General features: G+C 39.1%; 1 long non-coding RNA gene and 1 pseudogene across 1 annotated transcript in view; both read right to left on the bottom strand.

Annotated features, from left to right (window-relative positions):
• LOC115833354 overlaps positions 1-12,156 on the bottom strand; it is an 18,811-nt gene extending 6,655 nt beyond the window's left edge. Inside the window, exons 1-2 of the long non-coding RNA XR_004028793.1 lie at positions 12,073-12,156; positions 10,818-10,824 (exon numbers count right to left, since the gene is read on the bottom strand). This is a non-coding gene — a long non-coding RNA (uncharacterized LOC115833354). The remainder of the gene's footprint in view (positions 1-10,817; positions 10,825-12,072) is intronic.
• Positions 12,157-42,197: 30,041 nt separating this feature from the next.
• On the bottom strand, positions 42,198-67,535 carry LOC100585412 (annotated as a pseudogene).
• Between the last annotated feature and the right edge of the window lie 4,554 nt (positions 67,536-72,089).

Genomic DNA, 72,089 nt, shown 5'->3' with positions numbered 1-72,089 from the left:
GTCTGCCCTAAGAGAATGCAGAAACTCCGCCCCCCAGAAAGCCGTTTCATTAGCAGCCTGCCTCTTCCTGCTAGGAGAGCTTCGTTTCCCAAGGCTCTCAGTGGTCACAAACCACGTTTCTAATGCAACTAAAAGATTCCTCTTCACGGACACTTAATGATGCCGAGTGTGTCATTACGACAAAAACAAACAAACCTTGTCTTCAGAAAGGAAATCTGGGGCCTCATAGTCCAGAAATGAACACAGAAGAGTGAAATAAAATAGCCTGTATTTGGAGAAGCCCTTCAGGATTCTATGGGGCATTGGGGAAGGAGGCCTGGATTTGCATTTGGCAGATTCATTCCTGGCTGCAACACTTAGCTTCTTAGAACCTCAGCTACTTCATTTGTTCAAAGGCATTGGATTCCACCAGCCTGCCACTATGCAGGAGCAAATCCAGCCATTTATTAAGTATCGCGTGCTGGGTCCTGTATTAAGTATGGGGTGATTGTGAAAAGCAATGTGTGCGATATAAGCATTTAAGAATAGTTGGTTGCGGGTAATGTGTACGATATCATCATTATTATTACATGGTCATGATCTCTGACACTTATTCCTTTTGTCTGTTTTATTTCTATTTTAAACAATGTTTATCGATTTTTTTCTGATTATATAATTTGTGAACATGTTCATTGATCTGGAAAACACAGGAAGGTACAAAGACAAAACAAAACTTCCATTACCATGTTCATATGAGACAAAACCACCCAGTCAAAAATGTGAACTAGAAAATAACTAAGGGATCAGAACCCATCTGGTTGAACCACACATCTATGCATGTGTCCTTCCCACCATCTATCCAATTTGTCCCTCCCTCCAATAATAAACAATGGCAGACACTGTGTAGGTGTCGGGTGTGTGCATGGTGCAGGACCAGAGTCATCTGTGCATCTCCAGACTCACAGAATGCGGGGGGTGGGGGGAGGGCCCTAGAGAACGTGCAGCCGCCCCCCCCCCACCCCCCGCCCTGCATCTTTTCCAGAACAGGAAGAGAGAACATCTTTGTCGTGGGTGACCCCGCAGCGTGCTTGCTTCCCATAGAAACGGAGGAGACATTCCTACCCTGGCCCCTTGGGTTCGAGGACAGGCTCCATCTGGAGGGCCCTCGCCCAGTCCAGGAGATTCCTTCATTTCTAAGAAAAGTGCCTAACTGCGGCCAGCGGCTCCTGCAGACCCCTGTATGCCCCCCTCCGGTCCTTGCCCGCCTCCCCTTTCGAAGCCTCTCGCTTGCTCGCTCGGGATTGGATCAATGCAGCAGAGTGCTCTTTGCTGGGCCTTCTTGCCCTGTGATCGCCCAGCCCGGGGCTTTAGGCGCTCAGCGTATCAATTCAGGCCCACTGAACTGTATTTCCCCAGCCCGGGCCCGCCCCCGGCCTTTGTGCCGCGCCCGGTCCGCCCCCTTTACTCACTCTGCCTTCATGCTTTGTTTGGCAAACACAAAACGCCCGGCCCAGCGGCGGGTCCTTTTCAAGCTTCGCAGCCAGCACTTGAAAACGCCGCGAGGCTCGGGTACCTGGGAACACCTCCGGGGCCAGGCAGAGTGGACGCCCAGCGGCTCGTGCCCCCGCCAGGCGCGTCGGTGGTCTGGGCCGCGCCCCCCGAGACGGCCGGCCTGAGTCGGGGCCGAGAGGCGCGGGCTTCCCCACCGCGCTACCCTGAATGCCCGGGGCATCACACAACTTTCTAGGCGCCGGCGTTCCCTTTGAAAATCTGGGGCACTTTTGGGGCCCCCTCGCCTTGCCTTTGTGTTTTAAATGGCCTAGAAGTTCACTTGACACAGAATTTAGAAGCCTGAGAACCGGTTTCGATGATGCACTCGGAGCTTTAGCCACAGCAGCTTTACTGGACACTAAGGGCTGCAAAGGCTCTGGCTCAAGAAGAATAAAAGCAGCAACATCGGTGGGAACAGCAGCTACTGTTTATTGAGCGCTTACTATGTGCCAGGTGTCATGTTAAGTGCTTTACAAGCATGACGAGGTGTAAACTTAATTTACAACAACCTGTGATGTTGGGATTAGAGCCTCTTGTATTGAAAAGGAAGCTAAGGATCTGAGAGGCTAAGAAAGCTTGCTCCTAATCACTCCTCAGCCGAATGAATGTCCTCTTTACTTAAAAAGTGAAATCCGTTGACGTCCTTTCTTTTTTTCTTTTTTATACATAGAAAGGGTCTTTCTCTGTCACCCAGGCTGGAGTGCAGTGGGGCGATCACGGCTCACTGCAGCCTCGACCTCCTGGGCCCAAGCAATCCTCCCACCCCAGCCTCCCGAGTAGCTGGGATCAGGGGTGCACCACTACATCCAGCTAATTTTTAAGTTTTTGTAGAGACGAAGTCTCACTATGTTGCCCAGTTTGGTTTTGAACTCCTGGGCTCAAGTGATCTCACCTCAGCATTGCAAAATGTTGGTATTTACAGGTGTGAGCCACAGTGCCTGGCTCGTTAACTGACATCTTTTGGCCCTTTATAAGAAGTTTTTTTGTTTTTGTTTTTGTTTTTGCTATTCCTGAACATGTCATTTTCTGTCTTGCTTTTATCAGTTGCCTTCATAGCCTGAGTGGAAGGAAGTTTTAGGTGTTGTCATATAGTAATTATTAGAGTAGCCTCACTTTGTTGAAAATTTATAGTGTGCCAGGCACTTAGCTAAGTGACCAAATACATCCTGTCATTGGATCCTCAAAACCATCCTCTTGGGTGAGTTCTGCTATTGTCTCCATTTTACAGTGGTGGAAACTCAGCAAGCTGAAGTAACTTGCCCAAGGTCACACAGTCAGAGAGGACTTCACAGAGCCAAGGCTTGTCTGAAGCCAATGTGTGTTCTCTTTTTTTTTTTTTTTTTTTTTTGACGGAGTCTCACCCTGTCGCCCAGGCTGGAGTGCAATGGCACGATCTCTGCTCACTGCAACCTCCGCCTCCCGAGTTCAAGCGATTCTCCTGCCTCAGCCTCCCGAGTAGCTGGGACTACAGGCGCGCGTCACCACACCCAGCTAATTTTTATAGTTTTAGTAGAGACGGGGTTTCACCATGTTGGCCAGGATGGTCTCGATCTCTTGACCCCGTGATCTGCCTGCCTCGGCCTCCCAGAATGCTGGGATTACAGGCGTGAGCCACCGCACTGGCCCCAGTGCCTGTTTTCTAAACCATTAGATGATATTGCCTTCTATTGTTATTAATTGTGTTTTAATGTTTACAGTTCTTCAAAGGGTGGCATTTTGTTTTCCAAAATTTGCCTTTCAAGGTAACATAATTGACAATCACTTGCTTTGTTATTTTAAGTCCCTTTTGGATCATTTTTTCCTTGAAAAGACTAAAATAGCTTCAAACTGCAGTAACACAAAGGGAAACAAGGAGAATTGGGCTCCTAACTTAGGTAGGTCCACCTGTTAACAGGTGTTTGTTGGAGGAACAGAAAATGACTGATGCCAAACTAATAAATTTTAGAACATCCACATCAATGGGAGCAGCACATGCCAAGACCCTGTGGTTGGAAGGGGTATAGCAAGTTTCAGGGACTGAAAATTCAGTGTGGCTGGAGCATAACGAACAAGGAGGAACATGGTGTGAAATGGGGCTGGAGAGATACACATGTGAGGCCTACCCATCATGGGCCTACAAAGTCCTGCTGATGTTTTGAGTCCTTACCCTAAGATCACTGGGAAGCCATTGAAGAGTTTGGTAAATAAAGGGTGCCTGTAATCCCAGTGCTTTGGCAAGCCAAGGTGGGAGGATCATTTGAGGCCAGGAGCTTAAGAGCAGCCTGGACAAGATAGCAAGACTCTGTCTCTACAAAAGAATAAAAAATTAAAAAGTCAAGGGGTGACATGGCATTCTTAAAAGATCATTCTAGCTTCAGTGTAGAAAACATATTAGGAAACATAGTAAATCTAGGGAAACAACTAGTAAACTATGTAGTTGTCCAAGCATGAGATAATGGTGGCTTGGACTAGGGTGATGATAGTGGTTTTCTACTAGTAACAAATGGTTGGCCAGGGGCTACGCACATAACGTCTCAGATCTTCAGTTTTTCTCATCTGCAAATTGTCCCCAGCACCATCAACCTTTCTCACATGAAGGTCAATCAAAAAAGAACATATACAGGCAAGCCATTAATTTAACATAACGATAAGCCAGGTCCAATAATTTTCAATCCTGATTAAGTAATATCTGCTACTTTTCATTACCATGTAATGACTAGGCAGAGCTATAGGTTTTTTTCAGGTTTAGTGTTAACTATACAATAAACACCTGACTTAAACACACTTCTCCTTGTAAGGACTTAAACCATTATAGATAAGGCTAGAGTTTCCCTTGACTTCCTTCCCAAATCCTGGTCCCTTTTGTCTCTCCTTAGAGGCAATGTTTAAAGTCCTTGAAATTTGAACTTCAGAAACACAGGTGATGATGCAGACCAACCATTTGTAGCTGAATTCATCTAGAAGCATAATATTGGGGTCACATGGAAATACCTAAAAGAAGAACTCTCTCTGTTGGGGCAGCTTCTTTGTAATAGACATCTGTGTTCATGGATCCCCATATTCCATTGTGGTCAAAGGTCAGTGGGTCTCTGCAGGGTTGAATATTCTCCACTTGTATTTTGAGACAGTAAGTGATTTGTTTGCATATGTACACTATACATCACTAAAAAGCATGTTGTTTTTGGTTTAAAGTACATGTGTTCTGTGTCTTGAACTTGATCATCAAGTGAGCACACCTATGAAACCAGCACCCTGGGCAAATTCAAGACAGAGAACATTACTAGCAGCCCGGAAACCCTACTTTGGTCCCCTTTCTATCACTATTCCTCATTCAGAGATAACCATTGACTTCCAATGGCATAGATTAGTGTTGCCTATTTTTGAACTTTATATAAATGGAATAATACAGGATGCACCCTTTTGTGTGTGTGTGGGGGGGGTTGTTTGTTTGTTTTTGTTTTTGTTTTTGCTCAATACTAGGCTTGAGAAATTTATCCATCTCCTTTGCATGTAGCAGTAATTCATTATCAGTGCTGTTGTATAGTGTTCCACTGTGCAAATATAACACACAATGAATCCATCCTATTGTTGATAGACATTTAGGTTGTTCCAATTGGGGTTACTTGATTTTACTATTTTTTTTTATTACACCTGAGCAGGTTTTTCAGCTTTAAATTTACACTGTCATGAGAATGAAATGCCCACAAAACAAAGCTGATTATTTTATCCTCTCAAACTTAAAGTCCTTTGTTGACTCTCCCTTCCTTTCCTCTGAATTAAATCTGAATTCCTTAGCATGACACTCAAGATCTTGTCCAACATATCCAAAACTAAATGTTGAGCCTCATATCCTGCCACCAAATTCCAGCTACTCAATTCTCATTACTCCCCAGTCATACTAGTCTTTTTCATGACTCTGTGCCTTTTTTGCACATGCCTTTCCAATGATTTGGGATGCTTTCTTCTTTATCTGGAAAACTTCCACTGCTGCTTTTTTTTTTTTTTTTGAATGTATATCTCTCCTTTAATTTTCTTTTTTTTTAAATTTTATTATCAACATGCCACTGCTTCTTTAAGATCCCACTCCAATGTCACCTCCTTTGTGAAGCCTTCCTGAATACTTGTAGGCAGAATCAAGTGACACCATCCTCTGGGTTCCCCTACAATTGGTTCAGCTTATTAATTTTCTTTTCACTTAAGAAAGACATCGCATTTAGTGCATATTCTAAACACTTGAAAAATATTAACTCATTCATCCTTAAAATAACCCCTTTGGGATAGGTATGATAAAAAGAGTACTTTTGCCACCTGAGGAGACTGAGGCACACAGAGGTTAAAAATTACTTCCCTACCTTATGATAGGTGGATGTAGATGTATTAATTTGTAGATGCAGAGCCTAGGTCAAAACTCAGGCAGCCCAACCCCAGAGTTCAGGCTCTTCCCTACTTTGCCACACTGCTGCTATCTCTGGGTTGCACTGGCCTCTGTGCTCGGATGAATCAACTGGCTGACATACTAGTCTCTCCCACTAGACTGTATCCCCTGTTACCATTTCATTCCTATTTGTGTCCTGAAAGCCTGAGAGAATGCTCAGTAAATAAGGAATATGGTTGGATTCACCAAGGGGAGTGGTTCAGAAGAACCTGGGAATTTCTAGGTGTGAAATGCAAATAGGTTGCCTAAACAATTAGCTCAAGAACAACGTTCATCCAGGTAGAAGGGTTGTAAGGCTTAAATACGATCATGGGTGTAAAGTGATTAGCCTGGCACGTGGCAAGCGTGCGGTAAATGTTATTTCACACTACACTAATAATAACAGCAGTTCACATTTAACAAGCAATTACCATGTTCCAAGCACTGCTGTAAGTGGTTTATTTAACTAATTTAATCCTCATGATAACACTATAAAGTAAGTATTATTGTCAGAATCTAAGCAGTAAAACAGAAACCACTTCAAGTGTAAACAACAGTGAGAATTTAATGCCTGAAATTGGTGACACAGTTCAGGGAAGACCTAAGAAACCAAAATGGATTGAAGAGGCAACCTGGACATTAGTAGTAGCAGGAAGCTGCTAACACCCATAGGCTGGAGGGACAAAAGGAGGGGATGGTGGTAAAGAGCCAGGGGCTCGGATCACCCAGTGGAAGCTAGAATCACAGTGGCAATCTCTGGGACGGAGAAGGAGGGGCCACCAGCAGGGGCTGGAGCCACAGAAGAGATTCAGCCTTGAAGGAGAAACTGCTTGAAGCAGAGATACTTTCAAGGCTTCCTGGGACACGGGCCTCTCAGTGCTGAAACCAGAAGAGTCCTGGACAAACTGGGACAAGTTGGTCACTCTGGGGCACAGAGAAGCAGGGGAAAGAAATTATCTGGCTTCTTTTTTCTTTCCCCAGTGAGTGCCTCCCATTGGCTAGACCCAGCGGGAAGTCAGCCTGGGAAAGAGCCTGAAGGGGTTAGACCCCCTACCATACAAAGCAGAGCAGGCAAAAAGCTAGAAACGGACTTGAGGGTCAACAGACCCACGACTGGAACAGCCACATGATAGGCACAGAAACTTTCATGCACAAAGGCAACAAACCGTTTGCAGTCTGGGTCTTTGAGTAGCCCCTATCTATAGGGTTGGCTTCGGGCAGCCAGGAACTAGTTTTGGCCGTGCAGAGCCATTTTCAGTCCTGAGGGGCTGTGATTAAACATGACCATGTGACCTGTGACTCCAGCCTCTATCACAACCCATTCCTCTTACACAAAAGGTGAGGCAAAGTTCTGCAGTAGATCCCACCTCATGTTGGACAGTCATCAGCACCAGGGCTGCTGGACACAGGGACGGCATTGAGCTAGAGAGTTTGTGCCAATGTAAATCAGCAATCACTAAGCATGCTGTTTAGTTCAGCTGACATTTTATTTTCACAGCAAGATTGTTGATGAAGCAAGTAGTGAACTGATTTACATTCTGGCACAAGCTCCTTATTTCGTCATGGACAACTAATGAACAGTTCTCAGACTGGCATTGGTGTTTGGACCACACTTTTGTTGGCTTTGTCTCTGGAGAAATAATGTGGTTTAAAAGTAGAGGGAAAAGTATCAGATCAGGGCTCAATCTCTGCTTCTTTCACTAATTGTGTGAGAAAGTCACTTAACCCCTCTCTTAGGTCAGTTTCCTCCTCTGTCAATATCAACCCAAGATGCCCTGCCATCCACACTGGGTCACCTCTGAAGGTTGTTTCCTTTACTGTGGGGCTGAATCCATGACTGGTTGGAAAGGGGTAGATATCTTATCCTTAATCTGCCACAAAACTTGGAGCGGGGAGGCACAGAACTACTGGGACATACCCATGCTCAATGACGGGGCATTGAAAAACAGAAAGAGCCCCTAGAATGTATGGCACAAAATAATCCACTTATACTGGCCTTGTAGCAAACTATGAGTGTGTGTGTGTGTTTATGGGTGTGTGTTTGTGTGTGTGTATTGGGGAACACGGTGATAGAGTGGGGTGCAGACAAGGAAAGAAGAGTCAGGAGAGTGAGGGGTGGGGTGGTGTGACTGACTGAGCTGCCCAAGGGAAGTGGTAACCAAATGAAATGAGTATCATGGAGAAGTTCAAAGACGCTGAAGGAGAACTGCCCATGTGGATGGGCATGTTATGTGACAATGCCAACAGATGGATACCATGTGTAAGCTTCACTGGATCACGCCAAGAGTTCAGTGGATGTGGTGGGAATTACTGTGCCTTCTGGGGATCACATCCTAGCAGTGACACAGGGTTGGGAGCCAAATTGGCATGTCCTCCAAAAATATGGGTATGGCTACCCTGGCCTGGCTACATTTTACAGCCCTTACCTTGGCCAGGGGACCAGAGTGTGCATGAGGGTCAAAGCCACCAATGTGCACCTGTGTCTTCACTCACAACAACTGGGCCACCTCTTTAAGGGCAGTCTTGTATTCCTCTGGTCAGAGGCCAATCTCTCCCCCAACTCCCTTCCCAAACACCCAGCTGCTGTGCTGGGAAGGGCCATTAGTGAGGACAGAAGGAGACAAAGGGGAACCTCTTGTGTCTCCAGGTCCTGCAGCTCCCTAGCTGTTCCTATGGGCACACAGATGTCTGCAGGCTCTGTGAATGTTGTCTGATAGCCAAGGAGGGCAGTGGGCCAGGTCAGGGAACTGGGACTCCAGCCAGCACTGTCTGCCCTGGACTATCGCCCAGTCTGAGTCTTTCCTGCCAGAATCCATGCCAGGGGAATGTCCAGTGGTAGATCCAAGTATCCCAAGCTCTTTAGACCCATGATGTCTTTACAGAAAAAATTATGTGCCTGTTGTGAAAGGGCCTTGGTATCTCACACTGAGGCCAGATGTTAGAAACTGTTATCTGGAGGCGGCACCTAGAGAAGAACATGCTTGGGGAGGCCACAGCCCATATGGCAGTGAGGAACATGCTTGGAGCCTTGGGGAGTTCTGGGGAACCAGGTGGTCCTGTTGCTCTGGTAGATCCACATCATTTAGTGAGATCATATGAAAACCCTTAAAGAACTCAGAGTTACTGGGAGTCAGACTTCAAGCAGAACTTTCAAGCCCTTTCTCCACCTTCCTTCATCTCTTCTGGTTTTATCTTGCTCTCCTCACTTTCTCTCTCTTTTCTCCTGTCTCCTATTTGATGCCTACTGCCCAGGAACTCTGGGGGCTCATCCTCCACCTACACTAGTTCCCTAAACTTGTCTCCTTCCTGCTGATACTGTACTTGTTTTAGAATGCTATCCCAGGAAATACCCCCATTGGCTTGGATCTGGCACTCAGTTCTGGGGCAGTGCGGGGAGGGCAAGAGAGAGGGCATCTTTTCAGGCAGCATGCTAAGACTGACACTGCCGCAGCTTCCTGTGCTTCCTGTCTGGGCAGAGGTGCCCAGGGGTAATAGCAAGGGTAGCAGCAACAGCTCTATTCACTCAACAGGGTCATAGACTAGGCATTCGCTCAGCTGTGTTATATGCTGGGATACAGCCAGCAGGAACCAGTTCACAGCAATGGAATGAAATTGCCTGGGAGGGACTGTGGTATGGAACTACTACTGTTTTCTGGGAGAGTAAGGGCAAAGGGAACATGTTCAACTCTAGATGGGCACTCCAATGGGCAGAGCATGGACATCAGGGTAGGCTGACAGCAGGCAGCAGGGCCCCAGGCGCTGGGCTAGAACTTAATGTCAAGTCCTAGGGAACCTCTCCCCAGGCCTCAAATGCCAGGAGCACTAGCCCAGTTTGGCGTGGACTCCAGAGTCCAGGGTGGCGTGGTGGAGGGAGCATTGACTTTGCTTAGAGCATGACAGGCTTGAGTTCAAATCACAGCAATGCCATTTAAGACCTCTGTAAAATTGGGCAAGTTATTTAGTAATTTTGAGTCTCAGTTTCCTCATCTGGCAAATGGAGACACTTCAAAATCATCTCACAAGGTTAGGAATTAAATAAGGCAGTGTCTGTGAAAGTACACTGACTGACATTATTACCAAACTTGGGTCTAATGTAGAGATGGAAGTGCTCTTGGAAGGGAGCAGAAGCCCAGCTATTACCACAAGCTGGGTAGGAATGGGTTTTGCAGAATATAACATGCAAGCCAAGCCCAGAACCCTTGCCTGGGGCTACTTAGAGGTCAGGCTTGGCACTGGAGAGGAAAGAAAGATTTTAAACAAAGAAGCTACCTGATCAGATTTATGCCAGGGGGAGGCAGAGGACAAACATTTTGGAGCTAGTATGACTCAGTTCTGAATCCCTAGCTCTAGCAATAGGAGCTGTATGAGCTTAGACAAGTTATTTAACTTTTTTGGCATCTGTAAAATGAGGATAATGATGCCTACTATTATGGGTTAAATTTTATTTCCCCAAATTTTCTGTTGAAGTTTTAACCCCCAGTACCTGTGAATGCGATGTGATTTGGAAATAGGATCTTTGTAAATGATCAAGTTAAAATAAAGTCTTTAGAGTGGACCTTCATCTAACATGACTGGTGTGATGATTAATTTTGGGTGTCAACTTGATTGGATTAAAGGATACACAGATAGCTGGTAAAGCATTATTCCTGAGTATGTGTTTTTTCACTCATGTTTGTGACAGTGTTTCAAAAAGAGGTTAGTATTTGAATCAGTGGACTGATTAAGGAAGGTCTGGCCTCACCAAATGTGGGCAGGCACCATCTAACCAGCTAAGGGTCTGGATAGTACAAAAGGTAGAAGAAAGGAAAATGTGATCTCTCTTTCTTCTGGAGTTGGGACACCCATTTTCTCCTTCCTTTGGACATCAGAATTCGAGGTTCTCTGGGCTTCAGACTCCAGGACTTGCACCAGCCACCCCTCAGGCTGTCAGCCTTTAGAGTTGGACTGAGCCAAGCTACCAGCTTTCATGGTTCTTCAGCTTACAGATGGCATAACATGGGGCTTCTCAGCCTCCATAATCACATGAGCCAATTTCCCTAATAAATCTTCTCTCAAATATCTACACATCTATATATGTCATATTGGTTCTGTTTCTCTGTAGAACTCTGATTAATACAACTGGTGTCCTTAAGAAAAGGGAAAACTGAAGGACAGACATACACCCACAGAGCACACCATTTGGAGACGAAGATAGAGATCAGTGTGATGCATCTATAAGCCAGGAATGATAAAGATTGCAGCAAACCACAAGAAGCTAGAAGACAGAGTCTCCCTCATAGCCCTCTGTAGGAATCAATCTTGCCAACACCTTGATCTTGCACTTCTAGCCACCAGACCTGTGACACAATAAATTTCTTTATTTTATAGTTTTAAAAAATGTTTTCATTTTCAATTTTATGGGTACATAGTAGATGTATATATTTATGGGGTACATGAGATATTTTGATACAAGCATGCAATGTACAATAATCGCATCAGGGTAAATGGGGTATTCATTACCTATCTCAAGCATTTATCATTTCTTTATGTTTCAAACATTTCAATTATACCCTTGTAGTTATTTAAAAATTTACAATAAAATATTGTTGACTGTCATCACCCTGTTACACTATCAAATACTAGTTATTCATTCTACCTAACTATATTTCTGGTACCCATTAACCATTCCCACTTCATCTCCACCCCCCATTACCCTCCCCAGCCCCTGGTAAACATCCTTCTACTATCTATCTCCATGGGCTCAAATGTTTTTATTTTTAGATTCCACAAATAAGTAAGAACATGAGATATCTGTCTTAATATGTCTGGCTGATTTCACTTAACATAGTGACCTCCTGTTCCATCCACGTTGTTGCAAGTGACAGGATTTCATAAAGCTGAATAGTACTCCATTGTGTTTATGTATCACATTTTCTTTATCCATTCGTCTGTTGATGGATACTTAGGTTGCTTCCATAACTTACCCATTGTGAATAGTGCTGCAATAAACGTGGGAGTGCAATTACGTCTTCAGTATACTGATTTCCTTCCTTTTGAGTATACAGTCAGCACTGGGATTGTTGGATGGCATGGTAGCTCTATTTTTAGTTTTATTCAGGAATCTCCATACTGTTCTCCATAGTGGCTGTACTAATTACATTCCCACCAACAGTGTACAAGGGTTCCCGTTTCTCCACATCCTCTCCAACATTTGTTATTGCCTATCTTTTGGATGTAAGCTATTTTAACCGGGGTGAGAAGATATGTCATTGTAGTTTTGATTTGCATTTCCCTGATGATCAGTGATGTTGAACACTTTTTCATATGTCTGTTTACCATTTACACGTCTTCTTTCAAAAAATGTCTATTGAGAGCTTTTGCCCATTTTAAAATCAGATTATTGGATTTTTTCCTATTGAGTTGTTTGAGCTCTTTATATATTCTTGTTATTAATTCCTTGTCAGTGGTATAGTTTGCAAATATTTTCTCCCATTTTGTGAGTTGAGACAATTCATTCATGTTGTTTAAGTCATCTGGTTTGTGATACTTTGTTGTGGCAGCCCTAGCAAACTAATATACCTACCTTAATGGAGGATTAGAGATAATCTAGGCATTCAATAAATGATGGCTATTATTGTTGTTCTTTCTCTCAGTTGCTTAATCAGGTATGACTGGGAAGCTCCCAAAAAGCAGGACACTGTGCAGTGTGAGAAGCACAGGTTCCAGGGCCCAACAAAGGCCTGGGTACACCACTTACTAGTTTTGTTACCTTCAGCATGTCACTAAAACTCCTTGATCTTCAGGTTCCTCAGCTCTAATGTGGAGATAAGAGTAGTAGCCATCTCAGAGCGTTGTGAGAAATGCTTGAGAAAAAGGAACTTAAATGATTACTCAGCATAGTACCTGGAATATTAAAAACACTCAATAAGAGATAGCTATTGTTACTACTATTGTTGTGGTGATGATAATGATGATGATGATGATGATGATGATGATATTATTATTATTATATGTAGTATAGGCTCTATAGGCTTATGTCAAGTTCTGCCTTATCCTTGAAGCTTTTCTTGAATGCCCTAATCAAATGATTTTTCTTTCCTCTTAATTCCTGCAGCTCAAGCCTTGACGCTGAATTACATTTTGTCTTTTGAGTTGTTTCAAATGTTTATCTTCTCTTTCCAAGGACACTGAATGCTCTATGAAAGCATGGGTTGTATCTTACTATGTTTCCGTAACTCCCACAGCACCTAAACACAATTCTTTGCTTTTAGTAGATGCTCAGTTATTGCTTACTGATTGATTGACTGATACATTGAAGCCAAGTAATCGCAGCTTCAACAGGGATTCAGGGGCGGTGAGAAGGGCTCATTTGTAAGCATGTCCAACTTTTGAGTTACCTTAAGGGTTATATTTTTAAATACAGAGGTATTTGCTTTGTTGTCACCTTTCAAAAACAATAATATCCCATTGAATATTGTTAAATTCACGTAAGTATCATCCCACATAGACATGCAGCAGTTAAAAACAAAAAAACCAAACCAAAAAACCCTCCTATCTCAAAAGAGTTGGATTAGATACTATTTAAATGTTAAATTCTAAATTAAATGTTAAATTCTAATTTTGTCAGTTAAAACATGTCCTGAGGTATCCATGGTGTGGGTGGAAGAAGTGGCCTGAAAAAGTGGGTTTAGGACCAGATTGTAAAAGGCACTGTGGTTGGTTCATGCTAAAGAGTTGGGATTTTGCTTTATAGGCCTGGGGACTTACAATGAAAGCTCTGAGGATGCTGCTTCCTCTGAGGCCTCTCCAATGGGCTCACTTTCCCAGCCTTTTTAGCAGAGGGCCTAGAGGGAGAAATTTTTTTTAACTGTTAATTGCTGTTTCCAAAACATGACTCTTCTACCCTGCCACTCTCATCAATCAATCTCTTGGTCACTTCCCAAGATTCACTGAAGACTGTGATCCCTGACTCTATGGCTTCCTTTCCACCTCACACTTTGCCCTTATGATAGGGGACTTCAATGCCCATGGTGACAATCCACCCAGTACCTCGGCTTCTCATTCTTCTGACTTCATCTACAGTGGCCTTTCCTCCCCTCCACCTGAGCTATGCACTCATGGCCACACCCTGAATCTTATCATCTTGGAGAATTACTCTATCTCGTGAATTCTGAACTCCACAAACTATTCTCTGAACATGATTTTCCTTCCAATTCTCTCATTCCCTTATTGCCAGCAGTTTTTAGCTTCATCAAAACCATCAGTCCCTTTTGCTTCTCCAATTACTCACTGTCTGTCCTATCTTTTCTCCCTTAGTATTTTAACCTTTGACCACCCTCTTACTGAAAACTTCAACTTTCATGTCCTCTAATTCATTGAATCTGCTTGGCAAAACTCTTTGCCTTCTTCAACTATATTCCTGCAGAAAACCATACAACCACTTGCAGGTTGGAACTGCTGTAAATTCACATTCTTCAATTTCAAGCATGTCCTCAATATTGTCAAACAATCCTTCTATGCATCCCTAAAATCGTTCCCATTTCACACAAAAGATAATTCAACCTGTCATCACTTTCTTTGAGATTACTACCTCATTACCTCTACCGTCATTCTCATATTAACTCACTTTTTACCTTACAAAGACATGTGGAACAATCAGGTAGAATTTCCTCAACTGCCTATCGTCTTTCTTCCTGAGAAATAAATACACCATACATTGTATTTCTGTTCAACTACACCATTCCTTCTTGTCTCATGAAAGAAGTGTATCCTATTACTCCTGAAGGCTTATTTCTTCCCTTGTACCCAGCATCTCTTCTCTGTTCCATGATATTATTTTTTCATTCTTGTATCTTCAACCTTTCCATGCATAGCATATAAATATTTTAAGTCTCTCCCATTTAAAAAAAATCTCATATTCCTGCTTAGAAAGCCAACCTCTCCCCTTCTCAAATAATGTTTTTGTTGTTGTTGTTGTTGATTTTAGTAAGTTTCAAAAACCTCGGGCTTTAAAAATCTCTGTACTCATCACTTACTAGTTGTATTACCTTGAGCAGGGATGGTACTTTGCAAGTGACAGAGATTACCCTGGCAGCAGGACTCACTCTTTCCTTTCCTATATTGAGTTCCAGGGTAACATGGTGGCATTCCTTCAAAGTTCCTGCATATTCTAATTGCCATTTAATGTTTCCTTGGTTAGAATTAAGTCCTTCTTCCCAAGGAAGATTACATTTTACTCAAGAGAATATTTTAGCTGGTGTTTTGTTGTTAGCCAATAGTATTCCTAGATGATTCCTGTCTTCAATAGTTCACTTGAACAAATATTTACTGAATGCCTATTATGTTCCAGGCACTATTTATAGGCTCTCCCTCACCTTGGTGTCAGTTTTGTGATATGTATTAGGAAAACATTTTTCATGGCTTCCATCTGGCCAGTCTGTAGTCCACACCCACAAGGATAATACCTTTAACAGATGCTATTAATGCCCTACCTCATATCTACTTGGCTAACCTAAAAATGTAAGGGTTAATGCTCCCAGCGGTGGTAGAGAGTAGATAAACGACCTAGCCTCCCTGTGTTCCAGTGGGATAGTTCTGAAGTATGTTATACCAGTCTTCTCAAAGAAGGTTTCTCAGTAGGACTGAGCCCCATTTGTCCATAGCAGTAACCTGCTCATTAATGTACATGCTATTGGTTTTTATCTCTTCCTGCCTCACTTTTCCCACTTTACCACTTAGGCTAGCCCCCAAATAATCTACAATCTAGTAGTCTTTGTTTCAATTCTGTTTTTGGAGGAGCCAAACTAAAATAGTGTCTTACCCTAAAGGCGCACTTACTGTGGGCCAGCCACCATGATATTCACTTCATGTACCTTAGCATAGTGGTTAAGATTGAGATTAAGTTAGGCAAAATATACAAAATGCTTATAATAAGGTCTAGGACATAGCAGCTACTCAATAAATCTTAGCTATATATCAGACAAGGTCCAGTCACAGACATAAACCACACCAGTTATTTGAACAGAAAATTTAGTACAAACAATTGTTACCTAGGCATAAAGTCATTACACCAACAACTGAAAAGGTAAAAAGAGAACTTTAAAGCATCACAGAATTAACAACTGCAGGATGTAGCTACCATCCCTGGGAAAACAAAGGGAAGAGGTCAGAAGTGTTAAAGCTTAAAACCTTGGAAGAGACTTTCATCAGAGCTGAAGCTCAGACCTCTGAAGAGGGCACTGCTTGGCTGGTACTGCTGACTCTAAGCTTGGAGGAGTGGCTCCATGAACGTCAGACCTTTAGGGAGGGGCTGAGTTGGTTTATTAGTCCATTTTCACACTGCTATAAAGATACTAACCAAGACTGGGTGATATATAAAGGAATGAGGTTTAATTGACCCATAGTTCTACATGGCTAGGGAGACCTCAGGAAACTTACAGTCATGGTGGAAGGGGAAGCAGGCACCTTCTTCACAAGGCAGCAGGAGAGAGAAAGAGCGAAGGAGGAAGAGCCCCAATAAAGCCATCAGATCTCAGGAGAACTAACACTATCATGAGAACAGCATGGAGGAATCCACTCTCATGATCCAATCACCTCTCACTGGGTTCCTCCCTCAACACATCGGGATTATTGGGTTACAATTCAAGATGAGATTTGGGTGTGGACACAAAGCCAAACTATATCAGTTGGCTGGTGCTGTTTCTATGAAAGGGGCATGATAAGGTGAGTTTGGTAAGTTCTAGAAAAATGAAAATCTCAATTCAGAATGTGCTGCTTCTGGAAGAAACTGCAACTATTGGAGTGAAGAAGTGTTGTTAAGGAAGATATTTATAGGAAAATGAAACCAACAGGAAGCACGTAGCAAGGAGAAAGTCCCTTCTTTCTCCTCCAGCCTCAAGAGTCTTCCTCTAATGTACCCTTTGGCACTTCCTAACAAGGAGCCGACTGACAGAAAAGAAATATGGTTTGTATGATATCTGTCTCAGCATCACAAAACCGAGTATAGACAGATGGGTTTTGGGCTAAGAGGCAGCAACCTAATAATTGGCATGAGTGCTCTCTATAACAATCCTTTGGGGCAGGCATTACAGTTATCCCTGCTTTTTAAAAAGACAGACTTAATTTTTTCAAGCAGTTTTACATTGTGATGATTAATCTTATGTGTCAACTTGACTGGGCCAAAGTTTGTCCAGATATTTGGTTAAACAATATTCTGGGTGTGTCTGTGAGGGTGTTTCTGGAAGAGATTAACATTTACATTGGTAGACTGAATAAAGCAGATTGCCCTCCCCCATATAGGTGGGCTTCATCTAAACTGTTGAAGGCCTGAATAGAACAAAAAGACTGAGCAAGAGAGAATCTGCTCTCTCTGCCTGATAGTCTTCAAGCTGGGACTCGAACAGGAATTTACACCATCGGCTCTTCTGAGTCCCAAGGCTTTGGACTGCAGATATTGGGACTTCTTGACCTCCATAATCCCATAAGCCAATTCCTTATTATCTGTCTATCTATGTATCTATCTATGTGTCTATGTATCTATCTATCTTTGTATCTATGTATCTATGTATCTGTCTATTATCTATCTATCTATCTATCTATCTATCTATCTATCTATCTATCATCTATCTATCTATCTCCCACTGGTTCTGAGTCTCTGGAGAACCCTACTACTACATAGGTTCACAGCAAAATTGAGTGTAAAGTATGGAGAGTTATATCCCTGAATTTTTATGATTAGACTGCAAGTTACTAGTCCAAGATCACACAGCTAGTCAGTGGTAGAGCCAGGATTTCAACTCAGGATTTCAGGTGCCAGAGCCCACACTATTAATCACCTAAACAATATCCCCATGTAAACAATATCATTGTTTCTCTCTCCTTTTATCCAAGCTCACATGTTCTCCAGTGTCATTAAAGTTCTCTACAACTCAAACCTTTTATACATTGGGTAGGACAACCTTCTTTCTTCTTCACACTTCTTTTTCCAAATTAGTGACTATTTTCTACACTTCAGAGTCAGTGCAATTAAGTGTTTATCAGGACACCACTCAGCACCTCAAATGGTTTTGGTGAACTTAGGTTTCTGTGGGTCCCATTGAAGAGCATGACAAACTTATAATACTGTTGAAAATGTATGTGCATTAAATTGGCATTTATCCTAAGTCGTAGGTAGAAGATAAACTTAGTGAGTATGAACTGACACCTGCAACATCTGGTAAGGAGGAGAAATCCAGGTATATTCTAGTTCTCACTCCTGAGAGACCAAATGATTTTCCTTGGGCCAAGCTCCCTTGTGACAGTGAGTTTATTCTCTATGGACACTACCTTCATGTAGATTCAATGTCTCTTTCTCAACATCCCTAGTCATTATGCCAAGTCAGAAGCACTAAGCTCAAGTTTGAAGGGTAGGTGTAGGGTCAGCAGAAGGTCACTAATATCTCTTGCCAAGTTGAAGAATTTTGAGACAAGTGATTGTCCAACTGTAGAGCCAACACCTGATAGCCTTCATGCTAGAGGGTGGAGACCTCTACAAGGAAAACTGCAGCTGGAATCCTTCTCAGGGGCTGCCCTTCAACAGAAAGTCTGGTTTCACTCAGCACAGAAATGTTGACTCTGGGTCTGGACAACTCACATGTGACCACATTTTACAGACTACAGTTATCATCATTGTCTAAGGTTGTGATATCTCATGGTGCAGGAGTTCCTTCTTTCCTTTCTAACAGGTTGGAAACCTTCCATTTGCCAAAGTTTCCAAAGAGGGAATTTCCAACATGACAATTTGGACAGGCTTGAGCCTGGTGTGAGACAGCCTTTGCTCTTGTGATCTGCTTTGTGAGGAGTGAAACTGGATGTTATAATTAAGGCTATTCAGAGAAAAACAGTGATACGTGACTGACATTCTGAGCTTCCTAACTGGATAAGTATTTGATGAAATCTATAATGAGTAGGATATGTTTTCCTATCATGTTAATCAGAAGCTTGAGCCATTCAGACCCTCTCAAGCAGTGGCCATTAGCCAACTACAGGCATTTCATGACAATGGCTTTCATCTTTAGCATCCCATTATTGGTGCATGTTGCTATGAAGGCTGATGCTTAAAGGGCAAGAGAGGTGAAAATCTCTATTTTCTGTCATTCTTAGGAGAATATCAGGTTCCAGTACTTTCTATCCCTTCTTATTATTGTTCCAATTCCTCTTTAATCCACTTGATCAGGATTTAATTATTCAGATTCTTACCCATAGCAGACACTACCAAATGAAAATATTTTGTGGAGTACCACAAGATTTATGATATATTAACAGGACCTAGATATATCACAGGACCTAAAACAGATGGACTAGTGATAAGGTTTGACTCCTAGTGCTATATTTTAAATTCTCAAAAACAAAGAACAACTCAGTCATGAAGGCCTAGAATAGAAGATGACTGCAGACCTTGGTCATTAGAGAGCATAGATATTTAAATCTTGGAAAACCCAGAGAAAATATCAAGTCTGATGTGGCAGTGGAAGAACCAAGATGAGAGACAATCATGAACTAGGAGCTACAAAAAACGTCAACAGAACAGATATAAGTGGGGGATAAAGTGAGGAGAATCAGGTGATGGTAGAAAATAGAATACATCTGAAGTGCTTGCATTTATCTGCTGTTGTCTGGGCATGGCATGGATGGGGAGGACTGGCTTAAAGGTACAGGGTCAGAGCAGACAGCAGTGACACTATAACACTGAGGAGTTTCCATCAATGTGGCCCATGAACTTCTTCTGGATAGTCTACAGGCTGCTCATTTGTAGTTTGGGGTTTGAAAATACGACAAAGACTATCCTCTAGTTTGTGTCACAAATGAATTTACTGATGACATTGATGTCTCCTTCAAAATAAGGTGCTACGGTATGAATGTGTCCCCCAAAATGTATGTGTTGGAAACACAATTCCTCTGCCCTCATGAATAGATTAATGGATTAATGAGGGCTCTGCCTTCATGAATGGATTAATGTTCTCCCACAGGAGTGGGTTTCTAACTATGAGAGTGGCTTTGCTATAAAAGCAAGTTTTCTCTGGCTCTTGTGCTCTTGCATTCTCACCATGTAATGCCCTCTACCATGTTATGACACAGCAAGAAGGCCATCAGCGGATGTTGGTACCATGCTCTTGGACTTCCCATCTCCAGAACCATGAGTTAATAAACCTCTATTTTTATAAATTACCAAGTCCGTGATATTTGTCTTAGCAACAGAAAATGAACTATGACATAAGAATATCATTTTCACTATTTAGTGGATTTTAAAGGTGGCAGCATGTGGGTCCAATGCTTTGTAGTGGCTTTGTTTCCACCAGAGTTCTCTGTGCATTACAGAGAATATATAGGGAAACTCAGGATAACTTTCACCAACATTTCCAATCTCCCCAACGAACTCCAACCATATCAATTTTGAAAGGGTTCAGCTTCCCTCCAAGCCCCTAACATGTTTGTTCTAGTTTATTTCTGGTGACTTCAGTGTTTTTAAAAAGCAATATATCATTGTTTCAGTTGCCCAGTATAGTCCTTCAGAAGCTAACTCTTGTAATGCCACATACCTTTCTAGTTTGAGCCCTTACAATAGAAATAGTGGAAACCAATTTTTGATTGCTATTAACTGCTACTGAAGGTTTGTAACGTATTGCTTTCGGAAAGAAAATATATATTCTCACATGAAAATGATGATATAATACATCGATAGGTGAAAATCTGAAGACTGGGTGATTGATTTCAATGGCAGTGGTGGGGGGAGAAAGAGACAGAGAGAGAGAAAAATCTTCTCACTTTCACCTGTTTGACTATAGTTGACTGAATCAGCAATAAAGGTTGTGACATTACCAAGGAATATCAAGTCACTAATACAAACACAATGACCACTTTATTGTAAGACGATCTGGCAATCACTGTCACCTTTTTCACCCACAGACATTTGATTTGAAATACTATAGTTGTAGGGGTATCCCAGCTGTAACACACATTTACATCCAAGTCACTTTTTAAGTCTTTGACTTCAGCAGCCATGAGATGTTTCTTGTAAAGGAAAATAAAACTCAAATATTTAGAAGCCATTGGGTAAAAAAAAAGTTTGCCCTCAGTTGGTTTCCAGAGTTTGGTGAATTGCTTTAGAAAGACTTTACAAATTTAACAATTTTAATTATATGAAATAAGGTAATATGACTGTCACTCTTCAAAAATATGCACTTTTTGTTCCAGGATTTGAAGATGCCTAACCAGAAAGTACACAATTGCAAAGGCAAATTTTCAAGTACAACATGCAGCTTAATCATAATAGGTAACATTTATTGAGTGCTTACATAAAAGTATTATCCCATTTTATAGGTGAGGAAATGAACCTACAGAGAGTTTAAATAATGCAATGTCACACAGGAAATAAATGGCACAGCTGAGCTTTAAACCCAAGTCTTAGACCAAGCCCATGATCTTAACCGTTTTACACTTCTTACAGAATTGTGAATGGTACGTTGCTCTCGACTACAGGAATCTCATACTTTGAAATTATTTTTGGTCTAGAAATCTTTTCAATAATCTATATGTCACTATTTTGTATAGCCAGTTTGTGAAACATGCAGGAAAAAGTGTCTCAATTCAATCAAAGTTTATGGAACACTTCCTCTTAGTCTTCTATGTTCCACAGTCAAGAAATTAGCTTATAGTCAGGGACATAGACATAATGTGTTAAATAAAAAGAACACTCATAGATAATAACTCTGATTGAAGTGACAACTTGTCACTTCAATTCCTGCTTTTATGTAATTTTATTATTTTGAGCAATTGCAATTTACTAAATCTCTAACTGAATAAAATTTAATTTTATATCATTGTCAAGCTTTCTATATCATTAAATTCATACATAAAAGAATAGTCTTTGTCAGATAAGGAGTCTTGATTTCTAATTCAGAAAACATGTCTGTTGTAGCAGGTGCTAGATTAGAAGTACTGACCATGCTAAATGTCAGAAGTGTTCAGCAAATGGAGAGATAACAGAGAGGATTGACTATCTACTTAGGGTGTGCTTCATGAAGGAAGGAAACTTTGAGCAGAACCTTGAAGGTTGAGTATAATTTGAATAGAGAGAGAAAAGAGATAAGCATAGGATAAAAGAAAAGAGAAAAAAAGCCTAAGGAGGTCCTCCAGGGGACATTTATGTGTAGGAAGAGAAAGTTTAAATCCATGTAAGAGACCAAAAAGGAATTACTAGAGAGGGAGAAAAAAACTAGAAGCAGAGACAGAAGTTAAAAAAGAGAATTTCAAGGAGTGGGCAATAATCCTCTTCAAATGATAGAGATGTGGTGGAAGGTAAGAACAAGAACAGGGCATAAACTGGGTAAGGCTTGAAGCTTCTGAACAGTGGCCCATAGAGTGGAATAGGTAGTAGACAGGCTTGAAGGTTAACATGGATGGATAGGCAGAGGAAGCAGCCAGTAAATACAGCATGTGTGGAGTTTAGCAGTGAAGGGGCAAAGTTAAGTGAAAAGAAAAAATCAACTCACACAAAAGGTCATCTACTTTTAAAGATAAGATGGTCAAGATTGTTTTTGAGGGTAAAAGGGAAGAAAACTGTGGCCAAGAAGAGAGCAAAAATACCATGGATTAAAGACGTAATTGGAGAGATAAGGACCCAAAAAAGGAGGGAAGAAAAATGTGGTCCAGAACACAGATGTACCTTACTTTCAGAATAGCAGTTCCTTCATTCAACAGATATTTGTGAGGTACTATGTTAGGCATGGGAGGCACAGGAGAGAAAAAACCAACTAATCAACCAATCAACCAACCAAATAACAAAAAATTAGAATCCCCACCTTCAAGAAACTTTATAGTTTAGTGGAAGAGAAAGATTTTTAAACAAATAACCACTAAAATAAAAATAAAATTACAAATGGTGGTCATCATAAAAGAATTAAGTAGTATCATGAAACAGAATCATGGGGGAAGCTGCAAAGACAAAGCCTTCCTGAAGAAAATCTGAAGGAAAAGAGGGAGCCAGCCATGTGAAGACCTGAGGTCTGGGGATAGAAATTTTCTGAACAAGGGAGACAGCAAGTACACAAGCTCCAAGGTAAAAATAAAATAAAATAAAATAAAAATAAAAAGTCTTGTATGTTCCAGAATCTAAGAGAAAGCCAAGCAAATGGCAATAACAGTGAGCCTCCTGGCCTCCTAGTGAAAAAGATCAGGCCCAGTTCCATTTTCTTTCTGAGCCAAGTGAAAGAGAGGTAAACCCATCCCCCCACTACGACCATACCAGCATTTTCCCTCTGATTCTGTGAAACATGGAGAAGGAGCAGGGGCTGCTTCTAGGAGAAGAAGCTCAGCAGGAACCAGGGAAGAAGCTTTGAGTAGTTAGACAGGCAGGCAGGCCAAGGCAGGCCTGGGCCAGCTGAGGAGCAGATGGCTGCAGGAGCAGCAGCTGGGGCTCATCCACAGGCATGTCTCTAGCCTGCCCCTGAGCTCTGGATAAAACTTCTAAGGGTCACAGAACAAGAAGCTCTGTGCTGTGTGATTGATTGATTGATTGATTTACAAATGGACTGATTTTTTTTTTAAAGCAACTAATAGTCATTGTCTGCTACCATATGTACCAAATAAGGTGGGTGATCAAGCTAGGCAATACCATTAAAAATAATTTTTAATGAAATGTAATTTGTATATATATATGTAGCACGCAGTTTGATGAGATTCAACAAATGTATACATTCGTGTCACCACCACCCCAGTTAAGATACAGAACATTGCCAGGTGGTTCATGCCTGTAATCCCAGCACTTTGGAAGGTCGAGACTGGTAGCTGATGAACCGCTTGAGCCCGGGAGTTTGAGACTAGCCTGGGCAACATGACAAAATCCTGTATTTACAAAAAATAAATAAAAAAAATTAGTAGTGCGTGTTGGCATGTGCCTGTAGTCCCAACTACTCAGGAGGCTGAGGTTGAAGGATTGCTTGAGCCCAGGTGGCAGAAGTTGCAGTGAGCCAAGATCACGCCACTACACTCCAGCTTAGGAGACAGAGCCAGACCCTGTCTTATAAAAAAGCAAAAAAACAACAGAACAACTCCTCCCCCCAAAAGAAACCAGAATATTTTTCACTTCAGAAAGTTCCTTCAGTGCCCTTTCCCAGCAAAGAATGTCATGTCTTTCCCCAAAGGCAACCATATCCATTGTTCTGATTTTTCTCACCATAGAATCATTTCACCCTTTTTGAGGGTGATATAAATGGAATCATGCTGTTTGTACATTTTTTGTATCTGATTTTATTCATTATAACATTTTTGAAATTTTTCCACCTAATTTGATGTATCAGTAGTTCATTTATTTTTATTGTTTTCTAGTATTACATTGTATAAATATACCACAATTTGTTAATCCATTTTACTGTTGATGGGCATTTAGGTTGTGTTTTTAACTATAATGCATACACCCACTATAGAAATTCATACACAAATCTTTTTGTGGGCACATGTTTTCATTTCTTTTAGGTAAATATCTAGGAATATAATATCTGTTTTTTAATATCTTCCCCCATGATTCTGCTTCATGATACTACTTAATTCTTTTATGATGACCACCATTTGTAATTTTATTTTTATTTTAGTGGTTATTTGTTTAAGGCCAGTGTATATTTAACCTTATAAGAAAATGCCAAACAGATTTCCAAAATGGTTGTAACATTTTACCTCCCCACCAGCAATATATGAGAGTCCCAGTTGCTCTGCATCCTCTTCAACATTATGTACTGTCATTTTGGTGGGTATAAAGCAGGGGTCTCCAACCCCTGGGCCATGGAACCAGACCTCACAGCAGGAGGTGAGCAGCAGGTGAAAGAGCGAAGCTTCATCTGTATTTACAGCCACTCCCCATCACTTGCATTACTGCCTGAGCTCCACCTCCTGTCAGATCAGCAGTGGCATTAGATTCTCATAGGAGGAGGAACCCTATTGTGAACTGCACATGTGAGGGATCTAGGCTGCACACTCCTTATGAGAACCTAATGCCTGATGATCTGTTACTGTCTCTCATAACCCCCTGATAGGACTGTCTAGTTGCAGGAAAACAAGCTCAGGGCTCCCACTGATTCTACATTATGGTGAGTTGTATAATTATTTCAATATATATTACAATGTAATAATAATAGAAATAAAGTGCACAATAAATGTAATGCCCTTGAATCATCCCAAAACCATCCCTGCACTGGTCCATGGAAAAATTGTCTTCCACAAAACTGGTCCCTGGTGCCGAAATGGTTGGGGACCACTGGTATAAAGTTATTATCTCATTGTGGCTTGATTTGCATTTCCTTAATGGCTAATGATGTTGAGTACCTTTTGATGTGCTTATTGGCCATTCCTATATCTTCTTTTATAAATTGTCTGTTCATGTCTTAGGCCATTTTGGAGGATTATCTATTTATTGGTGATTTTAGGGATTCTTTATATATTCTGATTACAAGTATTTTGGCAGATATATGTGCATGTTGTTATAATATATTAGTTATTTTATGTGAATATTGTCTCCTTGTCTGTGGCTTGCTTATTCATTATCTTTTTAAAAGCAGATATTTTCAGTTTGGTATATTCTACTTTTTCAATTTTGTCATGGCTAATACTTTTTGTGTTCTAAGAGATTTTGTTTACCCCAAGATATCACAAAGTTTCTTCCAAAAGTTTGATGGTGTTACCTTCTAAGTTTAAGTCCCTAACCAATTTCAAATTAATTCTTGTGTGGTTTGAGTTAAAGATTAAAGTACACTTTTCTATACAGATATCCAGTATTTTCAACATGATTTTTTGAAATCAGACAGTATGGATCTTCTAAATTTTTTCTTCTAGTTTAAGTTCGTTTTAGCTGTTCTAAAACTTATGTGGAAATGCAAACACAGTTCTTTTTCAATTTTGGGGGGGGGCTTTCCTAGATCCTTTAAATTTCCACATGTATTTTAAAATCAGCTTGTCTACAACTGCCAATCTGGCTGTGATAGTGAGTGGGATAGCGTTGTATTCATAGATAAATTTGAGGGAAACCAATCTTAATATTAGGTTTTTTAATTCATTAGTATAGAATATATCTCTCAATTTATTTAGGTCTTCTTAAATCTCAGTAATGTTTTATAGTTTTCATTGTAGAGGTCTACACATTCTCTGTTAAATTCATTTCTAAGTATTTTATAAATTTTGATGCTATTATGACTGGCATTTTGAAAATATCACTTTGTAATTTTCTATTTTTAGCATATAGAAATACAATGGATTTTGTCTATTGATATTGTGTGGTGGACTGATCCTTAAGATGCCCCCCAAGATTTTCACTTCTTGATGTTCATGCCCTTGTGTGACCTCCCCTTGAATATGGCTGTGACCTGTGACTTGCATATAGTCAACAGAATATGACAAAGGTGACAGGATGCACGTGATTCTGTGTATGTGATTATGTTATGTAAGATTGTAGCACCCATCTGGCTGTAGTCTCTCTACCTTACTGCTATGAGGAAGCAAGCAGCCATGCTGGACAACCCCATGTGGCAAGGAACTGTGGTTGACCTCTAAGAACTGAAGGTGGTCTGGTCAACAGCCAGCAAAAATACTGGCTGAAATCCTTCAGTCAAAATTAACTGATTGCTACCAATAATCATGAGTTCAGGGTAGTGGGTCCTTGCTTAGTTGAGACCTCCACATGCAAACCCAACCCTGTTCAATTCCTTGATTGTAGCCCTGTAAGACCCTGAGTGGAAGATCCAGATACACTGTGCCCAGACTTCTGACAGAAATTGTGAGATAATAAATATGCTTTATATTTTAGCTGCTAAGTTTGTGGTACTATTATGCAGTAGTAGAAAATGAATGCAGCCTGTATCCAGTGCCCTTTGTAAATTTGCTTATTACTTCTAATAGATTTTGTTTCAGATTCCTTTAGATGTTCTGTGTACATAATACTTCTGGTGGCAAGGACTATTTCACTTCCTCCTTTCCAAATATTTGGTCTTGTTAGTTCTTCATTTGTCTGCCTTCTATTTTATTAATTTCCACTCTTAACTTTATTATTTTATACTTACTCTGGCATTAATTTTCTCTCTTTTTTGAGCTTTTAAGGATAGAAATTAAATAATTTATTTCAGAGCTTTGTTCTTTTTTAACATAGACCTTTAAAGCTATCAATTTCCCTCTAAGCCCTTTTTTAGTTGTATTCCATAACTTTTTAAACACTCTAATTGCCATTCAGTTCAAAATATTTTCTAATTTCTCTTTTGTGGTTTCTTTCTTTGAATTCCTAGTTATTTAGATTGTGTTAGTTTCCCACTGTTTGGGGATGTATATATTTATATATATAGAGATAGATATTATATATATAATATATATATAATACATAAATATATATTTTATATATATTTTAAATATATAATCTATATATTTCTATATAGATTATATATATTTTATATATATTTATATATAAAATATATTTTTATATATTTTTATATATATATTTATATCTTTATATACAGATATATATTTATCTATATTTATATATAGATATATAAATATATTTATATATAGATATAGATTTATATATCTATATAGATATATATAAATATGTTAATATATAGATATATATTTATATATCTATATATAAATATATTAATATATAGATATATATTTATATATCTATATATTAACATATTTATATATAGATAGATATATCTATATAAATATATTAATATATAGATATATCTATCTATATATAAATATGTTAATATATAGATATATCTATCTATATATAAATATATTAATATATAGATCTATATATAAATATATTAATATATTTATATAGATCTATATTTATATATCTATATATAAATATATTAATATATAGATATACATTTATATATCTATATATAAATATATTAATATATAGATATACATTTATATATCTATATATAAATATATTAATATATAGATATACATTTATATATCTATATATAATATATTAATATATAATATACATTTATATATCTATATATAAATATATTAATATATATCTATATATAAATATATTTATTTATCTATATATTAATATCTATCTATATATAAATATATTTATATATATATTAATATATATCTATATATAAATATATTTATATATCTATATATTAATATATATCTATATATAAATATATTTATATATCTGTATATTAATATATATCTATATATAAATATATTTATATATCTGTATATAAATATATTTATATATCGATATATTATATATCTGTATATAAATATATTTATATATCGATATATAAACATGTTAATATACAGATATATATTTATATATCGATATATAAATATATAAATATATTATATTATCGATATATAATATATAATATATATATAATATAAATATATATATTTATAATATATATATTTATAATATAATATATATAATTTAATATATATATAATATAATATATATAATTTAATATATATAATATATATTATATATATTAAATATATATATTTAATATATATATTTAATATATTATATATTAAATATATATATATTTAATATATATATATATTAAATATATATATTATATATATTTAATATATATAATATATATATATAATATATATATATAATAATATAATATATATAATATAATATATATATTTATAATATAATATATATATAATATAAATATATTATATATATATAATATATATATTAATAAATATATAAATATATTAATATATTAATATATAGATATATATTAATATATTTATATATAGATATATAAATGTATATCTATATATTAATATATTTATATATAGATATATAAATGTATATCTATATATTAATATATTTATATATAGATATATAAATGTATATCTATATATTGATATATTTATATATAGATATATAAATGTATATCTATATATTGATATATTTATATATAGATATATAAATGTATATCTATATATTGATATATTAATATATAGATATATAAATGTATATCTATATATTGATATATTAATAGATATATAAATGTATATCTATATATTGATATATTAATATATAGATATATAATATATAGATATATAAATGTATATCTATATATTAATATATTTATTTATATATCGATATATAAATATATATCTGTATATTAATATATTTATATATCGATATATAAATATATATCTGTATATAAATATATTTATATATCGATATATTATATATCTGTATATAAATATATTTATATATCGATATATTATATATCTGTATATAAATATATTTATATATCGATATATAAATATATTAATATACAGATATATATTTATATATCGATATATAAATATATTAATATACAGATATATATTTATATATATCTTATAGATATTTATATATCTATAAATATATATTTATAGATATTTATATATCTATAAATATATATTTATAGATATTTATATATCTATAAATATATATTTGTATAGAGATATTTATATATCTATAAATATATATATATATGGAGAGAGAGTATCTTTTGGTTATTGATTTCTAATTTAAATCTGTTACAGTCAGAGAACATGAATGGGTAGAATGAATGAGGAATAATCCTAAAATGCTCTTGTTTCTGCTGCTTCCTCATTGAAATAATACTGAAACCTGTGCTCCCAGTCTGAGACATGTTTCCACAAATGAATGATAACCCTGGGGTGGGGGGAAATGGCAGATAGGAGGCAGGACTAACTTGCAGCTCTCACTCAGAAGTACAGAGCAGTGTGTGGAGACCCACATTATAAACTTTTTTTCCGAAAACTATTGCAGGAACATACCACGAAAGCTGAGATAATCCATAGACCCTTTGAAGGAGGTGGATTGTTACTGCAGGCTTTGTGGGATAGCCAAGGAACAGTCTGCTTGCTTTCTCAGCTGGGAGGCATGTAGCCTGGGGCAAGTTCTCAGCCCTGCTCACCGGCTGCCTGGAAATAAACTCAGTGCTGTTATGGGGGCACAGTGGGAGTGAGACAAGCCTTTTGGGCTGCAGGTGGTGTGGGAACTGGGTGAAGCCTATGACTGCTGGCTTTCCCCCACTTTCCTGGCGAAATGTGTGATGCAGCAGAGACAGCCATAATCCCTTGGGAACATAACTCCATTGGCCTGGGAACCACACCCCCATCTCCCACAGCAGCTGCAGCAAGCCATGCCCAAGGAGAGTCTGAGCTCAGACATACCTAACCCTGACCCTGCCTGATGGCCTTTCTCTAACCACCCTGGTAGCAGAAGACAAAGGACATAATCTATTGGGAGCTCTATGGCCCTGCCCACCACCTGATCCTCCCTATACTACTACAGCTAATGCACTCTTGAAAGTGCCACTTCCTGGCTGGAGGCCAACCAACACAAAGTGAGTGCATTTAACAAAAATACAACCAAGGACCCCCACAGAGTCCACTTCAGTCCCCTGCTACCTCCACTAGAGTAGGTACTGGTACCCATGGCTGAGAGACCTGAAGATGGAGCACATCACAGGACTCTTTGCAGACACTCCCCACTACTGGCCCGGAGCCTGGTACCTCCACTGGGTGGTTAGATCCAGAAGAAAAATAACAATCACTGAAGTTTGGCTCTCAGGAAGGCCCACCCTAGGGGAAAAGGGAGAGCACCATATCAGGGGAGCACCCCTGTGGGACAAAAGAATCTGAGCAGCAGCCCTTGAGTCCCAGATCATCCCTCTGACATAGTCCACCCAAATGAGAAGGAATCAGAAAAACAATTCTGGTAATATGACAAAACAACATTCTTTAACACCCCCAAGAGATCACACTAGCTCACCAGCAATAGAGCCAAACCAAGAAAAAAAATCTGAATTGCCACAAAAAGAATTCAGAAGGTTGATTATTAAGCCAATCAAGGAGGCACCAGAGAAAGGTAAAATCCAACTTAAACAAATAAGAAAAATGATACAGAATATGAAAGGAAAAATATCCAGTGAAATAGCATAAATAAAAAACAATAACAACTTCTGGAAATCAGGAACACACTCAGAGAAATGCAAAATGCATTGGAAAGTCACAGCAATAGACTCAAACACGTAGAAGAAAGAATATCTGAGCTCGAAGACAAGGCTTTTCAATTAACCCAATTTGACAAAGACAAAAAATAAAGAATTTAAATAAAATAAACACAGCCTCCAAAAAGTTTGGGATTATGTTAAATGACCAAACCTAAGAATAACTGCTGTTCCCAGGGAAAAAGAGAAATCTAAACATTTGGAAAACGTTTGAGGGAATAATTGAGAAAAATATCCCTGGCCTTGCTAGAGATCTAGACATTCAAATACAAGAAGCTCAAAGAATACCTGAGAAATTCATCACAAAAAAAATCAGCACCTAGGCACACAGTCATCAGGTTATCTAAAGTCAAGACAAAGAAAAGAATCTTAAGAACAGTGAGGCAAAAGCATCAGACAACCTATAAAGGAAAACCTATCAGATTAACAGCAGATTTCTCAGCAGAAATGCTACAAGCTAGAAAAGATTGGGGTCCTATCTTTAGCCTCTTTAAACAAAACAATTATCAGCCCCCATCTCTACTAAAAATACAAAATTTAGCCAGCAAGACTAAGCTTCATAAATGAAGGAAAGATACAGTCTTTTTCAGACAAACAAATGCTGGGACAATTTGCCACTACCAAGCCAGCACTGCAAGAATTGTTAAAAGGAGCTCTAAATCTTGAAACAAATCTTCGAAATACACCAAAATAGAATGTTAAAGCATAAATCTCAAAGGACCTATATAACAATAACACAATGAAAAAAAATATGAGAAAAACAATGTATTCAGGCAACAAATAGCATGATGAATAGAAAAGTATCTCCCATCTCACTACTAACATTGAATGTAAATGGCCTAAATGCTCCACCTAAAAGATACAGAATGGCAGAATGGATGAGAATTCACCAACCAAGTATCTGCTGTCTTCAAGAGACTCACCTGACACATAAGGACTCACATAAACTTAAGGTAAAGGGGTGGAAAAAGATATTCCATGCAAATGGACACCAACAGTGAGCAGGAGTAGCCATTCTTATATCAGATGAAACAAACTTTAAAGAAACAGCAGTTAAAAAAGACAAAGGAGAGACATTATATGATGATAAAAGGACTAGTCCAACAGGAAAATATCACAATCCTAAATATATACACACCTAACACTGGAACTCCCAAATTCATAAAACAATTACTTCTAGACCTGAGAAATGAGATAGACAGCAACACAATAATGGTGGGGGACTTCAATACTCCATTGACAGCACTGGACAGGTCATCAAAACAGAAAGTCAACAAAGAAACAATGGACTTAAACTATACCCTAGAGTAAATTGACTTAACAAATATTTACAGAACATTCTACCCAACAACCACAGAATATACATTATATTCATCAGCACATAGAATATTCTCTAAGATAGACCATATGATAGGCCACAAAACAAATCTCAACAAATTTAAGAAAATAAAAATTATAGCAAGTACTCTTTCAGACCACAATGGAATAAAATTGGAAATCAACTGCAAAAGGAACCCTCAAAACCATACCAGTACATGGAAATTAAATAACCTGCTCCTGAATGATCATTGGGTCAACAATGAAATCAAGATGGGAATTTAAAAATTCTTTGAAGTGAATAATAATGGCACAACCTATCAAAACCTCTGGGATACAGCAAAAGCAGTGCAAGAGGAAAGTTCATAGCATTAAACACCTACATCAAAAAGTCTGAAAGAGGCCAGGCATGGTGGCTCACGCCTGTAACCTCAGCACTTTGGGAGGCCAAGGCGGGTGGATCATGAGGTCAGGAGTCCAAGACCAGCCTGGCCAACATAGTAAAACCCCGTCTCTACTAAAAATACAAAAAATTAGCCAGGCATGGTGGCAGTGCCTGTAATCCCAGCTACTTGGGAGGCTGAGGCAGGGGAATTGCTTGAACCTGTGAGGCGGAGGTTGCATGAGCTATCGCGCCATTGCACTCCAGCCCAGGTGACAGTGTGAGACTCCATCTCAACAACAACAACAACAAAAACAGTCTGAAAGAGCAACAATAGACAATCTAAGGTCACACCTCGAGGAACTAGAGAAACAAGAACAAACCAAACCCAAGCCCAAACCCAGCAAAAGAAAAGAAATAATAAAGATCAGAGCAGAGTTAAATGAAACTGAAAGAAAAAAATAAAAAGATAAATGAAACAAAAAACTGGTTCTTTGAAAAGATAAATAAAATTGATAGACCATTAGTGGCATTAACCAAGAAAAGAAGAGCGAAGCTCGAAATAAGCTCAATTTGAAATGAAAACAGGAGATATTACAACTGATACCACAGAAATACAAAGGATTGTTCAAGACTTCTATGAACACCTTTATGTGCATTGTATTAGCCTGTTCTCATGCTGCTAATAAAGACATACCTGAGAGTGGGTAATTTCTTTTTTTGTTAATTTTTTTTAAAATTATACTTTAAGTTCTAGGGTACACGTACACAATGTGCAGGTTTGTTACATAGGTATACATGTGCCATGTTGGTTTGCTGCACCTATCAACTGGTCATTTACATTAGGTATTTCTCCTAATGCTATCCCTCCCCCAGCCCCCCACCCACCAACAGGCTCTGGTGTGTGATGTTCCCCACCCTGTGCCCACGTGTTCTCATTGTTCAATTCCCACCTATGAGTGAGAACATGATGTGTTTGGTTTTCTGTCCTTGTGATAGTTTGCTGAGAATGATGGTTTCCAGCTTCCTCCATGTTCCTGCAAAGGACATGAACTCATCCTTTTTTATGGCTGCATAGTATTCCATGGCGTATATGTGCCACATTTTCTTAATGAGACTGGGTAATTTCTAAAGAAAAAGAGGTTTAATGGACTCAGAGTTCCACATGGCTGGGGAGGCCTCACAATCATGGTGAAAGGTGAAGGAGGAGCAAAGGCACATCTTACATGGTGGCAGGCAAGAGGGCATGTGCAGGGGAACTCCCATTTATTAAGTCATCAGATCTCATGAGAATTACTCACTACCACTAGAACAGTATGTGGGAAACTGCCCCTGTGATTCAATTATCTCCACCTGGCCCTGCCCATGTGTCAAACATGGGGATTACTACAGTTCAAGGTGAGATTTGGATGGGGACACAGCCAAACTATATCACACATGAACCAGAAATCCTAGAGGAGATGGATAAATTCCTGAAAATATAAAACCCTCCTAGATTAAACCAAGAAGATATAGAAACTCTGAATAGACCAATAACAGTGAGATTGAAATGGTAATTTAAAAGTTACCAACGAAAAAAAGTGCAGGACCAGGCAGATTCACAGCTGAACTCCATCAGACATTCAAAGAAGAATCAATTCCAATCCTATTGACACTATTCAAATGGATAGAGAAAGAGGGAATACTCCCTAAATCACTCTATGAAGCCAGTATCACTGTACTACAAAATCAGGAAAGGACATAACAAAGAAAGAAAGCTGCAGACCAATTTCCTGATGAACATGGATGCAAAAATCCTCAACAAAATACTAGCTTACAGAATCCAATAGCATATCAAAAAGATAATCCAACATGATCAAGTGGGTTTCATACCAGGGATGCAAGGATGGTTTAACATTCACAAGTCAATAAATGTGATACACCATATAAACAGAATTAAAAACAAAAATCACACGATCATCTCAATGGATGCAGAAAAAGAATTTGACCAAATCCAGCAATTTTTTATGATTAAAACCTTCAGCAAAATTGGCTACAAGGGACATACTTTAAGGTAATAAAAGCCATCTATGACAAACCCACAGCCAACATTATACTGAATGGGGAAAAGTTGAAAGCATTCCCCCAGAGAATTGGAACAAGACAAGGATTCCCACTTGCATCACTTCTACTCAACATTTTACTGGAATTCCTAGCCAAAGCAATTAGACAAGAGAAAGAAATAAAGGACATCCAAATCCATAAAGAGGAAGGCAAACTGTCACTGTTTGCTGATGATATGACTGTATACCTAGAATACCCTAAAGACTCATCCGAAAAGCTCCTAGGACTGATCAAAGAATTTGGCAAAGTTTCAAGATACAAAATTAATACACACAAATTAGTAGCTCTGCTAGATACCAACGCAACCAAGCTAAGAATCAAATCAAGAGGTCAACCCCTTTTACAATAGCTGCAAAAAATAAAATAAACTACTTAGGAATATATTTAACCAAGGAGGCAAAAGACTTCTACAGGGAAAACCATGAAACACTGCTGAAAGAAATGATAGTTGACAGAAACAAATGGAAACACATTCCATGCTCATGGATGGGTAGAATCAATATTGTGAAAATGACCATACTGCCTAAAGCACAATTCAACAAATTGTGCTGAGATAATTGGCAAGCCACATATAGAAGAATGAAACTGGATCCTCATCTCTCATTGTATAAAAAAAAAAAACAACTCAAGGTGGATCTAAGACTTAAATCTAAGCCCTGAAACCATAAAAATTCTAGAGGATAACATTGGAAAAATCCTTCTAGAGGTTGGCTTAGGCGAAGAATTCATGACCGAGAACCCAAAAGCAGATGCAACAAAAACAGAGATAAATAGCTGGGACTTAATTAAACTAAAAAGCTTCTGCACAGCAAAAGAAACAATCAGCAGAGTAAACAGAGAACTCACAGAGTGGGAGAAAAATCTTCCCAATCTATACATCCGGCAAAGGATTAATATCCGGAAGCTACAAGGAACTCAAATAAGGAACTAAAACAAATCAGCAAGAACAAAACAAACAATCCCATCAAAAAGTGGACTAAGGATATGAATAGACAGTTCTCAAAAGAAGATATACAAATGGCCAACAAACATGAAAAAATGCTCAACATCACTAATGATCAGGGAAATGCAAATCAAAACCACAATGCAATACCACCTCACTTCTGCAAGAATGGCCATAATAAAAATAAAATAAAAAAATAGATATTAGCACGGATGTGGTGAAAAGGGAACACTTTTACACCGTTGGTGGGAATGTAAACTAGGACAACCACTATGAAAAACAGTGTGGAGATTCCTTAAAGAACTAAAAGTAGACCTACCATTTGATTCAGCAATCCCACTACTGGGTATCTAACCAGAGGAAAAGAAGTCATTACGTGAAAAAGATACTTGCACAGGAATGTCTATAGCAGTGCAATTCTCAATTGCAAAAATATGGAACCAACCCAACTGCCTATCAACGAGTGGATAAAGAGTGATATGTGTATATATATATATATTTATATATATATGCATGTACACACACAAACACACCATGGAATACTACTCAGCCATAAAAAGGAATGAAATAATGGCATTCGCAGCACCCTGGATGGAATCAGAGACCATTATCCTAAGTGCAGTAATTCAGGAACGGAAAACCAAACATTGTAAGTTCTCACGCATAAGTGAGAGCTAAGCTTTGAGGATGCAAAGGCATAAGAATGATACAATGGACTTTGAGGACTTGGGGGAAAGGGTCAGAGGAGGGTGAGGAATAAAAGACTACTAATTGGGTACAGTGTACACTGCTCAGGTGATGGGTACTCCTAAATCTCAGAAATCACCACTAAAAAACTTACTCATGTAACCAGATACCATCTGTTCTCCAAAAACCATTAAAATAAAATAAAATTAGAATAAAATAAAATTGGGCTTATGCAATTAAAAAAAAAGAACCCTGGGCTTGCCAAAGACTGAGTAGCAGAGGTGGTCACAGAGCCAATGCAAAAGTAGAGGCTGTCACTTGGTTTGACAGGGCACTGCTGACCACAGCATTAGTAAGTTTGTTGGTATCCAGCCTGGCAAAATATGTACTTGTGATTGGTTAGCAGGGAGTCCCAAAATGAAGCACTCCTTTACCACCACTTGGAATTAAAGTAGTGGTTGTTGTCTTTGCACAGCTGAAAGTGGGGTACCAGTTCTGCCAAAACAAAAGCTGCTCATGATTTTTTGTGTATTATTGTTTTTATTATTTTATTTCTTGTGGATACATAGTAGGTGTGTATATTTATGGGGTATATGTGATGTTTTGATATGGGCATGCAATGTGTAATAATCACACCATGGAGAATTGGGTATCCATGCAATGTGTAATAATCACACCATGGAGAATTGGGTATCCAACCCCTCAAGCATTTATCCTTGGAGTTAAAATAATCCAAACATACTCTTAGTTATTTTTAAATGTACAATTAAGTTTTTATTGACTATAGTCACTCTATTGTGCTATAAAATGGTAAGTCTTACTCATTCTTTCTATTTTTTTGTACCTGTTAACCATTCCCACCTCCCTCTCCAACCCCCCACCACCCTTCCCCCAGCCTCTGTTCTTCTCTCTATCTCCAAGGGTTTAATTGCTTGGATTTCTGGATGCCACAAATAAGTGAGAACATGAGATGTATGTCTTTCTGTGCCTACTTTATTTCACTTAACATAATTATCTCTAGTTCCATCCATATGGTTGCAAATGACAGCGTCGTACTCTTTTTTATGGCTGAATAGTACTCCATTGTGTATATGTACCATGTTTTATTTATCCATTCATCTGTTTATAAACACTTAGGTTGCTTCCAAATCTTAGCTATTGTAAACAGTGCTATAACAGACATAGGAGTGCAGATATCTCTTTGATATACTGACTTCCTTTCTTTTGGGTATGTACCCAGAAGTGGGATTGTTGGATCATGTGGTAGCTCAATTTTTATTTTATTTATTTATTTTTCTTCCTTTCTTTTTAAAACTTTTAGGTGTGGGAATAGATGTAAAGATTTATTACATAGGTAAACTTGTGTCATGGGGGTTTGTTGTACAGATTATTTCATCACCCAGGTATTAACCCAGTACTCAATAGTTATCTTTTCTGAACCTGTCCCTCCTTCCACCCTCCACCCTCAAATAGACCCCAGTGTCTATTGTTCTCTTCTTTGTGTTCATAAGTTGTCAACATTTAGCTCCCACTTATAAGTCAGAACATGTGGTATTTGGTTTTCTGTTCCTGTATTAGTTCGCTAAGGATAATAGCCTCCAGATCCATCCACGTTCCCACAAAAGACATGATCTCGTTCTTTTTCATGGCTGCATAGTATTCCATGGTATATATGTACCACAGTTTCTCTATCCAGTCTGTCATTCATGACATTCAGGTTGATTCCATGTGTTTGTTGTTGTGAATAGTGCTGTAATGAACATTCGTGTGCATGCATCTTTATGGTAGAATGATTTGTATTATTCTGGGTATATACCCAGTAATGAGACTGCTGGGTCAAATGGTAGTCCTGTTTTTAGCTCTTTGAGACACTGCCATACTGCTTTCCACAATGGTGAAACTAACTTATAGTCCCACTAACAGTGTGTAAGTATTCCCTATTCTCTGCAACATTGCCAGTGTCTGATATTTTTTGATTTTATCATAATAGCCATTCTGACTGGTGTGAGATGGTATCTCATTGCGGTTTTGATTTGAATTTCTCTAATGATAGTGATATTGAGCTTTTTGCATGTGCTTGTTGTTCATATGTATGTCTTCTTTATGAAAGTGTCTGTTCATGTCCTTTGTCCAATTTTTAATGGGTTTTTTTTTATTTTCTCTTGTAAATTATTCTAAGTTCCTCATGGATACTGGATATTAGACCTTTGTCACATGCATGGTTTGCCAATATTTTCTCCCATTCTGTAGGTTGTCTGTTTACACTGTTGATAGTTTCTTGCTGTGTAGAAGCTCTTTAGCTTAATTAGATCCCATCTGTCAATTTTTGCTTTTGTCATAATTGCTTTTGGTATCTTTGTCAAAAATTCTTTGCCCATTCCTCTGTCCAGGATGGTATTGCCTAGGTTGTCTTCCAAGGTTTTTATACACTTGGCCTGTATGTTTAAGTCTTTAATCCACCTTGAGTTGATTTTTTTATATGGTGTAAGGAAAGGGCTCAGTTTCAATCTTCTGCATATGGTTAGCCAGTTATTCCAGCACCATTTATTGAACGGGGAGTATTTTCCCCATTGCTTGTTTTTGTCAGCTTTGTCAAAAATCAGATGGTCGTATATGTGTCGCCTTATTTCTGGGCTCTCTATTCTGTTCCATTGGTCTAAGTGCATGTTTTTGTACCAGTACTATGCTGTTTTGGTTACTGTAGCTCTGCGGTACAGTTTGAGGTTGGATAACTTGATGCCTCTAGCTTTGTTATTTTTACTTAGGACTGCCTTGGCTATTAGGGCTCTTTTTTAGTTCCATATGAATTTTACAATAGTTTTTTTTCTAGTTCTGTGAAGAATGTCATTGGTAGTTTATTAGGAACAGCATTGAATCTGTAATTTGCTTTGGGCAGTATGGCCATTTTAATGATATTAATTCATTGTATACATGAGCATGGAATGTTTTTCCATTTGTTTGTGTCTTCTGTGATTTCTTTGAGCAGTGGTTTGTACTTCTGATTGTAGAGACATTTCACCTCCCTGGTTAGCTGTATTCCTAGGTATTTTATTCTTTTGTGGCAATTGTGAATGGGATTGATTGCCTTTCTGATTTGGCTCTCAGCTTGGCTGTTGTTAGTGTATAGAAATGCTAGTGATTTTTGCACATTGATTTTGTATTCTGAAACATTGCTGAAGTTGTTTATCAGCTGAAGGAGATTTTGAGCTAGGACTATGGGATTTTCTAGATGTAGAATCATGTCATCTGCAAACAAAGATACTTTTACTTCCTCTTTTCCCATTTGGGTGTGCTTTCTTTCTCTTGCCTGATTGCTCTGGCTAAGACTTCCAATACTATGTTGAGTATGAGTGGTGAAAGAGGGCATCCTTGTCTTGTGCCTATTTTCAAGGGGAATGCTTCCAGCTTTTGCCCATTCAGTATGCTGTTGGCTGTGGGTTTATCATAGATGGCTCTTATTATTTTGAGGTATGTTCCTTTAAGACCTATTTTATTGAGAGTTTTTAACATGAAGAAATGTTGAATTTTATCAAAAGCTTTGTCTTGTGGTTTTTGCTTTTAGTTCTGTTTATGTGATGAATCACATTTATTGATTTGCATATACTGAACCAACCTTGCATCCCTGGTATGAAGCCTACTTGATCACAGTGGGTTACCTTTTTGATGTTTTAGTTCTGTTTATGTGATGAATCACATTTATTGATTTGCATATATTGAACCAACCTTGCATCCCTGGTATGAAGCCTACTTGATCACAGTGGATTAGCTTTTTGATGTGTGGCTTGATGTGGTTTGCAAGTGTTTTGTTGAGCATTTTGCATTGATGTTCATCAGGGATATTGGAGTTTTGTTTTTCTGTTGTGTCTCTGCCAGGTTTTGGTATCAGGATGACGCTAGCCTCATAGAATAAGTTAGGGAAGAGTCACTCCTCCTTAGTTTTTTGTAATAGTTTCTGTAGGAATTGTACCAGATCTTCTTTGTACCTCTGGCAGAATTCAGCTGTAAATCCATTTGGTCCTGGGCTTTTTTTGGTTGGTAAACTATTTATTACTGCCTCAATTTCAGAACTCATTATTGATCTATTGAGGCATTCACTTCTTCCTGGTTCAGTCTTAGGAGCATGTCTGTGCCCAGGAATTTATCCATTTCTTCTAGATTTTCTAGTGTACGTACATAGAGTTGTTTATAGTATTCTCTGATGGTTGTTTGTATTTCTGTGGGGTCAGTGATGATATCCTCCTTATCATTTCTGATTGTGTCTATTTGATTCTTCTCTCTTTTCTTCTTTATTAGTCTAGTTAGTGGTCTATATATTGTAATCCTTTTTTTTTTCCAGAAAAAAGCAGCTCCTCGATTCGGTGATTTTTTGAGGGTTTTTTTGTGTCTCTGTCTCCTTCAGTTCCATTCTGATCTTGGTTATTTCTTGTCTTCTGCTAGCTTTGGGGTTTGCTCTTGGTTCTATAGTTCTTTTAGTTGTGATGTTAGTTTGTTAATTTGGGGTCTTTCTAATAGCTTTTTGAGTGGGCATTTAGTGCTAAAAATTTCCCTTTTAACACTGGTTTTGCTGCGCCCCAGAGATTCTGGTACATTGTCTCTTTGTTCTCATTAGTTTCAAAGAACTTCTTGATTTCTGCCTTAATTTCATTATTTACCCAAAAGTCCTTCAGAACCATGTTATTTAATTTCCATGTAATTGTATGGTTTTGAGTGATTTTCTTAGTCTTGACTTCTATTTTTATTGTACCGTGGTCCGAGCATGTATTTGGTATTATTTCAGTTCTTTTGCATTTGCCGAGAATTGTTTTATGTCAAATTATGTGGTTAATTTTAGAGTATGTGCCATGTGGTGATGAGAAGAAGGTATATTCTGTTGTTTTGGGGTGGAGAGTTCTGTAGAGGTGTATCAGATTCACTTGGTCCAAGGTTGAGTTCAGGTCCTGAATATCTTTGTTAATTTTTTTGCCTCAATGATCTGTCTAATACTGTCACTGGAGTGTTGAAGTCTCCCATTATTACTGAGAGTCTATGTTTCTTTATACATCTCTAAGAACTTGCTTTATAAATCTGGGTTCTCATGTGTTGAGTGCATATATAATATATTTTTAAGATAGTTATGTCTTTGTGTTGAATTGAACCCTTTACCATTATGCAATGCCCTTCTTTGATCTTTGTTGGTTTGAAGTCTGTTTTGTCTGAAATTAAGATTACAATCCCTGCCTTTTTCTGTTTTCCACTTGCTAGGTAGATTTTCCTCCATCCCTTCATTTTGAGCCCCTGGGTGTCATTACATGTGAAATGGGTCTTTTGAAGATAGCATAGCATTGGGTCTTGTGTTTGTTTGTTTGTTTGTTTTTAATCCAGCTTGCCAGTCTGTTCCTTCTAAGTGAGGCATTTATTTCATTTACATTCAAGGTTAGTATTGATATGTGTGGATTTGATTTTGTCATTTTGTTGTTAGCTGGTTATGATGTTGGCTTGTTTGTGTGGTTGCTTTATAGTGACACTTTCAACTTTTTTTCATCACAATGAAAATAACAAAAGCAACACACAGCTTTACAAAAACAAATTTTTACTAGAAAGCAGTAGAATCTGAGCAGGAAGACAGTACAAAGAATGTAAATGGTGTAAACATCACTACATTCAGCTCAACCTGATTGAATGCCGAAAGACAACTCTAAATGCTCTATGTGCCCTTACTAGCAAACTACATGAATTCTATTTTATACAGACAATACACTCTAATTTTGATCAGGTGAAAGTGTTTTATCAAAGTCAAACCCAGAGCCAAATACTGGCATCATCACAAACAACTATAAGAATGCTGCTATCCCTGCTAAAACTGGTTTGTTGAATAGCAGCATCACATTTACGATGAGTTAGTGTTGTACATTTGGCTTTATGAGGATCTTAAACTTCTGAATTTCAAACATAAAGTTTTCCAACTTGATTGCCCAATGTAAGCATCTTTTGCCAGAAATTCATAGAAAATCTCATGTACCAAATATCACACTGGCTACAATCAAATCACCTAAGAATAGTCACATTAGACTCACCAGGTTGAATTGTATCTACATCACCTTCCATTTTGCCAGGTTTCCAACACAACTGCATTTTCACAAGACTTAGAAAGTATCAAATCACCTAACCATCACACACGATCAACATAATTCCTGTGTATGTCTCTGATAGAAAAATCAGAAAATGGATTTTCTAAGAATTAAATGGCCTGTAAGTTTTATTTGGGTTATAATCATAAGATTTCCTAATTGAATTCATCATTCTCTTTGAATTGATCCATCAAAGTTTGAGTGATCCATACCACAGGACATTATTTTTTCACCCAAAAGATAACAACCAGCGCTTAGAACTTCAACTCTGTGCCCTTCTATGCTTCCAAATATTGCCACCAGTGTGTCCATTTGGATATTCCATAATCATAAAGCATGATCTTTACTTACTGACAGGAGTAGATTTGGATCTCAAGGGTGGAATTTCAGCTCATTGATAGCATTTCCGTGGCCAACATAGTGCTTTTTACACTGTGTTGTTATGGGATTAATCATCCCAATTATGCTTCTATTGCTATCATAGGTCCATACGCAAGTGTAAAAGTTTTCGTCAGCATCAGCATCCACATAAGATTGCAACAACCGAATTTCTCCTTGTCAATGACATTCATACAAGGTAACTCTGTTGCTTCCTACAGTTGCAAAAAGTAATGGATCTTCTTCTTTACTGTGCCAATTAAATTGAACCCCAAACAGTGGTTGGTTATGATCTTCCTTGAGACTATTTACACATTTGAAAGCATATTTGCATTTCTTCGACTTCCATTTTCCCTTTCCCCAACTTTGCCTTCCAGGTGCATTTGGCATGTTTGTAGGTATATCAGGGTGTTCAGTGATTGTACCACTTTCTACTGACAGCGTCATCATTCTCCTCTCCAGAGAGGTGAGGGTTGCTGGTCTCGTCACTGCTCAGCTTCTGCTTCTTCACTGCAGGCATGTCTAATCCCACCAGCACAGTTGACATTTCCCTCTCTTTTTAGTTGTTTGAGGGACCTCCACACTGTTCTCCATAGTGGTTGCACTAATTTACATTGCCACCAACAGTGTACAAGAGTTCCCTTTTCTCCACACCCTCGCCTGCATTTGCTATTGCTTGTCTTTTGGATATAATCCATTTTAACTGGGATTAGATGATATCTCATTGTAGTTTTGATTTGCATTTCTTTGATAATCGTGATGTTGAGCACCTTTGCATATGGCTGTTTGCCATTTGTACATCTTCTTTTGAGAAATGTGTATTCAAATCTTTTGCCCATTTTTTGATCACATTATTAGACTTTTTCCTATAGACTTGTTTGAGCTCCTTATATATTCTAGTTACTAATGCCTTGTCAGATGGGTAGTTTGCAAATATTTTCTCCCATTTTGTGGGTTGTCTCTTCACTTTGCTGATTGTATCCTTTGCTATGCAGAAGCTTTTTAACTTGATGTGATCCCATTTGTCCATGTTTGCTTTGATTGCCTATGCTTGTGAGGTGTTGCTCAAGAAATCTTTGCCCAGACCAATGTCCTGGGAAAAGGACATCGTCCCCAATGTTTTCTTGCACTAGTTTCATAGCTTGAGGTCTCAGACTGAAGTCTTTAATCCATGTTTATTTTATTAATCCATGTTTATTTTTGTATATGGCAAGAGAAAGGGTCCAGTTTCATTCTTCTGCATATGGATACCCAGTTTTCCCATCACCATTTATTGAAAAGACTGTCTTTTCTCCAGTGTATATTCTTGACACTTTTGTCAAAAATGAGTTCACTGTAGGTGTGTGGATTTGTTTCTAGTTTCTCTATTCTGCTCCATTGGTCTATGTGTCTGTTTTTATGCCAGTACCATGTTGTTATAGTTAATGTAGCTCTGTAGTATAATTTGAAGTAAGGTAATGTGATTCCTCCAGCTTTGTTCTTTTTGCTTAGGATAGCTTTGGCTATTCTGAGTCTTTTGTGTTTCCATAAAAATTTTAGGATTTTCTTTTTTATTTCTGTGAAGAATGTCATTGGGATTGCATTGAATCTGTAGATTGCTCTGGGTACTATGAATATTTTAACAATATTGATTCTTCCAACCCATGAACATGGAATATTTTTCCATATTTTTGTGTCTTCTTCCATGTCTTTCATCAGTGTTTTATAGTTTTCATTACAGACATCTTTTACTTCTTTGGTTAAATTAATTTCTAGGTTTTCAATTCTATGTGTGGCTATTGTAAATGCAATTGCTTTTTTGTTTCTTTTTTTTTTTGTTGTTGTTTTTTTGAGACGGAGTCTCGCTCTGTCACCCAGGCTGGAGTGCAGTGGCGCAATCTCGGCTCACTGCAAGCTCCGCCTCCCCGGTTCACGCCATTCTCCTGCCTCAGCCTCTCCGAGTAGCTGGGACTACAGGCGCCCACCACCACGCCCTGCTAATTTTTTGTATTTTTAGTAGAGACGGGGTTTCACCGTGGTCTCGATCTCCTGACCTCGTGATCCGCCCGCCTCAGCCTCCCAAAGTGCTGGGATTACAAGCATGAGCCACCGCGCCCGTTCTTTTTCACATTGTTCCCTGTTGGCATATAGAAATGCTACTGATTTTTGTATGTTGATTGTGTGTCCTACAACTTTAGTGAATTTATCAGTTCTAATAGTCTTCTTGTGGAGTATTTAGGTTTTTCCAAATATATGATCATATCATCAGCAAACAAGGATAATTTCACTTCTTCCTTGCCAATTTGGATGTCCTTTATATCTTTTTTTTTTTTTGTCTGATTGCTGTAGCTAAGACTTCCGGTATTATGTCGAATAACAATGGTTACAGTAGGCATCCTTGGCATGTTCCAGATCTTAGAGGAAAGGCTTCCCATTTTTCCCCAAGCAGTATGGTACTATCTGTGAGCTTGCCATATACGGTTTTTATTATGTTAAGTTCTCTCTATCCTCAGTTTTTTGAGGGTTTTTATCATGAAGGGACATTGAATTTTATTAAATGCTTTTTCAGCATCAATTGAAATGATCATTTTGTTTTTACCCATCATTTTGTTGATGTGATGTATCACATTAATTGATTTGCATATGTTGAACCATCTTTGCATCCCGGGGTCAAACCCCACTTGGTCATGGTACGTGATATTTCTAATGTATTGTTGAATTCGGCTTGCTAGTGTTTTGTTGAGGACTTTTGCATCAATATTCTTCAGAGATACTGGGCTGTAATTTTCTTTATTTGATGTGTCTTTGCCTGGTTTTGGTATGAGGGTAATACTGGCCTTGTAGAATGAGTTTGGAAGAATTCCCTCCTCCTCCATTTTTCAGAATAGTTTGAATAGGAGTGGTATTAATTCTTCTTTAAATGTTTGGTAAAATTCAGCAGTGAAGCCATCAGTTTCCAGGCTTTTTTTTTTTTTTTTTTTTTTACTGGGAGACTTTTTATTATAGCTTCAATCGCATTACTTGTTATTGGTCTGTTCAGGTTTTGTATTTCTTCATGGTTCAATCTTGATAGGTTGTATGTGTCTAGAAATGTGTCCATTTCTTCTAGATTTTCCAATTTATTGGCATACAGTAGCTCATAGTAGCCACTAATGATCCTTTGAATTTCTGCAGTATCAGTTGTAATGTCTCCTTTTTCATTTCTGATTCTATTTACTTGGATCTTCTCTCTTTTTTTTTCTTAGTCTGGCTAAATGTCAATTTTGTTTAACGTTTCAAAAAATCAACTTTTGTTTCATTGATATTTTGTACTTTCTTAAAAATTTCAATTTTATTTATTTCTGCTCTGATCTTTTTTATTTTCTTCTACTAATTTCGGGTTTGATTTGCTCTTGCTTTTCTAGTTCTTTAAGTTGTGTTATTAGATTGTTCATTTGAAATTTTTTCTCTTTGTTGATGTAGGCATTTCTAGCTATAAACTTCCCTCTTAGTACTGCTTTTGCTCTATGCCATAGGTTTTGGTATGTCGTGTTTGCATTATCATTTGTTTCAAAAATTTTTTCAATTTCCTTATTAACTTCTTCATTGACCCACTGGTCATTCACGAGCATATTGTTTAATTTCCATGTGCCTGTGTAGTTTCCAAAATTCCTGTCATTATTAATTTCTAGTTTTATTCCATTGTGGTCAGAGAAGATGCTTGATATTATTTCAATTTTTCTTTTAAGACAGGGTCTCACTATGTCATCCAGGCTGCAGTGCAACAGTACAATCATGACTTACTGCAGCTTCAACTTCCCAGGCTCAGGTGATCTGCCCACCTCAGCCTCCCAGATAGTGCAGACTACAGGTGTGCACTATCACACCTGGCTAATTTTTTGTATTTCTTTGTAGATATGAGGTTTTGCTATGTTGTCCAGGCTTGTCTCAAACTCCTGAGCTCAAGTGATCTGAGTGCCTGGGCCTTCCAAAGTGCTGGGATTGCAGGTGTGTGTGACTGCACCTGGCCTATTTCTATTTTTTCAACATTTTATAACTTGTTTTGTGACCTAACATGGTGTATCCTTGAGAATGATCCATGTGCTGAGGAAAAGAATATGTATTCTGCCTCCCTTGGATGAAATGTCCTGTAAATATCTATTAAATCCATTTGGTCTGTAGTGCAGATTGAGTCTGATGTGTCCTTGTTGATTTTCTATCTGGAAGATCTGTCCAGTGCTGAAAGTGGGGTGTTGAAATCTTCGGCTATTATTGTATTGGTGTCTATGTCTCTGTTTAGCTCTAATAATATTTGTTTTATATATCTGGGTGCTCCAGTGTTTTGTGCATATATATTTAAAAATTGTTACATTCTCTTGCTGAATTGACCCCTTTATCATTACATAGTGACCTTCTTTGTCCCTTCTTATAGTTTTTGCCTTAAAAGCTATTTTTTTCTGATACAAGTAGAGCAACTCCTGCTCTTTCTCATGATTTTAAGCCCTTGATGGTAGCTGCTGCTGCTGCTGCCGCCGCTGCTGCTACCAGCCCTGCCCACTCTCTAGGTCACAAAGTAAATTGATAGGTCTTTAAGACTACACAGAAATCAAAGAGGTGGATCAGGGCCTATACAAGCTGAAAAGAAATGGCCTTGTCAGTGAGCAGCTTCCAGCTCACGTGTCTGGTTTTTGTTTTTGTTTTTGTTTTGATCCAGTCTGATTAGCAACAGAGCTGAAGCATGAAACTAGATCTTCCAATTTTAAATCCAGTTTTATATATGACAATAATTTTTGCATGGAGTTTATAATCTAGACCTGAAGACAATTCCCAAAAGAGTTATTAAAATTATTTGATAGCTAGCATGGATAGGAATAGTGTATAACCGTTCAGGATGAATACTTAGAAGAACAGCATTTATTTAGATAAGATTCAAAAAGTGTTACCTCTGTCTGAAAGTTAGCTTTGCTACTTTACAATCACATTTATACTCAGTTACCCGAATTGGATTGTGGGTTTGTATCTCTAGCCATTCCTTCCAGAGACATCCTTTTCTTCATTATCCTGGGGATCTGTGACCTTCATCAACAGCAAGAGTAGATATTCCACCTAATGCTAAATGACGAGTTAATGGGTGCAGGAAATTAACATGGCACATGGATACATATGTAACAAACCTGCACATTGTGCACATGTACCCTAAAACCCTAAAGTATAATAAAAAAAAAAAAAAAAAAAAAAAAGAGTAGATATGCCACTCACTTCAGAGTGGTTTCCATCACTAATGCTTCCAGTCTGGGATTGTCATGCTAATAATTACAATCTCGTGTACTTTAAGGTTTATGAAGCACTTTTCAACATACGTTTTCTTATTATATCCCAGAGTATTAGACACCTGAGTGGGGTCCAGGTAGAGTTTTTAGATTTAAATCCAGTTAGCAGATGAAGAAAATCAGAAGTGAGATAATTTTCTCAAGGTCCCACAAGCAGTCAGCGGCTGAGCCATGATTGGAATTCACGTCCCCCAATTTTAAATCTTGTGCTCTTCTACCACCCTCATGAGAAGGTAGTACAGGTCCCTTGTCTCCTTGCATGGAGAGGTGTGCATGCACAACAATTTTGTCTATCCTTTGTCTCCACAATACTGCAATAGGTCTTTTCTGGGCTGCATTATGAATTTCATTGATCCTAAATGCTTATGACTTTATGGGTCTCTTTCTCCATAAAAATATAAAGTGCACCCACCACTGGAGCATCCAGATATATAAAAATATAAAACTTATGTTTTACTACTGCACTGTTATAAAGATGAATATGTTTTATTATATACTAAAACATTTTCTTTGATGTAATAGTCCAAAGTTTTTCTTCTGATTTTAAAATAAATTAAGACATTTTCATTTTCCTAAAATTATTGTGGACACTAGGCTTTGGGCCTCCTGTTTTTAATGCAGAAGAGGGCCCTGGATATTTTTCTGGACAGAGTGAGGCAGTAAGAATAGGAAGACTTGCTAGAGCACTTCATAACCTGAAATTTATGGACAACCTGAATCACTGAAATCAATTAAGTGGTATAGAAAATTCTGGACATATGTAGAGGTGTGCATTTTTCTGAGGTAAGCATGCATAGTTTACATTAGATTCTCAAAGGGATCCATTTTCCAAAAACAGATTAAGAAAAAGGAGACCATGTATTGTAGTGAAGGTGTACTCAGGAATCCCATGCCAAGTCTTTTTGAGATAACTCAACCTCTGTATTTTTATGGACTATAGAGGCAGTTGCATAGGTTTTGATGCTCCTTGACTCAAGCATAGGTACTGCCCCCCAATCCCCACCCCTCAACACACACGGTCAAATCTTGAACTCTGTCCTAACAGCCCTGAAAGATTGGTCAGGTGAAGATAGCTGTACCTTCGGAGTTAGTCTCCAGGACCCCAGGATCAAGCTTCAAGTCTATCCCTTTATCCACCAACTTCTGAGACTAGTGCTCTGGGTAAGGAAAGAATTCACCCTGAAGCATGAAAGATCCAAAGGCCATGTGCTTTGGCTGGGGACAGTGGCTGACTGTTGGCAGAAGTAAGACATCGGGTGGTGTCACTTAAATGCCCTCAAGCCAGCCCTTGGCAACTTGTCTCAAATTTTTCAACAGAAGGCTCTGTCAACTAAAAGAGCCACAACACCCTTTTCGAAGCTAATAAAGAGCTGCAAACATTGGCAGGAAGAGAATCCACCCACACACTGGCAAGAGCAACAGCGTGATGAGAAGAGCCCTGCAAAGGCTAAAGAACATGGGTACAGAAGTGGCAGCTGCTAATCAGGACCAGCAGGAGGCCTAGAGGAGAGTGACTTTGATGCTGGTTGCAGAATAATATAATAATGCCCATCATCACAAGAAAGGGGTACAGCCTGGAGGGCTTGGGGGCCAGTAACTCTCCCATAGTGCGAGGGCTCAGAGCCCCACCCCCACCCACAACCCAATGGAATACCCAAGTGAGAACAGCAGCAGTGGGAGCAGGCAACCCCGCAGGAAGAAGGATTTTATCACTGACATTGTTTAGGATGGCTAGCACATGATGAGCATGAAAAGCAGACAGACTTTGAGTCAGTTTTATTATTGTTTTTAAATTCACCACAGGCAGTGCCGCCCTCTCCTCCTTATTGCCTGCACCTGGGGTGGAACTCTCCCACCACCTCTCCCCCACTTGGCACAGCATTGCCCCAATCACTAGGGCCTGAGAAATAGTGGAGATGAAATTAGCCTCCTACTACTGACAGATTGCAAAATAACTCTGGCTCTCCTGGAGGGAAGGCCATCCATTTGTAGTTCTTCCCACATAGGCCCTAGGAAGCAAGTGGGCAAAGGCAGAAAATGCTAAGTCAAGTCCTGGATGGAGTGATGGCAGCCAGTATCCCACAGCTAGAGAGAATTCCTTTCTGTTCTACTCTTGTAGCTTGCTTCAAATACAAAGGGCATTGATCCATGTGGGCTGCAGAAAACACTTCCATATGGGCACAGTATTAGATGCCTGGGTCTTCAAGTGCTTAAAGTGAATGGGAAATGTAGAGTAGGCCTTTCATAATGTACCATTCCAATTATCCCGCCATTTTGGGGGCAGGGGGGTCCAGGATTGACCCTTCTTTTTACCCTAATTAAGATCTCACGTAGAAGTTTCTTCTAATTTGTGGGAGAAATACCTGCTTACCTTGTTTGCCTTTTTCTTCTATTAAAGCTGTATTCCCTCCTGTCTTTACACTGCTTTTCTGCTCTAGCCTCACCTTGGAAAGTTTCCTTTGCGGAGTCGATTTAAATGAATGCTGTATCTCTTTCACTCATACACCAAAAACTTAGAAATCTGGCCTTTTCATTTCAGAAGGATATTTGGGGGTGGGAGGGGAAATCTCATTAGCTTGTCAGTCAAATGTATATTTGCAAACACTTGGTACACATCAAACAATACAGACTTGGATAGGAAACAAATGTACTGTGCTTATTAAATTATTAGTATTATTATTTTTATGAAAAGGAATGCCTGAGAAAACAAATGCATTTGGGTGTGTTCAACTACTCTTAGTTTTATAATAGGATTTACTCTTTTCTTTTTAAAAATCCCTGTTCTTCAAACTTGTAAAAATAATAAATCGTTTATTTCCATGTCCAACTTGATTCCCTAGTGTTTGATTACTGTTTCACCAAAAGGAAAATAAATACAATGTGTGCTATTAAAGTAATTCAGTGCAAATTGGGCATAACACAAAATTGCATTATTAACAGCTGTTAAATGACTATAAAATGTAATTAGACACACTCAATTCACTACTCATGAACTGCACCTGATTTCTAAAATATCAATTTAGAACTTTGATTATTCATGACAAAAGAGAACATACTTAGATTTTAGGTTTAAATTCCTGATAATGGATGTATTCCCCTATGACCTTTACTGGGATTCCAAATAAGAGGAGGAGGAAAGAGTTGTTTAAGCGCAGAAGGGGGATTGTGAGTTATCATGTGGGTGCCGGCAGGTTCCCACTGAATCCCTGCCAGCTGCAGTGAGGCATGAGTGCCTTGGTTAAATTTTAACTCTCTGCTTGCAAAGAAGCAACAAAGCCCGGCACAGATACTTCTATTCTAGATGTTTACGACTGTTGCTCTTCTTGACTCCTCAATTTCTTGGCTGCTTTTTCAATGTATCCTGTTAATTTGCTTAATAAAAATAAATAAAATAATGCCAGCCAAAGTATGGGGATATTCATTCTGCACTTTCCTCCTCCAAGGCAGGATGGAGGCAAGATGACATGAAGTCCAATATATGCTTTGGGATCCCATGGGAACATAACTGGTTCTCATTGCAAACTCCTTACTCTAGTCACCCTGGCTTTTCCTACTCTGCCCCTACCTACCTTCTCAGTCTGATTTCCAGCTTCTCCTCTCTCTAGTCAAGGCTGCCTGCTATTTACCCAAATGTGCCTTGGGTAGATTACTTTCCCCTTTTCATAGTCCTCTCTTTCCTTCAAGCTACAGTTCCACATGCACATTTCCTTCTTGGAGCTTTGACTAACCCCCCAATGAGAGGTCCCCTTTTCTTCATCAGATCCCCTGGAGTCTCAGCCTGAACCTCTTCTATGATAGTTGCTACACTGTTTTCTGATGAGAGGTTGGTATTTCACAGTGGTTTATAGTATGGGCTCTGGAGTCAGACAAAATTGGGTTTCAATCTTGGTGCTTCTAATCTCTCGTGGTGTGATTATGAGAAAGTTGCGTCACTTCTCTGAGCCTCAGTCTCATTATTTATAAAATGAACACAATAATAGTTTTATTTCCTCATTCTCAAATCATGAGGACATGAGAGTTTTAGAACTCAAAGATTTGGGGATTTTAAACGGTATAGTGCACATTTTGTATGCTACAAAACACCCCTCAGAAGGGATACTGCCTTGAAAGCAAACACCTTAGTACTTCTACAGTGAAACAACTGAATAATTACACGAAGTAGGTTAAAATGACAAAGAATCTCATGTCAGTTCAGGTCAGCTTTTACTGCCAAATTGGTTCTGGAAAAAATCATATGAATCAACTTTGGGTTTTTAAAAACTCTGTACTTTAGAATTGTAGATAAGACTGTAGACTTGTGAGGGTTAAATAAAATATGTGTAACACTTAACATAGTGCTGGCACATAATAAATGCTTAATGAAACTAAGCTATTGTTACATGATAATTTGTGTACTTGGCTTTAACCCCTTATTGTCAGTGAGCTCTTGGAGAGGAAGAGGTTTTGTCTTAAATGGCCAACCCCATGCATTGAATTGTACTTTGTAGGTGCTCAATAAATGGTCTTTGGGAGAAAGTCATCATCACATTGCTTAAATGCATTTCCAGTTACAGAAATGTAGAGCCTTGTAAATGGCTATAATCTAAAGATTAGATCTGAATTCCTCCAAATAAAGCTTACAGTCTGGGCCACCAAGAAGTAAAATATGTCAAAATAAAGGCACATGGATTTTCACAAGGAGAGTTACATTGCTTAGTCTCTCACAACAATCATGCAAACCTGACTAGCTTTCAGACAGAGTGGGAAAAGAATGCAGTTGGGAGCAAGCACGCTATCCACAATCTAGCAGGAACCAAAGCAAGGGCAAGAGAGAGGCGTTTGACCCAGAGGTCATGTGAAGCCCGAGTGGGAACTGAGAGAAAGTAGCTGACTCCTGGGTGGGATGAGCACTTTGGTGGCATGAGTTGGTGGTCTGAGGGCATTCACCCTCCAAAGGCAACCTGCACAATCAAGACTAATTGGTCTTTGTTGGCAGCCTCAATGCAGTCCCCAATCTGAATAGGTCTCCTTCCCTCAGGCGGACACCCCTAGGAGGATTCAGCACTTGTGAGTAATTTGGCCAAGCCTAACTTGAAGTAATAAAACTTTTAGAGCCTTTCCAAGATCTTTCTACAGGAAAGAAAGATTCTGCAGGCAGACTAGAGGAGCTTTTCTTCCCTCAGCACAGGTAATGGCCTCAATGAACCCCATTTGGGATATTCATACAGATGAAGGGAGAATAGAACCCTAAGGAGAAAAATGAGCTGCCTTCTACACCGGTTGAGATATAGTTTATTGAATGGCAGGTCACTTCGCTTGGATGATCAGCCATTTGTCATATGTAACTGGAGGCCTCTGAGAAACAGGGACAGGGAATGTGAAAGGAATCAATGGGAGTTCTGGCCCAAGAGAAACATTTGCCAGCATGAATTCATTCATTAACTTCTCTAAACTCTGCTTTTGTCTTTTAGCCTCAAGGCCACTCCTGAGTTCAAGACGGTCTCAGTGTAGGAACTAGTCCTATTAACAGGCCATAGGGTCTGCCAAGAGCTAGCCAGTGCAGGGTCTTTGCTCCTGAAATACTTCCCACAAAGGCAGTCATATCGAAAGAGGATCTTTAAGTGCATGAGATGGGTTAGATTCACTTTGAAATGATGGTCTTATATCAAAAGATATGCCTGGAAATTAACAAGCCTGGATGCGGCTGTTTTAATTTCAAGAAATGTATGTGAACCTATACAGCTCATAGGGGGTCTGGCCAGTTATCACAGTGATACTGACACTGTTGAAAGTATTTTTGAGACCCCTTTTTGGGGACTACCTTCAGAGCGTGCACTGTATTCTTAAGAATCTCTTCAATGGTGACAAATCTATATCTTTGTGGGGTGAATTTGATTTTTGGAAAGAGCCATAAATTACCCCAAAGCAAAAATCAAGTAGGCAGCCTAGGACATACCATTTAAACATAGAGTAATGCAACCATAAAAATGAAAGAAATAATGGCATTTGCAGCAGCCTGGATGGAGTTGGAGACCATTATGCTAAGTGAAGTAACTCAAGAATGGAAAACCATATATTGTATGTTCTCACTTATAAGTGGGAGCTAAGCTATGAGGACGAAAAGGCGTAAGAATGTTATAATGGACTTTAGGGACTCGGGGAGAAGGGGGAAAGAAGGTGAGAAATAAAAGACTACACGTTTGGTGCAGTGTACACTGCTTGGGTGACTGGCGCACCAAAATCTCAGAAATCACCACTAAAGAACTTATCCATGTAACCAAAAACCACCTGTTCCCCAAAAACTATTAAAAAAAAAACAAAACTAAAAACATAATAAAAACAGAGTAATGAAGAAGCAATGCTTTTCCCAGTGACTAACCCTAAAGGGAAAAGAATGAACTTTCACTGAGCACCTACCACGTGCCAGTTACCTTTATAAGACCTTAATCTTACTTCATCTTTAAAATAACTGTCTTAAGGTATTAATACTCTCATGTATAAAATGGGGCTCAGAGAAGTCAAGTACCTTCAGCAAGGTCACACAGGTCATTGGTGCAGAGCTGAGATTGATGGCCATTTCTTCCATTCATCTGCAAGCCAGAGAGTGTTCTTTCTGTTATACCACACTGCCTTCTTTGAAGGTCATTAAAAGGATAAAAAAGGGTTATCCTTCCCATCTTGATACACTCACAAAATTTCTTTCTCATTTTCACACCAAATAAAATAAAGTGGAAAAACATATGTTATTTGTTTTGAGATAGGAGAATGCCAGGAAAGTTAGGAATGAGTCAGGCATTTGTAAATCAGACAACTTTAGATGCTGAAGAAGAGCTTTTTGTTTAAAGAAACCCTGGTAATTATTTGATAAATGTAATAATTCTGATGGAAATGACTTATTTTTCCTAGTTAACCTATATTTTAACTTCCAAGTACAACTGGCAGTGGTGGTGGCCCCCAGGGAATTTACATTCTAGTGGGGTGGACAGAATCCCCCTACCTCAAAATCAAGTAAACAGATAAAAAAGGAAGCAGCAGATAATTGCAAGTTCTAATGAGGTCTATGAAGAAAACAAGTAAGAGGCTGAGATAGAGAATAATAGGGGCATACCTACTTCAGGCCTCTCTAAGGCAGGACAGGATGGCACATGAAGTGTGGGGCCAAGAGCCTTGCAGACAGAGGAAACAGTATGTGCAAAGGCCTCAAAGCCGAAAAGAGCTTGCTATGTTCAAGGAACAGAAAAAGGCCAAGATTATGGTGAATGAAGAGAAGTAGTGGCACCAGATGAGGTGGAAGGGAGGGTTAAAAGCAGATCGTAAAGAGTTTCCCAAACTGTGGTAAAGACTTTGAATCCCATTTTAGATAAAACTGGATGGGTTTAGGAAGAGGAATGACATGATGGATAGTCACTGAAGGTAGATCACTGGCTGCAGTTGTGGAGACTGGTTGGAAGAAAGCAAAAGCAGAAGAGGGAAGGCCTCTACTGTAAGTGTAAAGGAAAGCGATGATAGTGACTGGGACTAGGGTGATGACGGTAGAGATGGAGAAAGGAGGCTGGACTTAGGATATATTTAGAGATGGATTCAAGGGACTTCTAATAAAATGGATGTGGGGACTGAGGAAAAGAAGAAGCCTAGGATGAATCATACATTTGCGGCTTGAATGACTTGGTGAATGGTGGTGCCAATCACGGAGCCAAGGAAGGCTGGAAAAGGAAGTGTTAGGGGGGAAAAATCAACATTCAATTTTGGACTTGCTAAGTTTGAAAAGCCTTTAGAAATATCTACATGGAGATGCCAGTTAGGCAGTTGGAGATGTGAATCTGGGCTAAAAACATAAATTTGGAGGTCATCAGCATATGTTGTTATTACAGTCATGGACTTCATAAGATCACCCAGGGAGAATGTGTATATAGTAAAAAGAAGATGGAAACAGATTGAACTCTGGGGCTCCCCAACATTAAGAGGCTAAGCAGAGGAGGAGTCAGCAAAGGACACTGAGAAGGATATCATGTAGAAGGAAAAGGAGAGAGTGCTGATTTTTGACCTCCGAAAGTTCATGAATCCGAGGGCTCTAGGATAAGGGGAACTTGGTACTATCATCCACCATTACTGCAGTAGGACTTAGATGGTTCTTGTAAAGTCATGGTGTCTAGTTTCGTGCTTGATAATTAGTACTAGTTCCTGGCCTCAGGTTACTGGTCTTTGGGGTCAGCTCCTGTGTCAAATAACCTGCTGGTAGTACACTTTCTTGGTACCCTGGACATTAGTAAACCAGCCCAGGAAGCTTCCTGGAGTGCCCACAGCAACACTGATGGGTGTAGGCAAAGCTACAGCCTTGGGACTTAGAGCCAGGCAAGACCAAGCACCTATAGGTAGCACAGAAAATCGGTATTCAAAAGACCCATAAGGCCTTGCCCTATAACCTCCTTGGGGAATTCATCATGTAATCTGATAAACTGTGTAGTATTCATTTAATGTCCATCTCATGCCCTAAACATGCCCCCCTCAAAGCAGGAATTGTATTCTGGCTTGTTTCCCACTTTACCCCTGTGCCTAGCATAGTGCCTGTTCATGCTAATTAACAGACTTACAAACCAGATCAGCAGTAGGGGATTGGTATGGGTTGATAAATGTGCTTATTGGAGCAAAGCCAAGTCTATGAGATTCCTGACTCCCAGAAACTACTACTATTGGGGGCTCTAGGCAGGCACCAGCCCCAGCAGCTCTGTAGGCAGTCAGAACACCTTTACTCACAATATTTAACAAAAGGGAGGTGAGGCTATAGAGCTGAGATTGGGGGTTGCACTGTCATCATCAAGCCCGAATGTTTTCCAGTGGGTCTTAGCTTGTATACCCACATGGCATGAGGCTAGCTTTGCCAGTGTTAGAGCAGAGTCTACCATTGGCTGTCGACAACATGGTAAGCGTCTCTTTGTTGCTTGTGCTCCTTCACTGCTTCAAAATCAGCCCAGCTGGTATGGAGCAGGATCTGCTAGCCATCAGATGTAGCAAGTGTCAGCTTGCTTTGGATGTGTACACAGCATCCACGGGTTGGACACGGTTGCCCCCCTGCTAATGAGAGCACCTCCTAAGAGTAGGGATTGCTTGGGGGCCTGTGTCAAAGCTGGATGTTCCAATGAAGGCCCACAAACTGTCCTCATTCCGGGGCAAGGCCTCTATTTGACAGCTGGGTCTCTGGGGCAGAGCAGCTGGTTATGGACTGTGTTGTAAAGGGGAGTAAGTCCACCTTGTGGGGTCTTTAAGGATCACTCCAAACACAGCCATGGAAATTATACTGGGAAAGGACATGAAATGAAAGGATTTATTATACTCACAGGCCCTAGAGACAGAAGGCATGGCGCACCAAACAGGGCCATATGGGAGGAGCTCCCAGGGAATAGGCTCAACCAAGAAGGTGGGGAGCTGAGAAAGCAGGGACCTGTGGTGAAGTGCATTTATTGAGAGTCAGAGTAAGCAAAAGGCATGAGGGGATTTTACTGGTGCATCTGAATGTCTCTAGGTCCCAGTTGGGGGAGGGTGAGAAGGGGAACTTGTGGCTGGGCCCAGCCTTATCACACAGGTGTATATGGTCACCTGGGTGGGGTGCTCACAGTTGGTTTGTGGGGATGTTGAGGAATCAGGAAAATATGGAGTTTTAAAAAAATTTCCAATACATAAATTGACTGTGTCTCCCCGAAGTTCATTTGTTGAAATCCTGATCCTCTATGTGAAGGTATTTGGAAATGGAGCCTTTGGGAGGTGATTAGGTAATAAGGGTGGAGCCCCTGTGAATGGGATGAGTGCCCTTATAAGAGAAACCCCAGAGAGCTCTCTTGTCCTCTTTTTCACCATGTGAGGACACAGCAAGAAGTTAGCAATCTGTAACCCAGAAGAGGGCCCTCACACAAACCCAGCCATGCTGGCACCATGATCTCAGACTTCCAGCCTCTGTAACTGTGAGAAATAAGTTTCTGTTGTTTATTAGCCATGCAGTCTATGGCACTTTACTGTAGCAACCTGAGCTGTCTAAGATACAGGTGGCGAACTCCTCCCTGACAGAGGTGATAAGTAGCTCCTGTGGGGCACTCACACAGCATGACAGATGCCAAGAATCCAGTTTGGCTTTCCTGTGGGCACTTCCTAGCTGCCTATGTGGAATTACCTGCCTCTACTGCCAGAACTACTTACAAAAACTAAAGTACAATTTGATCCATCAACACAAGAAATACTAGTTGCTAGGGGTCATCAAAGTATCTAAGTACATGAAGAATTTCGATAGCAGCACATAGTGGTTAAGAGCATGGGCTTTGGAGACAGACATAACTGGGTTCAAATCTTGATTCTACTATCAGTCAGGCAATGTGACCAGGCTACTTAACCTCTCTAGCATCAGTGACTTAATATTCAGTGGGATTATAGTAACACACACACATCTCCCAGTGTTGTTAAGAGGGTGAATGAGATCATGTATGTATAATTCTCGACATGGCACCTGCCACATAGTAAATGCTGTAAAAAATGTAGCTATTACTATGATCAGAGCAGCAGTAGGCATAGTGGTCAGGAGCTAGTCTGGGGCCAGTCTGCTATGCCACAATTATGGCTCTGCCTCTTACTGTGTGAATTTGGGCAAGTCATTTAACGTTTCTAAGCCTCAGTTTTCCCATCTGTAAAGTAAGAGTAACAATTTTTCCTACCTCAATGAGTTGTTTGGGAATTAAATAGGAATGTATATTCCATGAGATTTTTGTAGGTGTGGCTGGATTTGGGGAAAATAAAACAAAATGACAGAAACAATTCAATGGAAAATAAGTTTGGGAGTCACTCTGCACACTATATATCCTTCTTAGAGAGTCACAATGCACCTAGGCATATGACTAAAGGCTCTGGCAAGTCCTGCAGTGAAGCAACCCTATTATTGTTACATAATTCCATGTTTCTCAAAATTATAGAATCTACACCTTCTTTTCATGCTACATATATTAACACCTGGTAAACCAGTACCCATGGGATACTCAGAACAGTGGTTGACACACTGTAATGTTTCAGTAAGTGTTAGCAATCAATATTGAATATTATGTATTAATTCCCTAAGAGGATGGTGCCACAACTGAGGTGGGTGGCAGGGCTTTTGATTTTCTTTTTAGTTTTTTTTTTTTTTGAAAACTGGTTTTTTATTATTATTATTATTATACTTTAAGTTCTGGAATACATGTGCAGAATGTGCTGGTGTCTTACATAGGTATACATGTGCCACGGTGGTTTTCTGTACCCATCAACCTGTCATCTACATTAGGTATTTCTCCTAATGCTATCCCTCCCCTTGTCCCCCACCCCCTGACAGGCCCCGGTGTGTGATGTTCCCCTCCCTGTGCCCATATGTTCTCATTGTTCAACTCCCACTTATGAGTGAGAACATGCGGAGTTTGGTTTCCTGTTCCTATGATAGCTTGCTGAGAATGATGTTTTCCAGTTTTATCCATGTCCCTGCAAAGGACATGAACTCATCCTTTTCTATGGCTGCATAGTATTCCATGGTGCATATGTGCCACATTTTCTTTATCCAGTCTATCATTGATGGGTATTTGGGTTGGTTCCAAGTCTTTGCTATTGTGAATGGTGCCACAATAAACATACGTGTACCTGTGTCTTTATAGCAGAATGATTTATAATCCTTTGGGTATATACCCAGTAATGGGATTGCTGCATCAAATGGTATTTTTCTAGTTCTACATCCTTGAGGAATTGCCACACTGTCTTCCACAATGGTTGAACTAATTTACACTCCCACCAACAGTGTAAAAGTGTTCCTATTTGTCCACATCCTCTCCAGCATCTGTTGTTTCCTGACCTTTTAATGATCATAATTCTAACTGGCGTGAGATGATATCTCATTGTGGTTTTGGTTTGCATTTCTCTAATGACCAGTGATGATGAGCTTTTTTTCATATGTTTGTTGGCCGCATAAATGTGTTTTTTTTGAAAAGTGTCTGTTCATATCCTTTGCCCACTTTTTGATGGGGTTGTTTTTTTCTTGTAAATTTGTTTAAGCTCCTTGTAGATTCTGGATATTAGCCCTTTGTCAGATGGGCAGATTGCAAAAATTTTCTCCCATTCTGTAGGTTGCCTGTTCACTCTGATGGTAGTTTCTTTTGCTGTGCAGAAGCTCTTTAGTTTAATTAGATCCCATTTGTCAATTTTGGCTTTTGCTGTCATTGCTTTTGGTGTTTTAGTCATGAAGTCCTTGCCCATGCCTATGTCCTGAATGGTATTGCCTAGGTTTTCTTCTAGGGTCTTTATGGTTTTAGGCATTACATTTAAATCTTTAATCCATCTTGAGTTAATTTTTGTATAAGGTATAAGGAAGGGGTCCAGTTTCAGTTTTCTGCATATGGCTAGCCAGTTTTCCCAACGGCATTTAATAAATAGGGAATCCTTCTCCCATTGCTTGTTTTTGTCAGGTTTTTCAAAGATCAGATGGCTGTAGATGTATGGTATTAATTCTGAGGGCTCTGTTCTGTTCCATTGGTCTATATATCTGTTTTGGTACCAGTACCATGTTGTTTTGGTTACTGTAGCCTTGTAGTATAGTTTGAAGTCAGGTAGCGTGATGCTGCCAGCTTTGTTCTCTTTGCTTAGGGTTGTCTTGGCTATACAGGCTCTTTTTTGGTTTTGTATGAAATTTCAAGTAGTTTTTTCTAATTCTGTGAAGAAAGTCAATGGTAGCTTGATGGGAACAGCATTGAATCTGTACATTACTTTGGGCAGCATGGCCATTTTCATGGTATTGATTCTTCCCATCCATGAGCATGGAATGTTTTTTCATTTGTTTGTGTCCTCTCTTATTTCCTTGAGCTGTGGTTTGTAGTTCTCCTTGAAGAGGCCCTTCACATCCTTTGTAAGTTGGATTCCTAGGTATTTTATTCTCTTTGTAGCAATTGTGAATGGGAGTTCACTCATGATTTGGCTCTTTGTTTGTCTATTATTGGTGTATAGGAATGCTTGTGATTTTTACACATTGATTTTGTATCCTGAGACTTTCCTGAAATTGCTTATCAGCTTAAGGAGTTTTTGGGCTGAGACAACAGGGTTTTCTAAATATACAATCATGTCGCCTGCAAAAAGAGATAATTTGACTTCCTCTCTTCCTATTTGAATACCCTTTATTTCCTTCTCTTGCCTGATTGCCCTGGCCAGAAGTTTCAATACTATGTTAAATAGGAATGGTGAGAGAAGACATCCTTGTCTTGTACCGTTTGTTTTATTTTGTTTTGTTTTGTTTTGTTTGAGACAGAGTCTCACTCTGTTGCCCAGGCTGGAGTGCAGTGGCATGATCTTGGCTCACTCCAACCTCCGCCTCCCAGGTTCAAGCGACTCTCCTGCCTCAGCCTCCTGAGTACCTGGGACTATAGGCGTGCACAACCACACCCAGCCAATTTTTGTATTTTTTAGTAGAGACAGGGTTTCACCATGTTAGCCAGGTTGGCCTTGAGCTCCTGACCTCAGGTGATCTGCTTGCCTTGGCCTCCCAGAGTGCTGGGATTACAGGTGTGAGCCACCATGCCCAGCCACTGGGCCTTTGATTTTCTTGGCTTTGGTTTTCTCTGGTAGGCAGGCAACCCCAGGCTTCACAGCAGAGGGTAGATGGGGCTGTCTCAACTGATTATCCTTGTATATACTGCAATTAATGCATAGTGGACAACTGCAGAAGTCAGATATAAAGCAAAGGCCTTGGAAGCATATGCTTTGCTCCTTGACTATCTATTACTCAGGCTTTGTAGCACCAACAATTCGCATCCAAAGTCAAGAGAAAAGACAGAAAGGGTAGCAGTGCACCCTCCTCCAATTCCCACTTACAGTGCTTAAGCACATTCTTCCCTTCGCACCACCCACTACACCCATACATACACATTGCACAGTAGCCTCACATCCTCACCCCAGCAGGAAAGGTAGTGAATATAGGAAGAGGGTGCCTACATAGAGAAAAAGCACTGGCCTGGGAGTCAGGAGATCTGCCTTTTACTCTGGCATGGCCACTAATAAGCTCCACAACCTTAGAGAAAACTCAAATGGAGACCACCTCTCTGGGCTCACACTTCAGATTTAATAAATTGAGAGACTGAACTGGATTATTTCAAAAGTTCTTTCTAGCCCTAGCATTAACATTTAAAGTGAACAGAGATGATCATGTCCATTTTTTAGAATAGGAAACAGGTACAGAGTGATTAAGTGACTTTCCCAGGAGTATACCAATGGTAAATGGTAGATCTGAACTGGAACAGGTCTCGACCCCCTGCCTTCCCACCACAGAGCTGCCATGATCTCCCTAGATCCCCCTGTGTTCTAGGAACCACAGACACAAAGTGTGGAAACAGGCAATTACAAAACAAAACCAAAACAAGCAAGAAAAAATTAGAACATACACTCTGCCATTCTTAAGGGATCTTCTAAATGGCCCAACGGACTTTTTTTGGGGGGGAGGGCATCTCATGGTTGTTCATCTTTTCTATGTTTAGTCCTTTCTCATTCCTTCCTTTTTCTTTTCTGTTTTTTTTTTGAAAGGATTTGAAAGGTAATCTATTGTAAAGCACATTTCCCCTTTATTTGTGCTCAAATTTTTTTTCATCATAATCATTCACTTTCCTGTTTACTGAGCGCATATTATTTATAACATTTATTTTAGGTTTGGGAGGTGCATGTGAAAGTTTGTAATATAGGTAAACTCATGTAATGGGGGTTTGTTGTGCAGATTATTTTGTGACCCAGGTATTAAACCTAGTACCCAACAGTTATTTTTTCTTTCTACTCCTCTCCCTCCTCCTACCCTCCACCCGCAAGTAGACCCCAGTGTTTATTTTCCCCTTCTTTGTGTTCATGAGTTCTCATCATTTAGCTCCCAGCTATAAATGAGAACATGCGGGTATTTGGTTTTCTTTTCCTGCATTAATTTGCTAAGGATAATAGACTCCAGTTCCATACATGTTCCCACAAAAGACATGATCTCATTCTTTATTATGGCTGCATAGTATTCTATGGTGTATACGTACCACACTTCATCTAGTCTGTCATACGTGGGTATTCAGGTTGATTCCATGACTTTGGTATTGTGGATGGTGCTGCAATAAACATTTGCATGCATGTGTCTTTATGGTAGAATGATTCATATTCTTCTGGGTATATATCCAGTAATGGGATTGCTGGATCTAATGGTATTCTTGCTTTTAGCTTTTTGTGGAATCGCCATATTGCTTTCCATAATGGTGGAATTAATTACACTTTACACTCCCACAAACAATGTATATGTTCCCCTTTCTCTGCAACATCGCCAGTATCTTTTTTTTTTTTTTTTTTTGATGGAGTTTTTGCTCTTGTCACCCAGGCTGGAGTACAACGGCATGATCTTGGCCCACTGCAACCTCTGCCTCCTGGGTTCAAATGATTCTCCTGCCTCAGCCTCCCAAGTAGCTGGGATTACAGGCATGCACCACCATGCCCGGCTAATTTTTGTATTTTTAGTAGAGACGGGGTTTCGCCATGTTGGCCAAGCTTGTCTCGAACTCCTGACCTCAGGTGATCCACCCGCCTCTGCCTCCCAAAGTGCTGGGATTACAGGCATGAGTCACCACACCCAGCCTTCTTATTTTTTAATTTTATAGTAGTAGACATTCCGACTGGTGTGAGATGGTATCTCATTGTGGTTTTGATTTGCATTTCTCTAATGATCAGTGATACTGAGCTTTTCTTCATACACTTGTTGTCCACATGTATGTCTTCTTTTAAAAAGTGTCTGTTCACGTCCTTTGTCCACTTTTTAATGGGGCTGTTTTTCTCTTGTAAATTTGTTCCAATTCCTTATAGATGCTGGATACTAGACCTTTGTCAGATGCATAGTTTGCAAATATTTTCTCCCATTCTGTAGGTTGTCTATTTACTCTGTTGATAGTTTCTTTTGCTGTGCAAAAGCTCTTAATTAAATCCCATTTGTCAATTTTTGATTTTTGTTGCAATTGCTTTTGGCATCTTCATTATGAAATCTTTGCTCGTTCTTATGTCCAGAATGGTATTGCTTAGGTTGTTTTCCAGGGTTTGGGGTTTTACATTAAGTCTTTAATCCATCTTGAGTTGATTTTTGTATATGGTGTAAGGAAGGTGTCCAACTTCATCTTCTGCATCTGACTAGCCAGTTATCTGAGCACCATTTATTGAATAGGGATTGTTTTCCCCATTGCTTGTTTTTGTCTGCTTCATCAAAGATCAGATGGCCGTATGTGAGCAGACTTGTTTCTGGGCTCTCTATTTTGTTCTATTGGTCTATGTGCCTGTTTTTGTACCAGTACCATGCAGTTTGACTACTGTAGCCCTGTAGTATAGTTTGAAGTCAGGCAACATGACACCTGTATCTTTCTGCTTCTTGCTTAGGATTGCCTTGGCCAATTCAGGCTCCCTTTCTTTTTCTCGAATGGCTCTATATGCTTTTCTTGCCTGTTACCTAATCTTCACTTATTTCCTAAGCTCCAAATTGGGGGAAAAACAAACAAACAAACAAACAAACGACAAAAAAAAACCTTCATGCTGTTACAAGGTGTGTCTTTGATATGAGTTTTTTGATATGGTTTGAATCTGTGTCCCTGCCCAAATCTCATGTCAAATTGTAACCCCAACTGTTGGAGGTGGGCCTGGTGGGAGGAGATTGAATCATGGGAGCAACCACCCCCATGAATGGTTTAACACCATCCCTCAGGTGTTATTCTCATGATAGTGAGTTCTTGTGAGAGCTCATTGTTTCATTGTTTAAAAGTGTGTAGCACCTCCCCCAACTTGCTCCTGCTCTGGTCACATAAGACGTGCCTGCTTCTCCTTCACCTTTCACCATGATTGTAAGTTTCCTGAGGCCTCCCCAGAAGCAGAAGCATCTATGCTTCTTGTACAGCCAGCAGAAATGTGAGCCCATTAAACCTCTTTTCTTTATAAATTACTCAGTCTCAGTTATTTCTTTATAGCAGTGCAAAAATGAACTAATACAGTTTTCCACGTGTAATTGGACCGCCTTTCTTTCTCTTCCTTCGAGAGCCTCATTTTCTCTAATGTATTGGTTCTGAAACTTGACTGTATATTCAGAATCACCTAGAAGCTTTGGTTAAAAAAAAGAGAGAGAAAAAAAGATTGCTAGACCTCACCCCAGAGTTTCTGATTCAGTAGGTCTGGAGTGAAGCTGAAGATTTTGAATTTTTCGTAAGCTCCTAACTGGTGTGATACTGCTGGTCCTGGAACTACTGCTTTAATGAGAGTTTAAACCTGCTATCTTCATGTTCCTACTATCACAATTTAGTGCCAATGGAAAGTTAGCCACAAATAGCCCTTGCTCTAAAGAGACCTTTTGTTTAAATCAGAAACAAAAAAAAAAAAAATGCTGTTTGTTTGGGGTAAATCTCATCCAAAAGTGATTTGCTTTGATTGTGCTGATTGACAAGTGTCATTTTTCATGGCTTATTAGTAATTCCAAAGCTTGTGAGTAAACTGAAGGTTCAATAATGAGCCAATGATGGCATGAATAATCACAGCCTTATTTATGAGTAATGACATCTAGGAAAGCTTCCTGTGACATTTTTCTACTCTCTGATCAAGAATACTTCTTGTTTGGTTTATAGTTTGCATCCAGAGGAAACTGACAGAGAGTTGACCTGGTGTGTGTGGAAAAACATTAATTTGGGAATCAAGGAAAACAGGGTTTAGTCCTGGCTCTGCCATTGACTAGTTGAATGACCAGCTTCTTTCCCTCTCTGGGCCCTAGACTTACAGATGTAAAATGAACTTACTGGAAATATATATTTCATGCAGATTTTAAGATGTGAAGCCAGTTTGGGAGGAAAAAACCCAACCAAACAGTTCAATAGTAAAATATGTTCTGAAATCACTCCATTCTACATGCCCTTCTTAGAATGTCACACTATTCCCTGACATATCTCTTAGTCTGTTTTATGCTGCTGTAACAAAATACTACAGGCTGGGTAATTTATAATGAACAGGAATTTAATTGGCTCATGGTTCTGGAGGCTGGGAAGTCCCACAATAGGTCTTCTGCAAACTGGAGGCCAGGGGTTACTGCTAACATGGCTCAGTCCAAGTCCAAAAGCCTCAGAACTAGGAAAGCTGATGGTGTAACTCTTAGTATGAAGCCAAGGGCCTGAGAACCTGTGGGGCTGGCATCTAGCAAAAGCCTTCTTGCTTCCTCATTCTACGCTAGAAGGCAGAGAGGCAAAAGAGGGTGAGATAAAGGGACAAAATGAAGACCAAAATTGTCCTTTTATAATGAACATGCTCATGTGATAACAAACCCACTCCCAGGATAACAGCATTAATCCATTCATGAAGGCAGTGCCCCACCTCCCAACAGTGCTGCACTAACAACCAATTTCTCTACACATGAACTTTGTGGGGGCACATTCAAACCATGGCAGCACATTATAAAGGCTCTGAGAAGTCCTGCAGTAGCACAACCCTTTAGTGTTTTTAACTAGAGTATATGACCATGACACACATCTTAATGCTACTAACACCTCATAGACCAGTATTCCAAAGGCAGCAATCATCCCAGGATGATCTACAAGGGCTCTTCCAACGTGAAATGCACTGAGTCTGGGACGTGGCTCTCAAGAATTGCAACTGACATCACAGGGATTGTGTAATGCCTGTGATTTAGGGAAAGCAGAAGCTCATACCACCAATCCAGGTTATTTTTTATTTTCTTATTTTCGAGACAGGGTCTTGCTCAATCACCCAAACTGGAGTACAGTGGTATGATCATAGCTCACTGCAGCCTTGAATTCCTGGGCTCAAGCAATCCTCCCACCTCAGCCTCCTGAGTAGCTAGGACTACAGGTGTGCATTACCACACCCAGGTAATTAAAAAAAAATTTTAAGATGGAGTCTTGCTACGTTTCCCAGAATGGTCTCAAACTCCTGACCTCAAGCAATCCTGAAGCCTCAGTTCAGGGTTCTTTTAGTGTTTGGTAGTTAGGCAAAACCTCCTGAAGGCATGAGCACTTCACCACTGTGAGAACTATGCCTGTATTTACATGTGTGCTGGTTTCCACATGTCAAGATGCTGCACTCACTTTCTCGGGCCTTTAAGAAGGGCCTCAGGCTCCCACTTTACTGGGTATTGAAGATGGCTGAGGGACTTCCTCCTGGTAAACTGCGCTTTTGCTGTGACCTCCTTTAAATTACCGGGGGTTTTCTCACTCACTCTCCACCATTTCTGTGGTTTCCATAGATCCCTCAACCCCATACAATGTCAATTTCCCCTGCATAAGTGGCTTTAATGTTTTATCTAGCTGATCTCTTAAAAGCACCACCATGTCTACTAGTTACAGGTGTAGGTTGAAATTCCAGAGTGGGGAATGTTACGTATGTACAATCTTCTATAACTACATATCACTTTTCAATGTAGTGTCTCATAATATGCTGTCAATTTGGGGAAGGATTTTTATTAATGTATGTTTGACAGGTAAGGAAACTGATGCCCCAAATGGGCTAGTGATTTTTCACAGATTATAGAGTCAGTGAATACCAGAGCTAGAACCTGAGCCCAAATCTTTTCACTCCCAAGCTCATATTTTTGCCTTTGAGAAAGTGCCCATAGAAAGCATTTTGCTTACTTGCATGGATTCATTGATAGTGGATGTGTGAAGTTCTGTATCAAGGATTCAGAGGGTGGGACTAGAATCAGCTTTAAAAAAAAAAAAGTATTGTGATCAATCAATCCTGAATGTAGTTTGGAGTAGAAGTCAGAGGGGCATGGGAAATTGGGCTATATTTGTGGTCCCTGAGGTATGCAAAAGCTTACTTCTTGTCTTATTGATATCGTGTCAAGACTTTTAAATATTTTGAAATTATGACACCCCAAACTATAATTTATTTTCTTTGAGGCTTAAATTAATAGAGTACTAGAAGTGAAAAGAATTCCTTAGATAACCTAGTTCAATATTGAGAACTATGCTGCCCAATATGGTGGCCACCGGCCATATGTCACTCTTGAGCTCTTGAAATAGGGCTAGTCTAAATTGAGATGTGCTTTAAGTATAAAATAATATTGGATTTAAATACTCTATATAAAGAAGGAAAACTATCACTAATAATTTTTTCTATTGATTACATATTAGATGATAGTAATTGGGGTACATTGGGTTAAATACACCATTAAAATTAATTTCATCTATTTCTTTTTACTTATTTTTAAAGTATCTACCAGAAAACCTACAATTTTATATGTAGTTTGCATTATATATTTTGATTAAACAGTGGCATCTGTCACTTATTTTTGTGAATAAAATTTTATTGGAAAACAGCCATGCCCATTCATTTACATATTTTTCATGGTTGTTTTCATGCTGTAATGGTAAAGTTGAGCAGTTGTGACAGATCATATGTTGAATTATTTACTATCTGGACCTTTCCAAGGTAAAGTTTGCATACCCCTGATCTAGAATCGCAATCTGTGTGTGTTTATTATTTGCGAGGTACCATATGAAGCTCTTCACATGGATGAGTTCATTTAATTCATACAACCACTCTGAGAGGGGTTCAATTATTTTCTCCATTGTATATGAGAAAATTGAGACCCTAACTAACACAACCAAGTCCACAGATCTAGTAAATCCTAGGAGCAAGCCTTGAAACTCAACTCTGTCTGACTCTAAAGCTTGTACCCTTAATCATCACACCATATCGCCTCCCTGTAAAGGTATGGCTTCTTTCTCTCCTTAAGCTTACATTTATGAATTGATGCTGCCTTCCACTTCCCTTTGGAGCCCTGCTGTCACTTAGCCTGATTGATAAAATGTATTTTGCTCTTACTTTACATCTACACTGTGTCACATACTCAACTAGTAGCTTTACATGCAATAATATCTCATGCAATTCTTCTAACTTCCATATTCAAGCCCTTGATTTTGCTGTTCACTCTGCCAAAAATTTGTTCCCTTCATTATTCCTCCTATTTAAATCCTAATATTCCTCCATGTTCCCTTAAGCCTCGCTTGCTTCTCTGAGAAGCTATTCTTACTTCTGTTCCTCTAGTGCTCCCTAGTCACATTAGGTCTTTATATATGCTATGTTGCTTCTTCCCTCACAGCACTTCATGTTTCATCTCCTCAGCTTTATTGTATTTTTCCACACGGCAGGTTGTATTAGTCCATCTTCATGTGCTGATAAAGATATACCCGAATCTGGGAAGAAAAAGACGGTTTTAACGGACCCTTTTTAATGGACTTACAGCTCCATGTGGCTGGGGAGGCCTCACAATCACGGCGGAAGGCAAGGAAGAGCAAGTCATGTCTTACATGGATGACAGCAGGCAATGAGAGAGAAGAGCTTGTGCAGGGAAACACCTGTTTTTCAAACCACCAGATCTCCTGAGACCCATTCACTATCACAAGACCAGCACAAGACCCACCCCCATAATTCAGTCATCTCCCAACAGGTCCCTCCCACAACACGTGGGAATTATGGGAGCTACAAGATGAGATTTGGGTGGGGACACAGAGCCAAACAATATCACAGGTCTTATGGTCCTTCAGAGCCTAGTTTAGCATTCACTATGGGTGTTCACTAGGCTCATAGAATGAATGCCTTAAGAGGCCTGGGACACTAAACAGAGGAGAGTGAAGTAACCCAACTTATATTACCAAATCCTGAAAAGACATCTGACTGTTGATTATTGCAGTCTCATAACCAAGGGGCACAACATAAATATGCGATTTTGCTTTTAACAACTTGTCAAAACTTCATTTATTTCCATTTCAGGACAATATAGAGTACATGGTTCATCAATTGTGCACTTAAACTTAGGTGAGAGGTTAGAATGTGTGGCTCAAAAGACCACTGCTTTGATACTCTTTAGATACCAAGATTGAGAGCTATTAGGGCACAGAGGGATTAGATTAGGTTTAGACACTGGTCCAGGCTGAACAATCTGTTTGATAGAAAATTAGAGATGGCATGGTTTTTCTATGAATAATTAGTAAAAAGTTGGAAATCAGATTTCTCATGACCTAATCACCACCAAAAGCCCCACTTCCTCATACCATCACATTGGGGGTTAAGTTTCAATTTATGAATTTTAGAGGGTTATTAACATTCAGATCATAGCAAGTATTTTGTGTTCCTTTTAGTAAAAGAAATTCACAAACCCCACTTCAATGTGTTCTTCAATTCATTTAACATTTGAGCAATCTAAAGCTCTAGCCATGTACGTTACTTCTCCATCTCCACTTACTCCTCAGGTAAACTCCTCCAGTCCCATGGCTATAAAAATTTAATCAGATAACTATCACCTTTATAGTTTAGGCCATGATCTCTGCGTGACCTCCAAACTCCCATATCTGACTACCTGACTGACTTTACTAGTCCCAAGCCTCACCTCTTATTACCACCACCCCCAACCTAATTTTCTATTGTTTTCTCCATTTTTTGCAATGACAACTCCATCCTTCCAGTTGTCTTGTCCAACAAATCCTTGAAGTCCTCTTTGACTCCTTTCTTTCCAACACATTCCACATTCATTCCATCAGTAAATTCTCTTGGTTTCTCTCTTCAAAGTATACCCAGAATATGCCTACTTTTCATCACCTTCACTGCCATGAACCTATTCAACCTCCACTTGCTACCAACTTTTTGGTGTATGGTGCCCATTATCTTTCATCTGGATTGTGATGATAGCTTCTGAAATGCTCTCCCAACTTCTCATCTTGCCACTATCCCAAACTATTCTCTTTTCAATAGCCAGAGTGGTCCTATGAAAATACAAGATAAATTATGTTACTGTACTCTTCAAACCCCTTCAATGGCTTCTACTCTCATCCAGAGCAAAAACTAAAATCCTACATGGCCCCACTGATTTGGCATCTTGACTTTCTCTCAGAAAATTCTCCACTGAACTCACTCTGCTTCAGCCACATTGGCTTGTTGTTGGTTCTCAAAAACACTAGACAAATTCCTGCTCAGGACCTTTGCATTTGTTTCTCCTACCTGGAATACTTTCCTCCCAAATACAATGTAACTTATTCTATAACCTCTTTACGGGTCTCTGCTTAAATGTCATTTGGTCTATAAGGTTTCCTATTATCTTCCTAACTGTCTCCCTTCCCTGTTTTATTTTTTTCCATAGCATGTATCACCATCTACTGTACTATATATTTGACTTATATTTTTATTGTTTGTCTCCCACCACTGGAATGCAAGCTCCCTGAGGAAAGAGATATTTATGTCTTGTTTGTTACTGTATTCACCAATGCCTGAAACACTGCCTAACATATAGAGACCTTCAATAACTAATTGTAGATTGAATAAATGTAGAGAGAATAAATAAGTCCTGGAGTCCCTTGCAATCTCTCATTGAATAACACCTCTGGCATTGAGACTTGGCATCATGGGGCCATTTGCAAACCTGCCCCTGTTAAATCCTAGTCAATTGCTAGAACATCTACAAGGTTCCAGGCACAGTGTGATGCCCTAAAAAGCTCCAGTCTTAATATTCAGCTGTGATATTTGCAATTCATCAAGTCAGACTTCTGAGTTCTCACAGAACTTCTTGATAACGGTATCTTCTTCTGGCTACACATTTCAACGCATACTCCAGTAAATAGCCCATTTAGATTTTGCACATATTGAAGGAAGGCTGGTGTTCATATCTTATTGTTATTAATGCAGTTTATAATTTTATTATTGAACTTAATATGTAATTTGTGCCAACCTGTGGCCTCAGGCATTGAGTCTGTAGTGACTTGCCATTGCAGGGAGTCACTACTACTTTGTGGACTACATGGCATCAGTAGTAGCCTCAATTTTGTAGCAATGGTTTTTAGTCATTTCCATGCAAATTTAGTTTTAAAAAAACCTATAATGCTTTATTT

The sequence above is a fragment of the Nomascus leucogenys genome, chromosome X (assembly GCF_006542625.1).
Source record: "Nomascus leucogenys isolate Asia chromosome X, Asia_NLE_v1, whole genome shotgun sequence".
Classification (NCBI taxonomy): domain Eukaryota; kingdom Metazoa; phylum Chordata; class Mammalia; order Primates; family Hylobatidae; genus Nomascus; species Nomascus leucogenys.
Note: the sequence above shows the minus strand (reverse complement) of the source record. Positions and strands in the feature narration are given on the sequence as shown.